This window comes from Oncorhynchus gorbuscha, linkage group LG04, assembly GCF_021184085.1.
Source record: "Oncorhynchus gorbuscha isolate QuinsamMale2020 ecotype Even-year linkage group LG04, OgorEven_v1.0, whole genome shotgun sequence".
In the NCBI taxonomy this organism is placed as follows: domain Eukaryota; kingdom Metazoa; phylum Chordata; class Actinopteri; order Salmoniformes; family Salmonidae; genus Oncorhynchus; species Oncorhynchus gorbuscha.
This window is the reverse complement of record NC_060176.1, coordinates 2,045,483-2,107,684: the sequence shown is the minus strand read 5'-3', so window position 1 is coordinate 2,107,684 and position 62,202 is coordinate 2,045,483. Positions and strand designations below refer to the sequence as shown.

Genomic DNA, 62,202 nt, shown 5'->3' with positions numbered 1-62,202 from the left:
GAGCAGAAAGAAGCAGAGCAGAGCAGAAAGATCTCTGATGATCGAACACACATTGATGAGGCTGGCTACAGGATATCCCATACACAAATGATTCACTGATCCATACCGAACAATTCATATAATCTATATAGAATGATTCATAGATCTATAACGAATGATTCACTGATCTGCAACTGTCAGCAATTTTATCCCTCACCCTAATCAGTGAAGAAGACGAATTGATATAGTGGAGAAAGAGAGACAAGTAGAGACAACTACATGGGGACATGCTGCTTTAGCTACTTAAAGGGGTAATGTGAGATATTGGCAATTAAGACCTTTTTCTACTTACCCAGAGTCAGATGAGCTCATGGGTACAATCTGTATGTCTCTGCATGCAGTTTGAAGGAAGATGAAGGTACCGTTCCTTCAGAAACTATCCACACCCCTTGACTTTTTCCAAATGTTGTTGTGTTACAAAGTGGGATTAAAATTGATTAAAAAAATAAAAAATTCAATGATCTACACAAAATACTCTGTGATGACAAAATGGAAGAAAATTCTAAATATATATATATATGGAAAATAAGCTACTAAGTAAGTATTCAACCCCCTAAGTCAATACATGTTAGAATCACATGTGGCAGTGATTACAGGTGTGAGTCTTCCTGGGTAAATCTCTAAGAGCTTTGCTTACCTGGATTGTACAATATTTGCCCATTATTCTTTAAAAAAATTATCAAGTCGGTTCTTGATCATTGCTAGACAGATATTTTCAAGTTTTGCCATGGATTTTCAAGCCGATTTAAGTCAAAACTGTAACTAGGTCACTTAGTAACATTCAATGTCATCTTGGTAAGCAACTCCAGTGTATGTTTGGCCTTGTGTTTTAGGTCATTGTCCTGCTAAAAGGTGAATTTGTCTCCCAGTGGAAAACAGACTGAATCAAGTTTTCCTATATGATTTTGCCAGTGCTTAGCTCTATTCCATTTATTTTTATCCTAAAAAACTCCCTAGTCCTTGCCGATGACAAGCATACCCATAACATGATGCAGCCACCACCTTGCTTAAAAATATGAAGAGTGGTACTTAGTGATGTGTTGGATTTGCTCCAAACACAACACTTTGTATTCAGGACAAAACGTTTATTTCTTTGCAGTATTATTTTAAGTGCCTTCCTTACTGCCTATTCTGTACAGGCTTCGTTCTTTTCACTCTATCATTTATGTTAGTATTGTGGAGTAACTACAATGTTGTTGATCCATCCTCCGTTATCTGATTCTACAGACATTTTAAACACTGTAACTGTTTTAAAGTCACCATTGGCCTCATGGTGAAATCCCTACGCAGTTTCCTTCCCTGGTCTTTGTGGTTGAATCTGTGCTTGAAAATCACTACTCGATTGAGGGACCTTACATATAATTGTATGCAGGTGCGCATCTTTCACTGGGGACGGGGGGGGAACATGTCCCCTCCACATTTTGAAATTGCATTTTTGCCCCCCCCCCCTGTTTTATCATTGGAATGTGGTCCAACAACGAGGCACCGTGTGTGTGCTCCAGGACCATGTGGTCAGGTAGGTTGTTTGGAGTGTTTATCCGACTGGATAAAAAAACATTTAAAAAACACAAGTTATGTCCCCCCCACTTCTAAAACCGAAGGTGCGCCCCTGATTGTATGTGTGGGGTACAGAGATGGGGTAGTCATTTAAACGCTGTTATTGCACACAGAGTGAGTCCATGCAACTTATTATGTGACTTGTTGAGCACATTTTTACTCTTGAACTTATTTAGCCTTGCCTTAACAAAAGAGTTGAATACTTATTGACTCAAGACATTTCAGCTGTTCAGTTTGAATTCGTTTGTAAACATCTCTAAAATCATAACTGCACGTTGACATTATGGGGTATTTATTGTGTGGAGATCAGTGACACCAAATCTCAAATGAACACATTTTAAATTCAGGCTGTAACACAACAAAATGTGGAAAAGTTCTAGCGCTGTGAATATTTTCTGAATGCACTGTAGTTTCACCAGTCGTTGCTAACTAGCATTAGCACAATGCCTGGAAGTCTATCAGAACAGCTAGCATGCTAGCTCAATTGCCAAAATCTGGCAATATCCCCGCTGCTGTTGTTACTCTCCCTACAATTCAGACCTTCAAATCAATTCCAAAAAGTTGTCCAAGAGAAAATGTCTTGTTTTCCAAATGGTTCTCGAGACAACAACTGACAATTAAATCTCTAAGAAGAAAACAATGAATACAGATACAATCAATAAAGTATAAACCCTGGGAAAATGATATGAACATTACTATACTGCCTCAGGGCTGCCTCAAGATACAACAAGGCTCCTTTCACTGGTAAATCATTTATTCACAGGTAAATCATTCATCTCCCTTGTTAAGGATTATTTTTCCTTTCCTTCCTTTTCTCCCTTCCTTCATTCCCTATCCTCTCTTTTTCTCCCTTCCTTCATTCCCTATCCTCTCTTTTTCTCCCTTCCTTCATTCCCTATCCTCTCTTTTTCTCCCTTCCTTCATTCCCTATCCTCTCTTTTTCTCCCTTCCTTCATTCCCTATCCTCTCTTTTTCTCCCTTCCTTCATTCCCTATCCTCTCTTTTTCTCCCTTCCTTCATTCCCTATCCTCTCTTTTTCCCTTCCTTCCTTCCCTCCCTTCCTTCTATCCTTTTTCTCCCTTCCTTCATTCCCTATCCTTCTCTTTTTCTCCCTTCCTTCCCTATCCTTTCCTTTTTCTATCCTTTTCTCTCCCTTCCTTCCCTATCCTCCTTTTCTCCTTCATTCCCTATCCTTTCTCTTTTTTCTTCCCTTCCTCCTTCCCTATCCTTTCTCTTTTTCTCCCTTCCTTCCCTCTCTTTTCTCCCTTCATTCCCTTTCTCTTTTTCTCCCTTCCTTCCCTATCCTTTCTCTTCTTTCTCCCCTTCCCCCCCTACCACCCATATCCTCTGTAAGTCTTTGGATAAATCCTTTTCTCCCTTCCTTCCCTATCCTATCCTTCCTTCTCCTTTCTTTTCCCTATCCTCTTTTCCCTTCCTTCCCTATCCTTTCTCTTTTTCTCCCTTCCTTCCCTATCCTTCTTTTTTTCTCCCTTCCTTCCCTATCCTTTCTCTTTTTCTCCCTTCCTTCCCTATCCTTCTCTTTTTCTCCCTTCCTTCCCTATCCTCTCTTTTTCTCCCTTCCTTCCCTATCCTTTCTCTTTTTCTCCCTTCTTCCCTTCTCTTTCCTTCCCTATCCTTTCTCTTTTTCTCCCTTCCTTCCCTATCCTTCTTTTCTCTTTTCTCCCTTCCTTCCCTATCCTTTCTTTTCTTTTTCCCTATCCTTTTCCTTTCCTTCCCTATCCTCTCTTTTTCTCCCTTCCTTCATTCCCTATCCTCCCTCTTCTTCCCTATCCTTTCCTCCCTTCCTTCCCTATCCTCTCTCTTTTTCTTCCCCTTCCTTCTTTTTCCCTATCCTTTCTCTTTCCTTCCCTATCCCTTCATTCCCTATCCTTTCTCTTTTTCTCCCTTCCTTCCCTATCCTATCTTTTTTTTCTTTCCTTCCTTCCCTATCCTCTTCTCTTTTCCCTCCCTTTCATTCCTATCCTTTCTCTTTTTTCTCCCTTCCTTCCCTATCCTTTCACTTTTTTTCCTTCCCTATCCCCCTTCCTTCCCTATCCTTTCTCTTTTTCTCCCTTCCTTCCCTATCCTCTCTTTTTCTCCCTTCCTTCCCTATCCTCTCTCCTTTTCTCCCTTCATTCCCTATCCTTTCTCTTTTTCTCCCTTCCTTCCCTATCCTTTCTCTTTTTCTCCCTTCCTTCCCTATCCTATCCTCTCTTTTTCCCTCCTTTCTCCCCCCCTATCCTCTCCCTTCATTCCCTATCCTCCTTTCATTCCCTATCCTTCCCCTTCCCTATCCTTTCTCCTTTTCTCCCTTCATTCCCTATCCTTTCTCTTTTTCTCCCTTCCTTCCCTATCCTTTCTCTTTTTCTCCCTTCCTTCCCTATCCTTTCTCTTTTTCTCCCTTCCTTCCCTATCCTTTCTCTTTTTCTCCCTTCATTCCCTATCCTTTCTCCTTCCTTCCCTATCCTCTATCCTTTTTTCTCCTTTTCCCTTCTTCCCCTATCCTTTCTCTTTTTCTCCCTTCATTCCCTATCCTCTCTCTTTTTCTCCCTTCATTCCCTATCCTTTCTCTTTTTCTCCCTTCCTTCATTCCCTATCCTTTCTCCTTTTCTCCCTTCATTCCCTATCCTTTCTCTTTTTCTCCCTTCCTTCCCTATCCTTTCTCTTTTTCTCCCTTCCTTCATTCCCTATCCTCTTTTTCTCCCTTCCTTCCCTATCCTCTCTTTTTCTCCCTTCCTTCCCTATCCTTTCTCCTTTTTCTCCTTCCTTCCCTATCCTCTCTTTTTCTCCCTTCCTTCCCTATCCTCTCTCCTTTTCTCCCTTCATTCCCTATCCTTTCTCTTTTTCTCTCCCTTCCTTCCCTATCCTCTCTTTTTCTCCCTTCCTTCCCTATCCTTTCTCTTTTTCTCCCTTCCTTCCCTATCCTCTCTCTTTTTCTCCCTTCCCTATCCTCTCTTTTTCTCCCTTCCTTCATTCCCTATCCCTTCTCTTTTTCTCCCTTCCTTCCTTCCCTATCCTCTTTTTCTCCCTTCCTTCATTCCCTATCCCTTCTCTTTTTCTCCCTTCCTTCCTTCCCTACCCTCTCTTTTTCTCCCATCCTTCATTCCCTATCCCTTCTCTTTTTCTCCCTTCCTTCATTCCCTATCCTTTCTCTTTTTCTTTTCTTTCAAGACTCTCTCTCTCTCTGTTATTGTGGAACACTTGGGCTGTAACTTCCCATGATGCCTAGCGGTGGAGCAGCAGTTGTTCCTGAGCAGCTCTAATGTAAAACAGAACAGAGAGGGAGAGGAAGGGGAGACATGGAGGGGTCAGCCTGCTAAAATTACCCTCAATCTGAGGCCAACCTAGCATGTTCCCTATTCACTATCCTATTCCTACCCTGCCGAGTGTTTGTGTGTGTGTGTGTGTGTGTGTGTGTGTGTGTGTGTGTGTGTGTGTGTGTGTGTGTGGTGTGTGGGGTGTGTGTGTGTGTGTGTGTGTGTGTGTGTGTGTGTGTGTGTGTGTGTGTGTGTGTGTGTGTGTGTGTGTGTGTGTGTGTGTGGGTGGGGGGCTCAACAGTCCCTGAGACGCAGGAATAGAGCTAGTCACGCAACTCTGTCCTGTTCAGCCTTCCCCCTCCTTCTCTCTCTCCTCTCTCTGTCTGTTATTACAGGCTTTTCAGTATCCTACAATCACTCTCTCACTGCTGATGTTGTTGGCTCAGACTCGCGCTGTTTAAACACCAAGAGGAGGGTGTGTGTGTAAGTATAGTGTGTATGTGTGTGTGTGTGTGTGTGTGGCGGGGGTTGTTGGCTGGTTGTTTGTTATTGGCAGGATCTGCACCAAGTTGCCCTATGAAGCTTGTTCTAGTTGCAGTGTTTCAATCACAGAACCTGACCAACACCTACATTGTGGTAAAGTTGTAAGTAGCACAAGGTTATTAACAGAGAACTAACAGACTGGGAGCAGCAATCAGTGTGGACAGGACTTCCTCTCTCTGCATATATATATCAATACCTGTCAAAGGTTTAAACAACACCCACTAGTTCAAGAGTTTTTCTTTACTTTTACTATTTTCTACATTGTATAATAATAGTGAAGACATCAGAACTATGAAATATCACGTGTGGCATCATGTAGTAACCAAATAAGTGTTAAACAAAAATAAATATATTCTATATTTGAGATTCTTCAAAGTAGCCACTCTTTGCCTTGATGACAACTTTGCACACTCTTGGCATTCTGCCAACCAGATTCAAGAGGTATGGCATGCATTTCAATTAACAGGTGTGCCTTGTTCAAAGTTCATTTGTGTAATTTATTTTCTTGTTAATGTGTTTGAGCCGATCAGTTGTGTTGTGACAAGGTAGGGGTGGTATACAGATGACAGCCCTATTTGGTAAAGACCAAGTCCATATTATGGCAAGAACAACTCAAATAAGCAAAGAGAAATGACAGTCCATCATTACTTTAAGACATGAAGGTCAGTCAATCCAGAAAATTTCAAGAACTTTGAACGTTTCTTCAGGTGCAGTTGCAAAAACCATCAAGCTCTATGAAACTGGCTCTCATGAGGACCGCCACAGGAAAGGAAGACCCAGGTTACCTCTGCTGCAGATGATAAGTTCATTATAGTTACCAACCTCAGAAATTGCAGCCCAAATAAATGCTTCACAGAGTTCAAGTAACAGACACATCTCAACATCAACTGTTCAGAGGAGACTGTGTGAATCAGGCCTTCAGGGTCAAATTGCTGCAAAGAAACCAATACTAAAGGACACCAATAAGAAGAAGAGACTTGCTTGGGCCAAGAAGCACAAGCAATGGACATTAGACCAGTGGAAATCTGTCCTTTGGTCTGATGAGTCCAAATTTGAGATTTTTAGTTCCAACCACCGTGGATGATCTCCGCATGTGTGGTTCCCACCGTGATGCATGGAGGAGGAGGTGTGCTGATGTGGGGGGGCTTTGGTGGTGACACTGTCTGTGATTTATTTAGAATTCAAGACACACAACCAGCATGGCTACCACAGAATTCTGCAGTGATATGCCATCCCATCTGGTTTGCTCTTAGTGGGACTATCATTTGTTTTTCAACAGGACAATGACCCAACACACTTCCAGGCTATTTGACCAAGAAGGAGAGTGATGGAGTGCTGCATCAGATGACCTGCCCTCCACAATCACCCAACCTCCACCCAATTGAGATAGTTTGGGATGAATTGGACAGCAGAGTGAAAGAAACAAGTGCTCATTATATATGTGAACTCCTTCAAGACTGTTGGAAAAGCATTCCAGGTAAAGTTGGTTGAGGGAATGTCAAGAGTGTGCAAAGCTTTCCTCAAGGCAAAGGGTGGCTACTTTGTTAAATATATATTTTAATTGGTTTAACACTTTTTTGGTTACTACATGATTCAATGTGTGTTATTTCATAGTTTTGATGTCTTCACTATTATTCTACAATGTAGAAAATAGTAAAAAATAAACATAAACCGTTGAATGAGTAGGTGTGTCCAAACTGTTGACTGGTACTGTTGACTGGTACTGTTGACTGGTACTGTTGACTGGTACTGTTGACTGGTACTGTTGACTGGTGCTGTTGACTGGTACTGTTGACTGGTACTGTTGACTGGTACTGTTGACTGGTACTGTTGACTGGTACTGTTGACTGGTACTGTTGACTGGTACTGTTGACTGGTACTGTTGACTGGTGCTGTTGACTGCTGCTCTCTCTCTCTCCCTACCCTCCTTCTCTCATTCTATTCTCTCACTCCCTCCCCTCCCGCTGTTCCCATTCTGCCTGTAGAAACAACACCAGAGCAGTCTCTTCTCCTGCAGGTCAGTACAACTGGGGCTGTGGAGGAATTGGCCCAATCAAGTGTGGTACACAATAAGAGTGCAGTAATGTAACCCCCATGACCCCACCCTGTGTGTTGTTGTAAATACCCCTCCATCAGTAAGACCAGGGTGAATAGAACACCACTGAACAATAGATGCTGCTCCAGGGACAACCCAGCCCAGCCCTATGTTACACACACACACACACGTTTTACTATACTTGTGGGGATCAAACTATTTATTTACATTAAAAATCATATATTCCCTAACCTTTAACCTAACCTTTAAGCCCTTAACCCTAATCCCAAACCCTATTTCTAATCCTAAACCTAATTGTACCCCTAAACCTAACCCCTAAGCCTAAAATATATTTTTTCCTTGTGGAGACCATCGAATTGTCCCCACTTGTCCAAATTTGAATTGTTTTAGTATCCTTGTGAGGGCTTCTGGTCTCCACAAGTATAGTAAAACCAAAAACACACAGCCATACGCACAACGTAGAGGAAAGCAGATAACCTCAGTACAAACTGGAGTATTACTTCTACTGGACTTCACTGAATACAATTACATTTTACTAGTAGCATTGTGTGTGTGTGTGCTTGCCTACGTGCGTGCATGTGTGTGTACAGCCATGCCAAATTGGATGTACTAAATAACTTTGTTGTCCTCATCAGGGCTTTGGGAAAGTAATCAGTTTGTGACCGAGCAGCCAGGCGATTAGCAGACCTCCATCAGAGCAGACTAGAGAAACCATTACTGCTCCCTCTCCTTCTCTTCAATAACAACATGAGCCAGTCATCTCAGTATTTACTGAGGATTACATCTGAAGAGCCTGACTTGTTGCTACAGAGAGAGTTGGCAGAGATAGAAGGCTGTGCCACCTCACACCATTCCTCCCTCCTCTCTACTTCCCTCCTTTCCTCCCTCTTTCTTTCCTTTCGTGTGTAGAGGGGTATAAGAGGAGAAAGACAGTTGTCTCTCTCCTTGTCTCCTTTACTCGCTCTTTCCATATACCTTGGTGAGAGGGGGATTGTAAGAGGAGAAAGGCTCCATGGTAGTTCAGCTGTAGTGAAGCACAAAGGCCAGAGCTGCAGGTGTGACAGGAACAATAGAGGCTTTGGGCTGGGCTGTACAATGGAGCTACCGCCCCTAACACTGTCCAACTCTCTGGGGGTTAGTAGTAGTGGCCCTTCACTGTCCAACTCTCTGGGGGTTAGGCTTAGTTGTAGTGGCCTTTCACTGTCCAACTCTCTGGGGGTTAGGGTTAGTAGTAGTGGCCTTTCACTGTCCAACTCTCTGGGGGTTAGGGTTAGTAGTCATGGCTCTTCACTGTCCAACTCTCTGGGGGTTAGGGTTAGTAGTAGTGGCCTTTCACTGTCCAACTCTCTGGGGGTTAGGGTTAGTAGTAGTGGCCTTTCACTGTCCAACTCTCTGGGGGTTAGGCTTAGTAGTAGTGGCCTTTCACTGTCCAACTCTCTGGGGGTTAGGCTTAGTAGTAGTGGCCTTTCACTGTCCAACTCTCTGGGGGTTAGGGTTAGTAGTAGTGGCCCTTCACTGTCCAACTCTCTGGGGGTTAGGCTTAGTAGTAGTGGCCTTTCACTGTCCAACTCTCTGGGGGTTAGGGTTAGTAGTCGTGGCTCTTCACTGTCCAACTCTATGGGGGTTAGGGTTAGTAGTAGTGGCCTTTCACTGTCCAACTCTCTGGGGGTTAGGGTTAGTAGTAGTGGCCCTTCACTGTCCAACTCTCTGGGGGTTAGGGTTAGTAGTAGTGGCCCTTCACTGTCCAACTCTCTGGGGATTAGGCTTAGTAGTAGTGGCCTTTCACTGTCCAACTCTCTGGGGCTTAGTAGTAGTGGCCCTTTACTGTCCAACTCTCTGGTGGTTAGTAGTAGTGGCCCTTCACTGTCCAACTCTCTGGTGGTTAGAGTTAGTAGTAGTGGCCCTTCACTGTCCAACTCTCTGGGGGTTAGTAGTAGTGGCCCTTCACTGCCCCAACTCTCTGGTGGTTAGGGTTAGTAGTAGTGGCCCTTCACTCTCCAATTCTCTGGTGGTTAGGGTTAGTAGTAGTGGCCCTTCACTGTCCAACTCACTGGTGGTTAGGGTTAGTAGTAGTGGCCCTTCACTGTCCCAACTCTCTGGTGGTTAGGGTTAGTAGTAGTGGCCCTTCTTTGTCCCAACTCTCTGGTTTTTAGGGTTATTAGTAGTGGCTCTTCACGGTCCAACTCTCTGTTGGTTAGGGTTAGTAGTAGCGGTCCTTCACTGTCCAACTCTCTGGTGGTCAGCATTAGTAGTAGTGGCCCTTCACTGTCTAACTCTCTGGTGGTTAGGGTTAGTAGCAGTGGCCCTTCACTGACCAACTCTCTGGGGGTTAGGCTAAGTAGTAGTGGAGTTGATTAAAGGAGTTAACGTTGGTTAATTTCATTTTCAGCACAATATTACTTTGTAGGGAAACACCAGAGTGGGTTTGGTACTGGCACAACACCAGAGTGGGTTTGGTACTGGCATCACCAGAGTGGGTTTGGTACTGGCACAACACCAGAGTGGGTTTGGTACTGGCATCACCAGGGTGGGTTTGGTACTGGCAACACCAGAGTGGGTTTGGTACTGGCAACACCAGAGTGGGTTTGGTACTGGCAACACCAGAGTGGGTTTGGTACTGGCAACACCAGAGTGGGTTTGGTACTGGCAACACCAGAGTGGGTATGAGTCTGGCAACTCTAGAGTGGGTTTGGTACTGGCAACACCAGAGTGGGTTTGGTACTGGCAACACTAGAGTAGGTATGAGTCTGGCAACACCAGAGTGGGTATGAGTCTGGCAACACCAGAGTGCATTTGTAACTAGCAACACTAGAGTGGGTATGAGTCTGGCAACACCAGAGTGGGTTTGTAACTGGCAACACTAGAGTGGGTATGAGTCTGGCAACACCAGAGTGGGTATGAGTCTGGCAACACCAGAGTGGGTTTGTAACTGGCAACACTAGAGTGGGTTTGGTACTGGCAACACCAGAGTGGGTTTGGTACTGGCAACACCAGAGTGGGTTTGGTACTGGCAACACCAGAGTGGGTGTGGTACTGGCATCACCAGGGTGGGTTTGGTACTGGCAACACCAGAGTGGGTTTGATACTGGCATCACCAGAGTGGGTTTGGTACTGGCAACACTAGAGTGGGTTTGATACTGGCACAACACCAGAGTGGGTTTGGTACTGGCAACACCAGAGTGGGTTTGATACTGGCACAACACCAGAGTGGGTTTGGTACTGGCAACACCAGAGTGGGTTTGGTACTGACAACACCAGAGTGGGTTTGGTACTGACAACACCAGAGTGAGTTTGGTACTGACAACACCAGAGTGGGTTTGGTACTGACAACACCAGAGTGGGTTTGGTACTGGCAACACTAGAGTGGGTTAGATACTGGCACAACACCAGAGTGGGTTTGGTACTGGCAACACCAGAGTGGGTTTGGTACTGACAACACCAGAGTGGGTTTGGTACTGACAACACCAGAGTGGGTTTGGTACTGACAACACCAGAGTGGGTTTGGTACTGGCACAACACCAGAGTGGGTTTGGTACTGACAACACCAGAGTGGGTTTGGTACTTTTTGGTACTGACAACACCAGAGTGGGTTTGGTACATTTTGGTACTGACAACACCAGAGTGGGTTTGGTACTTTTTGGTACTGACAACACCAGAGTGGGTTTGGTACTGACAACACCAGAGTGGGTTTGGTACTGACAACACCAGAGTGGGTTTGGTACTGACAACACCAGAGTGGGTTTGGTACTGGCAACACCAGAGTGGGTTTGGTACTGACAACACCAGAGTGGGTTTGGTACTTTTTGGTACTGACAACACCAGAGTGGGTTTGGTACTTTTTGGTACTGACAACACCAGAGTGGGTTTGGTACTGACAACACCAGAGTGGGTTTGGTACTGGCAACACCAGAGTGGGTTTGGTACTGACAACACCAGAGTGGGTTTGGTACTGACAACACCAGAGTGGGTTTGGTACTGGCAACACCAGAGTGGGTTTGGTACTGGCAACACCAGAGTGGGTTTGGTACTGACAACACCAGAGTGGGTTTGGTACTGACAACACCAGAGTGGGTTTGGTACTGACAACACCAGAGTGGGTTAGATTCCAGCATGGGCCATATACTGAATATATGTGTTTACTGTAAATCACTTAATGTAAGTCAACTGTTCAAGTTGCCGCTATATGCAAATTCAGCACCAACATATTCCTGAATATATTGCTATATTGATGGGTTTGAGCCTGGACACCCTGTAGACCTGCTACTATTGACCAGGGTGAATGGGGAATCATTTTACTGGATTACATTTGCCCTTAAAACAAGGGTTTACAATTATATTCAACTTTCCATATCATTTCAGTGACAAAAACAATCTAGTTCTTGTGATATTATGTATGTCACATAAAAATCAGAATGGCATCAACTATTTGCTAATTTTACCTAAATAATGTGTCTAACTAAACGAGGCATGGCCATCCTAAACACAACATACAGCGTGTGAATATTGACTTGAATAACTTATCTTCCCGACACAGTCCTTATAATATAATAATAATAATATATGCCATTTAGCAGACGCTTTTATCCAAAGCGACTTACAGTCATGTGTGCATACATTCTACGTATGGGTGGTCCCGGGGATCGAACCCACTACCCTGGCGTTACAAGCGCCATGCTCTACCAACTGGACCATGCTTCCACGGCTGTCATTCAATTAGCTGACTCTATTGCGCCGATTCATTCATTCTCCGACGTTAACCCCTACACTACCGCACCCCAACTCCCCCTAACCTTAACCCATTCATCCTATCACTGGATTAGAACACAGATGTTCAGGGATCCAGAGCTGCGGGACAATCTGGCTATTTACCCTAGCGGACAGGGCAGGCCATGGAGAGTGCGTGGGGGGAGCTTTCTAGTGCCGGTGGACCCAAGCCACATCCCGGCTCCACAACACCTATTGTGCCGGCTGGGAGGGAACGCATTCAACATTGATCTGTGCTAACCTTTATACTCCACATGAAATGCGAAAGACAACAAAGACGTGAGGGAGAGCAGAGGAGTGACACACCAGTAATGGGGAGAGGAGAGAGTTGATTGTTCCACTAACCCATGGATGCAGGGATGGGCTCGGAGGCGGGCGCATTCGCTAAAAGGTTCCTACCACGGCGGACGGAACGAAGGCTGATTAGTTCACAGGAAACACTGATTTATTTAGACTAATCAACAATCCCTATTTACCAACATGTTTAGACTAATCAACAATCCCTATTTACCAACATGTTTAGACGTGTATCTTACTAAAATACAATCTAACAACACATGAAATGAACCATTGGATAACACGTTTAGGTAGTCGCCTACCTATCCAACCTAACGCCAATAACGAATCAAATATCTCGTTTCACAATCACAATGAAGGTGCAATTTCGCTGGTCATGTTCTGTTGATCAGTACCAAAAGTCCACTGTGTGAAAATGTGAAAGTTCACATCTTATTCCCATTGCTTACATGCCTATACACCGTCACGACCCCAACACAATGTGAGAAACGCTTTCCTCACCTGCGCTTTAAATCAACAATCAGGGCTCATCCATCTTATCTGCGACACAGTATTAGAACAATACTGAACTATTGTATTCTTTGTAAATATAATGATGTGTATTTGCTCATCTTGCTCATCTATCCACGAGAGGACAACAAACTAATTACGCTGTTACTTTATTCACTCCAACAATATAGTGCTGTTATCTGAAATCTATTATCTGAAATTCTGTACCAATCTCTATAGGACGAAAACTACAGTCAAACAAATGTAGTCTAGATAATAAACAGAAAGTCCAATGCCCAATTAGAAGAAGAAAATATATTTTAACAAACCTATTTTACGCACTTTTCAAACGGTTTATTATGAACACTAATAACCTACCTTGTGGTTCCAAAATGATTCATGAAAGCGTATTGCAGATCTTCCAATCCCAATGAAGGCTATATTCCCTATAACGTTCATCCATTATAATAATTCCATTTGGTGGAGTTATAAACGTATATAATTCCTTATTCCCAGTGCCATATGGTCTCCACACTTCTCTTTTCCAGTCGCGGACCGCGGACATTAATTCAGAGTCGCGGACTTCTCCTTCTCTCTCTGCGTCCTTGGGCCCGGCTCAATGCTTACTGATCTTCAAAGCTCAACCGTGATCAAATAGCGCTACAGTCCCCTCGTACGTTCATTCCCCACCCCCCTTTACTATTAACTTTTAAACCAGAGGGAAAACGTAAATAAGAGACGTGCGCTTTCCGTTCAGCCCTGAGCGCGCACATAGAACAAATCAGGCAAAATAGATACAAGCAGAACGATAATGTTTTATAAACTATGATTATATAGGCTGCAACCCATACGAAGAAAGCCCATGTATAAATAGCCCGGTCGACAACTATTTCTGTAGTATTCACCACTTGTGCAGGGCAGCCCTATACAAGCCGAATCAGTTTGCAACAAATACAACCTTTCCCCTTCAGTTTGCAAGGGCACTTTCGCTGCTCGTTGCTGATTTAAAGAATAAACTCACCTCATCGGGTATATATTTTTTAAATCCTTTTTAGTTTCTATACAATCACAAAATCACGAATAGTCCAACTGGTCGCTGTTAGCTTGCAGTGGGCAGCCAGAAAAACAATCTTATGCACGGCAAATGGTGTAACTCGATCCATACTGAGTCAATCCATCACACAGCGCTCTGCCTGTCTTCCAATAGGCCGAGCTCTCGCTTCAGTCCCTCCCACATCTCTCTCCCTCTCCGCGTCTCTCTCTCCAGGGCTGTGGGTTTTGGAGACTCTCCCTCCCCGACCGCTTTCTTTCCTACGAGAGAGAAAAGAAAGAGAAGAGAGAGGCCCCCACCTTCCCACATGACCCTGCCTTGCCCCCCCTCTCCTTTCTCCCATCCCACAGCCAGTAAGTGAAGCCCTTGGTAAATATTTTCAGCAGAATTGTTTTTGGAGGGGAAAGGGGGACTTGCTGAGAAAGAACTATCTTTAAACCATTTAACTCCAGTCTGCTATACTGGACTACAGCTAGACTAATGCTATGACCTTTCTACACCAACTTGCAGTTGTTGAATGCAATAGACCAAATGCATGGTTATGTATGAAACTTAGACATCATTATTCATGTACTTTACCCATGTGTACCCTTTCTGCCATTCCACAAATGGATCCCACAGTAAATATGTGCATCACGCAACGATGCTGATGGATTTAAACATTTGTCTTTAACACACCAGTAAGTAATGCCCTGATCTAACAACAATGCACACACACACACACACAAATGCAGAGCTCAGCGATGCACTGATCTGAACAATTGGTATAGCCTATGGTAATAAATTCTTACAATTTGTTCCATTAACCCAGTTTGTCAGTGAGAATCACATCAGAGGGATAACGAAGGGCTAGCTAGGCGGAGACGAGGGGCGAGGAGTGGAGAGGAGGGTTGTGGATGGGGAGAGGAGGGGAGAGATACAGACAGAGAGATGCACTGGAAGTAGACACAAATACAGTTACAATCTATCAGGAAAGGAAACCCCCCACAAGCCCTTACATTACTCAGACCCCAGGACTCACTGACTCAATGTCTATGACATGGCTCACACACTACTATAACATGCTTCAGTCACTCCTATAACATGCTTCAGTCACTCCTATAACATGCTTCAGTCACACCTATAACATGCTTCAGTCACTCCTATAACATGCTTCAGTCACTCCTATAACATGCTTCAGTCACTCCTATAACATGCTTCAGTCACTCCTATAACATGCTTCAGTCACACCTATAACATGCTTCAGTCACTCCTATAACATGCTTCAGTCACACCTATAACATGCTTCAGTCACTCCTATAACATGCTTCAGTCACTCCTATAACATGCTTCAGTCACACCTATAACATGCTTCAGTCACACCTATAACATGCTTCAGTCACTCCTATAACATGCTTCAGTCACTCCCATAACGTGCTCAAGTCACTCCTATAACATGCTTCAGTCACTCCTATAGCATGCTTCAGTCACTCCTATAACATGCTTCAGTCACTCCTATAACATGCTTCAGTCACTCCTATAACATGCTTCAGTCACTCCTATAACATGCTTCAGTCACTCCTATAACATGCTTCAATCACTCCTATAACATGCTTCAGTCACTCCTATAACGTGCTCAAGTCACTCCTATAACATGCTTCAGTCACTCCTATAACATGCTTAAGTCACTCCTATAACATGCTTCAGTCACTCCTATAACATGCTTAAGTCACTCCTACAACATGCTTCAGTCACTCCTATAACATGCTTTAGTCACTCCTATAACATGCTTCAGTCACTCCTATAACATGATTCAGTCACTCCTATAACATGCTTTAGTCACTCTTTAATCAAATCTGCAAGACTGTGTTCAAGCAGCAGATGATTCTCGATGCACATTTGGAGAATCAGAATGTGTCTGTTTAAGTGTGTGGGTCTCTCTCTCTCTCTGTGTACAGTATGTGGTGTGTGTGTGTGTGTGAGAGAGAGAGAGAGAGAGAGAGAGAGAGAGAGAGAGAGAGAGAGAGAGAGAGAGAGAGAGAGAGAGAGAGAGAGAGAGGGGAGAGGGAGAGGGAGCGAGACAGACAAAGAACTGGGCTGGGAGGGGAGTGAAAGTCCTTATTGCCCGTGTCAAGTCATTCTAGGGCAACGTACCCAAACAGTGGCCGTCCATTTGCAACACGTTAGTAGATGTATGTAAACCCCCTCACACATACTCTGCCCCCCACTTCCCCCTCACACACACTCTGCCCCCCCCACACACACACACCTCCCCCTCACACACTCTGTTCCCCCCCACACACATTATTCCTCCCACCTCCCCCTCACACACACACTCTGCCCCCCACCTCCCCCTCACACACACTCTGCCCCCCACTTCCCCCCTCACACACACTCTGCCCCCCACCTCCCCCTCACACACACACTCTGACACCCCACCTCCCCCTCACACACACACTCTGCCCCCCACCTCCCCCTCACACACACTCTGCTCCCCTACCTTTCCACACACACACACTCTGCCGAACGACCTCCCCACCACTCACACACTCTGCCCCCCCCCCCCATTAGTAATTATGAAGGTGGTATTTCCATGTGAATGGTTCGACAGGAAGAGCCAGTTTACACTGTTGATGTGTCTGATCCCATTCTGGCTCTCTGGCCACTGATTCACTTTCTCTACTGATTCACTCTCTCTACTGATTCACTTTCTCTACTGATTCACTCTCTTCACTGATTCACTTTCTCTACTGATTCACTCTCTTCACTGATTCACTTTCTCTACTGATTCACTCTCTATACTGTTTCACTCTCTCTACTGATTCACTCTCTTCACTGATTCACTCTCTTCACTGATTCACTTTCTCTACTGATTCACTCTCTCTACTGTTTCACTCTCTCCACTGATTCACTCTCTTCTCTGTCACTCTGTCCGCTGATTCACTCTCTCCACTGATTCACTCTCTCCACTGATTCACTCTCTCCACTGTTTCACTCTCTCCACTGATTCACTCTCTCTACTGATTCACTCTCTCCACTGATTCACTCTCTCCACTGTTTCACTTTCTCTACTGATTCACTCTCTCTACTGATTCACTCTCTCTACTGATTCACTCTCTCTGTTTCACTGATTCACTGATTCACTCTCTCCACTGATTCTCTCTCCACTGATTCACTCTCTCTACTGATTCACTCTCTCCACTGATTCACTCTCTCCACTGATTCACTCTCTCCACTGTTTCACTCTCTCTACTGATTCACTCTCTCTACTGATTCACTCTCTCTCCACTGATTCACTCTCTCCACTGTTTCACTCTCTCTACTGATTCACTCTCTCTACTGATTCACTCTCTCCACTGATTCACTCTCTCCACTGATTCACTCTCTCCACTGTTTCACTCTCTCTACTGATTCACTCTCTCTACTGATTCACTCTCTCCACTGATTCACTCTCTCCACTGATTCACTCTCTCTACTGATTCACTCTCTCTACTGATTCACTCTCTCTACTGATTCTGATTCACTCTCTCCACTGTTTCTCTCTCTGATTCACTCTCTCTACTGATTCACTCTCTCTACTGATTCACTGATTCACTCTCTCTACTGATTCACTCTCTCTACTGATTCACTCTCTCCACTGATTCACTCTCTCTACTGTTTCACTCTCTCTACACTGATTCACTCTCTGATTCACTCTCTCTACTGATTCACTCTCTCTACTGATTCACTCTCTCTACTGATTCACTCTCTCTACTGATTCACTCTCTCTACTGATTCACTCTCTCTACTGATTCACTCTCTCTACTGATTCACTCTCTCTACTGATTCACTCTCTCCACTGATTCACTCTCTCCACTGTTTCACTCTCTCTACTGATTCTACTCTCTACTGATTCATTCACTCTCTCCACTGATTCACTCTCTCCACTGTTTCACTGATTCACTCTCTACTGATTCACTCTCTCTGATTCACTGATTCACTGATTCACTCTCTCTACTGATTCACTCTCTCTACTTCACTCTCTCTACTGATTCACTCTCTCCACTGATTCACTCTCTCCACTGTTTCACTCACTCTCTCTACTGATTCACTCTCTCCACTGATTCACTCTCTCCACTGTTTCACTCACTCACTCTCCCCTGTCTGTCTCCAGTGGTGTAAAGTACTAAGTAGTTTTTTTTGTATCTGTATTTTACTCTTTATATATTTGACAACTTTTACTTTTACTTCACTACATTCCTAAAGAAAATTATATACTTTTTACTCCATACATTTTCCCTGGCACCCAAAAGTACTCGTTACATTCTGTATGTTTAGCAGGACAGAAAAAGGTTAAATTCACTTATCAAGAGAACATCCCTGGTCATCCCTACAGCCTCTGATCTGGGGGACTCATTAAACACAAATGCTGTGTTTGTAAATGATGTCAGAGTGTTGGAGTGTGCCCCTGTCGATATGTAAATGATGTCAGAGTGTTGGAGTGTGCCCCTGTCGATATGTAAATGATGTCAGAGTGTTGGAGTGTGCCCCTGTCGATATGTAAATGATGTCAGAGTGTTGGAGTGTGCCCCTGTCGATATGTAAATGATGTCAGAGTGTTGGAGTGTGCCCCTGTCGATATGTAAATGATGTCAGAGTGTTGGAGTGTGCCCCTGTCGATATGTAAATGATGTCAGAGTGTTGATGTCAGAGTGTTGTGTGCCCCTGTCGATATGTAAATGATGTCAGAGTGTTGGAGTGTGCCCCTGTCGATATGTAAATGATGTCAGAGTGTTGGAGTGTGCCCCTGTCGATATGTAAATGATGTCAGAGTGTTGGAGTGTGCCCCTGTCGATATGTAAATGATGTCAGAGTGTTGGAGTGTGCCCCTGTCGATATGTAAATGATGTCAGAGTGTTGGAGTGTGCCCCTGTCGATATGTAAATGATGTCAGAGTGTTGGAGTGTGCCCCTGTCGATATGTAAATGATGTCAGAGTGTTGGAGTGTGCCCCTGTCGATATGTAAATGATGTCAGAGTGTTGGAGTAAATGATGTCAGAGTGTTGGAGTGTGCCCCTGTCGATATGTAAATGATGTCAGAGTGTTGGAGTGTGCCCCTGTCGATATGTAAATGATGTCAGAGTGTTGGAGTGTGCCCCTGTCATATGTAAATGATGTCAGAGTGTTGGAGTGTGCCCCTGTCGATATGTAAATGATGTCAGAGTGTTGGTGTTGGAGTGTGCCCCTGTCGATATGTAAATGATGTCAGAGTGTTGGAGTGTGCCCCTGTCGATATGTAAATGATGTCAGAGTGTTGGAGTGTGCCCCTGTCGATATGTAAATGATGTCAGAGTGTTGGAGTGTGCCCCTGTCGATATGTAAATGATGTCAGAGTGTTGGAGTGTGCCCCTGTCGATATGTAAATGATGTCAGAGTGTTGGAGTGTGCCCCTGTCGATATGTAAATGATGTCAGAGTGTTGGAGTGTGCCCCTGTCGATATGTAAATGATGTCAGAGTGTTGGAGTGTGCCCCTGTCGATATGTAAATGATGTCAGAGTGTTGGAGTGTGCCCCTGTCGATATGATAAATGATGATCAGAGTGTTGGAGTGTGCCCCTGTCGATATGTAAATGATGTCAGAGTGTTGGATGTAAATGATGTCAGAGTGTTGGAGTGTGCCCCTGTCGATATGTAAATGATGTCAGAGTGTTGGAGTGTGCCCCTGTCGATATGTAAATGATGTCAGATATGTAAATGATGTCAGAGTGTTGGAGTGTGCCCCTGTCGATATATAAATGATGTCAGAGTGTTGGAGTGTGCCCCTGTCGATATGTAAATGATGTCAGAGTGTTGGAGTGTGTCCCTGTCGATATGTAAATGATGTCAGAGTGTTGGAGTGTGCCCCTGTCGATATGTAAATGATGTCAGAGTGTTGGAGTGTGCCCCTGTCGATATGTAAATGATGTCAGAGTGTTGGAGTGTGCCCCTGTCGATATGTAAATGATGTCAGAGTGTTGGAGTGTGCCCCTGTCGATATGTAAATGATGTCAGAGTGTTGGAGTGTGTCCCTGTCGATATGTAAATGATGTCAGAGTGTTGGAGTGTGCCCAGAGTGTTGGAGTGTGCCCCTGTCGATATGTAAATGATGTCAGAGTGTTGGAGTGTGCCCCTGTCGATATGTAAATGAAAAAAAACCTAGAAAAATGTGTCATCTGGTTTGCTTAATAAAAGGCCATTTTAATTATTCATACTTTTACTTTTAATACTAAGTATATTTGACCAACTGTATTTACGTGCGATACTTAAGTGTATTTAAAACCAAATGCTTTTAGACTTTTACTCAAGTAGTATTTTACTGGGGAACTTTCACTTTTACTTGAGTCATTTTCTATCAAGGTAACTTTACTTTTACTCAAGTATGACAATTGGGTACTTTTTCCACCATTGTCTGTATCTCTACCAGTACCCTGTCTGTATCTCTACCAGTACCCTGTCTGTATCTATACCAGTCCCCTGTCTGTATCTCTACCAGTACACTGTCTGTATCTCTACCAGTACCCTGTCTGTATCTCTACCAGTCCCTGTCTGTATCTCTACCAGTACCCTGTCTGTATCTATACCAGTCCCCTGTCTGTATCTCTACCAGTACCCTGTCTGTATCTATACCAGTCCCCTGTCTGTATCTCTACCAGTACCCTGTCTGTATCTATACCAGTCCCCTGTCTGTATCTCTACCAGTACCCTGTCTGTATCTCTACCAGTACCCTGTCTGTATCTATACCAGTCCCCTGTCTGTATCTCTACCAGTACACTGTCTGTATCTCTACCAGTCCCCTGTCTGTATCTCTACCAGTACCCTGTCTGTATCTCTACCAGTACCCTGTCTGTATCTATACCAGTCCCCTGTCTGTATCTCTACCAGTACACTGTCTGTATCTCTACCAGTCCCCTGTCTGTATCTCTACCTGTCCCCTGTCTGTATCTCTACCAGTCCCCTGTCTGTCTCTACCAGTCCCCTGTCTGTATCTCTACCAGTCCCCTGTCTGTCTCTACCAGTCCCCTGTCTGTATCTCTACCAGTCCCCTGTCTGTATCTCTACCAGTCCCCTGTCTGTCTCTACCAGTCCCCTGTCTGTATCTCTACCAGTCCCCTGTCTGTCTCTACCTGTCCCCTGTCTGTATCTCTACCAGTCCCCTGTCTGTATCTCTACTAGTCCCCTGTCTGTATCTATACCAGTACCCTGTCTGTATCTCTACCTGTCAGTCTCCTGTCTGTCTCCACCAGTCAGTCTCCTGTCTGTCTCTACCAGTCAGTTTCCTGTCTGTCTCCACCAGTCAGTCTCCTGTCTGTCTCTACCAGTCAGTCTCCTGTCTGTCTCTACCAGTCAGTCTCCTGTCTGTCTCTACCAGTCAGTCTCCTGTCTCTACCAGTCAGTCTCCTGTCTGTCTCTACCAGTCAGTTTCCTGTTTGTCTCTACCAGTCAGTCTCCTGTCTGTCTCTACCAGTCAGTCTCCTGTCTGTCTCTACCAGTCAATCTCCTGTCTGTCTCTACCAGTCAGTCTCCTGTCTGTCTCTACCAGTCAATCTCCTGTCTGTCTCTACCAGTCAGTCTACTGTCTGTCTCTACCAGTCAGTTTCCTGTCTGTCTCTACCAGTCAGTCTCCTGTCTGTCTCTACCAGTCAGTCTCCTGTCTGTCTCTACCAGTCAGTCTCCTGTCTGTCTCTACCAGTCAGTCTCCTGTCTGTCTCTACCAGTCAATCTCCTGTCTGTCTCTACCAGTCAGTCTACTGTCTGTCTCTACCAGTCAGTTTCCTGTCTGTCTCTACCAGTCAGTCTCCTGTCTGTCTCTACCAGTCAGTCTACTGTCTGTCTCTACCAGTCAGTCTCCTGTCTGTCTCTACCAGTCAGTCTCCTGTCTGTCTCTACCAGTCAGTCTCCTGTCTGTCTCTACCAGTCAGTCTCCTGTCTGTCTAGTAAACTGTCTGCTCCCCAGAATGCTGGTCAGATGGCTGTGTCAGCATGGAGGAAGGAGAGGCATCTGTTCTCATTGTGAGGATGGATGTAGGGATGGATCAAAGTATCCAATGTTGGCGGAATGGAGAGATTGATGTATTGACGGTGCTCGATGGACAGGAGTAGGTTGTGTGGGAATGGATGGATTGAGGCTGGGGGAGGATGGACAGATGACAGAAGAAGAAAGTGGTGCTTCCAAGCTCTTGTGTGTCCGAGAGGAGGGAGAGGGGGTTGGGGTGACCATCGGGGTGCAGGGGCCTGAGCCTTAGGGGGTATGGGACCTGTGTCCTCAGGGGTGTGTGGGATGACCTTAGGGGGTCAGAGGGCCACACCCCCTAAGTCTCAGGCCCAGCCCCTGCACTCCTCCGACAGGGCTGGGCTGGGCCAGGGGCCAGAGGGCCACCATTGCAACAAGATGTATAGACAGAAATTCCTCCAGATGGCCTAGGGCTCATTCCTGTGGGGCTGGAAGTAGAAGCTGGGGTAGGAAGATGGGGCTCTGAGGTAGGGGCTGGAGGCAGGGCTGGGGTTGAGCTGTGTCTTGATGCTGGGGTTGGGGTATAGGGCTGCTGGGGTATATGGCTGGGGCTAGGCCTTGATACTGAGGCCTGAGGTAGAGGCTGAGAATGAGTTAGTAGCTGGTTGTACAAGGCTGGGGATACAGAAATTATATTAGCTGAATTAATCCATTCAAAAGATTACGTGTTGACCAGGTTACGTGAAAGACAAGGTTACAGCGAGGTTCATTCCCAGCCAGCAGGGTGAGGCTGTGTACCTGTCTGAGCTGTGGTCTCTGTCTGACTCCTGAGTCACTGTCTGAACCAGCTGTATCTTACCCGGCAACACAGGTAGAGGCTGTGTACCTGTCTGAGCTGTGGTCTCTGTCTGACTCCTGAGTCACTGTCTGAACCAGCTGTATCTTACCCGACAACACAGGTAGAAGCACATTGAATGTTCCAGAACACTCAAATGATATCCCAAAAATGTGAGAGGATCTAAGTTGACAGAATAGCAGATGGAAGGTATAGGTTTGGCAGTTGAGATATGACATGGGAAATATGGACATTTACCAAGCAGATGCTTTTATCCAAAACGATAACAGCACCAACTAACTGAGCTACAGAACCACATCTTTACCCCCCAAATAAATAGTCTTTTTTACCTTATTGTGTATTCTATATCACCATGAGTGGTCTATCAGATGGTTCTCTATGGGAGGCTGGATGTCACTCTCCTGATCTCTGGCTGAGTTAGAGGCCATATCTGGCACTCTGCCTGCCTGGTCACCATTTGTCACTCAGTGTGTGTCCCAAATGGCACCCTTTATAGTGCACTGCATTTGACCAGGGCCCATGCTCTTTTGACCAGGGCCCATGCACATTTGGGACACACCCTAGTGTTTAGTGCTCCTGAGACACCCTATCCCTCCACCCTCATGCTCAACCAGTCATTTTGTACCAAAGTCCTAATTTCCTTCACCTTATTTGTCTACACAACTACTACACACCCTGTGAGCTGAGGTCAAATGAAATGCTACCTACAGTATGTTGTGGATTTTCCCTACTGGTCGTGGTGGTTGGAAACAGGCAGGATGTGATAATGTCACTATGTGGGTTAGAGTTTAGAGAGCAAAGGATAATTTCAACAGGCTTTAAAGGTATTTCAACTTGGCTTTGCTTTTTTTCTGTCAGCATTTGTGAGTGTCTGTGTGGGTAGGTTGTCTGTGATGTTACAGTGCCTGTACCCTGATCCTGGGCCAGATCCAGTTTGGATTGATTTGAAAGGTTTGAGTTTGACATCAGAACGTGTGGCACGGTTTTCTAGGTGTGGTGAAGGAGAGTCGGACCAAAACGCAGCGTGTAGATTCCGATTCATGTTTAATGAAAAAACACACGTAAACACGAATCAATACAAAAAACAATAAACGTAACGAAAACCGAAACAGCCTAAACTGGTGCAAACTAACAGTAGATAGTTACAAGGACACTAAGGACAATCACCCACAAAACAACCAAAGAATATGGCTGCCTAAATATGGTTCCCAATCAGAGACAACGATAAACACCTGACTCTGATTGAGAACCACTCCAGACAGCCATAGACTCTGCTAGATCACCCCACTAGCTACAATCCCACTATATACCAAAACCCCAAGACAAAACACACCACAATACAAAAACCCCATGCCACACCCTGGCCTGACCCGATACATAAAGATAAACACAAAATACTTTGACCAGGGCATGACAGAACCCCTCTCCCCCTAAGGTGCGGACTCCCGAACGCACCTCAAAACAATAGGGAGGGTCCGGGTGGGCGTCTGTCCATGGTGGCGGCTCCGGCGCGGGACGTGGACCCCACTCAGTCAATGTCTTAGTCCCCTCTCTTCGCGTCCCTGAATAGTCCACCCTCGCCGCCGACCATGGCCTAGTAGTCCTCACCCAGAACCCCACTGGACTGAGGAGCAGATCGGGACTGAAGAACAGCTCAGGACTGAGGCAGCTCGGGACTGAGAGAAAGCTCGGGAGTGAGAGAAAGCTCAGGAGTGAGAGGAAGCTCAGGAGTGAGAGGAAGCTCAGGAGTGAGAGGAAGCTCAGGAGTGAGAGGAAGCTCAGGCAGGTTGATGGATCTACCAGATCCTGGCTGGCTGGTGGTTCCGGCAGATCCTGGCTGACTGGCAGATCCTGGCTGACTGGTGGATCCTGGCTGACTTGTGGTTCTGGCGGATCCTGGCAGACTGGCGGATCCTGGCAGACTGGCAGATTCTGGCCGACTGGCAGTTCTGGTGGCACTGGGCAGACTGGCGGCGCTGGGCAGACTGGCGGCGCTGGGCAGACTGGCGGCACTGGCGGCGCAGGGCAGACTGGTGGCACGGGCGGCGCTGGGCAGACTGGCGGCACTGGTGGCGCTGGGCAGACTGGCGGCGCTGGGCAGACTGGTGGCGCTGGGCAGACTGGTGGCGCTGGGCAGACTGGGGGCTCCTTGCAGACTGACAGCTCCTTGCAGACTGACAGCTCCTTGCAGACTGGCAGCTCCTTTCAGACTGACAGCTCCTTGCAGACTGGCAGCTCCTTGCAGACTGGCAGCTCCTTGCAGACTGACAGCTCCTTGCAGACTGACAGCTCTGGCTGCTTCATGCAGACTGACAGCTCTGGCTGATTCATGCAGACTGACAGCTCTGGCTGCTCCATGCAGACTGACATCTCTGGCTGCTCCATGCAGACTGACAGCTCTGGCTGCTCCATGCAGACTGAAAGCTCTGGCTGCTCCATGCAGACTGACAGCTCTGGCTGCTCCATGCAGACTGACATCTCTGGCTGCTCCATGCAGACTGACATCTCTGGCTGCTCCATGCAGACTGACATCTCTGGCTGCTCCATGCAGACTGACATCTCTTTGCAGACTGACAGCTCCTTGCAGACTGACAGCTCCTTGCAGACTGGCAGCTCCTTGCAGACTCGCAGCTCCTTGCTAGACTGGCAGCTCCTTGCAGACTGGCAGCTCCTTGCAGACTGACATCTCTGGCTGCTCCATGCAGACTGACAGCTCTGGCTGCTCCATGCAGACTGACAGCTCTGACTGCTCCATGCAGGCTGACAGCTCTGGCTGCTTAATGCAGACTGACATCTCTGGCTGCTCCATGCAGACTGACAGCTCTGGCTGCTCCATGCAGACTGACATCTCTGGCTGCTCCATGCAGACTGACAGCTCTGACTGCTCCATGCAGGCTGACAGCTCTGGCTGCACTGAACAGGCAGGAGACTCCAGCAGCGCTGTAGAGGAAGAAGGCTCTAGCTGTGCTGAACAGGCGGGAGACTCCAGCAGCGCAGGAGAGGAGAAAGCTCTAGCTGCGCTGAACAGGCAGGAGACTCCGGCAGCGCAGGAGAGGAGGAAGGCTCTGGCTGCGCTGAACAGGCGGGAGACTCCGGCAGCGTTGTAGAGGAGGAAGGCTCTGGTAGCGCTGAACAGGCGGGAGACTCCGGCAGCGCAGGAGAGGAGAAAGGCTCCGACAGTGCTGGAGAGGCGAGGCGCACTGTAGGCCTGATGCGTGGTGCTGGTACTGGTGGTACTGGACCGAGGACACGCACAGGAAGCCTGGTGCGGGGAGCTGCCACCGGAGGGCTGGTGTGTGGAGGTGGCACAGGATGGGCTAGACCGTGAAGGCGTACTGGAGATCTTGCGAGCAGTGCTGGCACAGGACGTGCAAGGCTAGGGATGTGCACAGGATGCCTGATGCGTGAGGCTGGCACCAACTTCACCAGCCGACTAACACGCACCTCAGGACGAGTATGGAGCGCTGACCCAGGTGCCATCAAATCTCGGGCGAATTCCATGCAAAAAGCACCAACACAGCAACTCCCTCATTTGTCTCTCCTCCAATTTCCCCATTAACTCCTTCACAGTCTCTGCTTCACTCACCTCCAACACCGGCTCTGGTTCTGGTCTCCTCCTTGGCTCCTCACGATAAACAGGGAGAGTTGGCTCAGGTCTGACTCCTGACTCTGCCACACTCTCCCTGAGCCCCCCCCCCCAATAATTTTTTGGGGCTGACTCTCAGGCTTCCTTCCGAGTCGCCGTGCTGCCTCCTCGTACCGGCGCCTCTCCGCTCTCGCCGCCTCCAGTTCTTCCTTGGGGCGGTGATATTCTCCAGGCTGAGCCCAGGGTCCTTTACCGTCCAGTTCTTCCTTGGGGCGGTGATATTCTCCAGGCTGAGCCCAGGGTCCTTTACCGTCCAGTTCTTCCTTGGGGCGGTGATATTCTCCAGGCTGAGCCCAGGGTCCTTTACCGTCCAGTTCTTCCTTGGGGCGGTGATATTCTCCAGGCTGAGCCCAGGGTCCTTTACCGTCCAGTTCTTCCTTGGGGCGGTGATATTCTCCAGGCTGAGCCCAGGGTCCTTTACCGTCCAGTTCTTCCTTGGGGCGGTGATATTCTCCAGGCTGAGCCCAGGGTCCTTTACCGTCCAGTTCGTCCTCCTCTTTAGGCTGCTCCTGTTGCCTCTTCTCCTGCTGCACCTTTGTGCGGCTACACTCCCCTGGTTTAGCCCAGGGTCCTCTCCTGCTGCACCTTTGTGCGGCTACACTCCCCTGGTTTAGCCCAGGGTCCTCTCCTGCTGCACCTTTGTGCGGCTACACTCCCCTGGTTTAGCCCAGGGTCCTCTCCTGCTGCACCTTTGGGCGGCTACACTCCCCTGGTTTAGCCCAGGGTCTTCTCCTGCTGCACCTTTGTGCGGCTACACTCCCCTGGTTTAGCCCAGGGTCTTCTCCTGCTGCACCTTTGGGTGGCTACACTCCCCTGGTTTAGCCCAGGGTCCTCTCCTGCTGCACCTTTGGGCGGCTACACTCCCCTGGTTTAGCCCAGGGTCCTCTCCCATCGAGGATTTCCTCCCATGTCCAGAAATCCTTATTGCGCATCTCCTCTTTGGGCTGCTCCTGCCTGTTGACACGCTGCTTGGTCCGTTTAGGGTGGGTGATTCTGTAACGGTTTTCTAGGTGTGGTGAAGGAGAGTTGGACCAAAACGCAGCGTGTAGATTACGATTCATGTTTAATGAAAAAACACACGTAAACATGAATCAATACAAAAAACAATAAACGTAACGAAAACCGAAACAGCCTAAACTGGTGCAAACTAACAGTAGATAGTTACAAGGACACTAAGGACAATCACCCACAAAACAACCAAAGAATATGGCTGCCTAAATATGGTTCCCAGTAGAGTAAGTTCAAATGTTTTAGTGCATATGTTGTAGCCGAGTGAAGAAGGGCATTTCTCACTCGGATTTGAAAGGGGCATAAAGGTTGACCTTTATTGTCATGAGTCTTGTTCTGGAGGCAGAACTGAGCCATTTCCCCTTAGATAGGCAAGCTGCAAAGTCAAAATTGGCTGGGTTTAAATAGTATATTCCATAACTAACCTGTTTAGTTATATTTGGGTTTATATAGTATATTCCATAACTAACCTGTTTAGTTATATTTGGGTTTATAATGTATATTCCATAACTAACCTGTTTAGTTATATTTGGGTTTATAATGTATATTCCATAACTAACCTGTTTAGTTATATTTGGGTTTATATAGTATATTCCATAATTAACCTGTTTAGTTATATTTGGGTTTATAATGTATATTCCATAAATTACCAGGAAATGACCCAGTCTGCTGTAATGTGATGAACCAGATGACTGTCACAATGTGACAACAGTGGAACGGCCTGTAAAGGTAGAATGTAATCTGTGACAGCTCATGATTGTGGTTATTATAGTTGTTCTGCCCAGAATGGGATGCATAATCATATTCATAGACCAGCGACTGGCTGACTCGTGACAGTACACACACACACACACACACACACACACACACACACACACACACACACACACACACACACACACACACACACACACACACACACACACACACACACACACACACACACACACACACACACACACACACACACACACACACACACACACACACACACACACACACACACACACACACACACACACACACACACACACACACACACAGCTGTTGATTGAGGAAAGAATGTAGATGACATTCTGAGCTCATAATGTATTGATTCCTCCAGCTCCTGTCATATTGTTGTCGTCTGCTGCCCAACATTAGCCCTCACAGGGGTGTTTCTACTGTTTAGTGGTCATGGAGGTTGATGCTTTAAATGTTGAAATGTTTTCAAATGAGGCCTCTGTCTTAGACTAGGATAAACAACTCCAAACACATCCCATAATTTCCCCTGTTTTGTGACCTTGACACTATTAGATCATGTTGTTTACTCCTTTCCAGGTCTCTATTCTAACCTGCAAGGCCTTCTGGCTGTGTGGCTGTTGGTTCATTATTATCATTATGAAGGAGGAGAGGTTCATTACTATAGCAAATGATAATGAGTGTTTCCTCCCACACACACACACATTAACACCGACACACACACACTGCCCTTTGCTTCGTTAGGCCAGCGATCTCGTTAAAGGTTCTTGTTAAGTCCATCATCATAACTCCTGTAATGACGGTTCTTAACCAAACAACCCACCCCTCAGGTCAGAGCAGGGCCCTCAACACAGGTAGACAAATTCTGATATTTTGCCACTAATTGGTATTTTGTTCTAGAGGTTATAGATGTATGAAAAAGTGTTCTAGAGATTCTAGATGCGTGGAAAAGTGTTATAGAGGTTATAGATGCATGGGGAAGTGTTATAGAGGTTATATATACATGGAGAAGTGTTATAGAGGTTATATATGCATTGATAAGTGTTATAGAGGTTATAGATGCATTGAGAAGTGTTATAGAGGTTATAGATGCATTGAGAAGTGTTATAGAGGTTATAGATGCATGGGGAAGTGTTATAGAGGTTATATATGCATGGAGATGTGTTATAGAGGTTATAGATGCATTGAGAAGTGTTATAGAGGTTATATATGCATTGATAAGTGTTATAGAGGTTATAGATGCATTGAGAAGTGTTATAGAGGTTATAGATGCATTGAGAAGTGTTCGAGAGGTTATAGATGCATTGAGAAGTGTTATAGAGGTTATAGATGCATTGAGAAGTGTTATAGAGGTTATAGATGCATGGAGATGTGTTATAGAGGTTATAGATGCATGGAGAAATGTTCTAGAGGTTATAGATGCATGGAGAAATGTTATAGAGGTTATAGATGCATGGAGAAGTGTTCTAGAGGTTATAGATGCATTGAGAAGTGTTATAGAGGTTATAGATGCATTGAGAAGTGTTATAGAGGTTATAGATGCATTGAGAAGTGTTCTAGAGGTTATAGATGCATTGAGAAGTGTTCAATATACTGTTCTTGAGGTTCAATGGCTTTATTATTGGGGAGATATTTGGTTGGTTGTTTCTCAGAGTACATCTATTTTCTGAGCTTCCGCAAGATGTACATATGTGTGTGAGTGTGTGTGCATGTGTTAATTCTGCTCACACACTCTTTGGGGGTTATCTATTCCTGTGTCTGTGTGTGGGGCCATGGGGAAAGAGAGAGAGACACACACATGCACACGGGGGGTATTCAGACAGGTGTTGTGGAGATGTGCTGACTGGGCAGCAGTTTTGTGGAGCAGCGTCAGTGGCAATTCGGGTGGTAATGGTTCTACATTCTCAGACTGACCAACCGGACACAGACCCCCTCCCCCCACCACTCCCCACACCCACAGATATGCACGCCCAGACAGTTGTGGGGTGGCATTCACAAGCCCTGAAATGGAGAAAGCTCTTAGTCCCTGGGCCTCTCTAAGTCCACCTTCAGCTTTATCCCCTGTTGGATACGTCAGCCAAACCTAAGCCCCAGCCTAGCCCCAAACCTCAGCCCCAGCATAGCCTCGTACCTCAGCCCCAGCATAGCCTCATACCTCAGCCCCAGCCTAGCCTCATACCTCAGCCCTAGCCTCATACCTCAGCCCTAGCCTCATACCTCATCCCTAGCCTCATACCTCAGCCCCAGCCCCATACCTCAGCCCCAGCCTCATACCTCAGCCTCATACATCAGCCCGAGCCTCATACCTCAGCCCCAGCCTATCCCAATACCTCAGCCCCAGCCTAGCCCCATGCCTCAGCCCCAGCCTAGCCCCATATATCTACCCCAGCCTCATACCTCAGCCTAGCCCCTGCCTCAGCCCCAGCCTCTCCCCATACCTCAGCCCCAGCCTAGCCCCCCAGCCTGCCTCCCCAGCCCCATACCTCAGCCCCAGCCTAGCCCCCTACCTCATCCCCCAGCCTCAGCCCATATCTCTTCCCTAGCCTCAGCCCCTCATACCTCAGCCCCAGCCTAGCCCCAGCCCAGCCCCATACCTCAGCCCCAGTCTAGCCCCATCAGCCCCAGCCTAGCCACCATCCCAATACCTCAGCCCCAGCCTAGCCCCATGCCTCAGCCCCCGCCTAGCCCCATGCCTCAGCCCCAGACTAGCCCCATGCCTCAGCCCCAGCCTATCCCCATACCTCAGCCCCAGTCTAGCCCATGCCTCAGCCCCATACCTCAGCCCCAGCCTAGCCCCATACCTCATCCCCTGCCTAGCCCATACCTCAGCCCCATACCTCAGCCCCAGCCTAGCCCCATACCTCAGCCCCAGCCTAGCTCCATGTCTCAGCCCCAGTCTAGCCCCATACCTCAGCCCCAGCCTAGCCCCATACCTCAGCCCCAGCCTAGCCTCATACCTCAGCCCCAGCCTAGCCCCATACCTCAGCCCCAGACTAGCCCCATACCTCAGCCCCAGACTAGCCCCATTTCTCAGCCCCAGCCTAGCCCCATACCTCAGCCCCAGCCTAGCCCCATACCTCAGCCCCAGCCTAGCCCCAGCCTAGCCCCATGCCTCAGCCCCAGACTAGCCCCATATATCTACCCCAGCCTCATACATCAGCCCCAGCCTCATACCTCAGCCCCAGCCTAGCCCAATACCTCAGCCCCAGCCTAGCCCCATGCCTAAGCCCCAGCCTAGCCCCATGCCTCAGCCCCAGACTAGCCCCATGCCTCAGACCCAGCCTAGCCCCATACCTCAGCCCCAGTCTAGCCCATGCCGCAGCCCCATACCTCAGCCCCAGCCTAGCCCCATGTCTCAGCCCCAGTCTAGCCCCATACCTCAGCTCCAGCCTAGCCCCATACCTCAGCCCCAGCCTAGCCCCATGCCTCAGCCCCAGCCTAGCCCCATACCTCAGCCCCAGCCTAGCCCCATACCTCAGCCCCAGCCTAGCCCCATGCCTCAGCCCCAGCCTAGCCCCATACCTCAGCCCCAATCTAGCCCCATACCTCAGCCCCAGCCTAGCCTCATACCTCAGCCCCAGCCTAGCCCCATACCTCAGCCCCAGACTAACCCCATAACTCAGCCCCAGACTAGCCCCATACCTCAGCCCCAGCCTAGCCCCATACCTCAGCCCCAGCCTGGCCCCATGCCTCAGCCCCAGCCTAGCCCCATACCTCAGCCCCAGCCTAGCCCCATGCCTCAGCCCCAGCCTAGCCCCATACCTCAGCCCCAGCCTAGCCCCATGCCTCAGCCCCAGCCTAGCCCCATGCCTCAGCAACAGCCTAGCCCCATACGTCAGCCCCAGCCTAGCCCCATACGTCAGCCCCAGCTCCAGTCCAACACCTCAGCCCCAGCCTAGCCCCATGCCTCAGCCCCAGCCTAGCCCCATGCCTCAGCCCCAGCTTAGCCCCATGCCTCAGCAACAGCCTAGCCCCATACGTCAGCCCCAGCCTAGCCCCATACGTCAGCCCCAGCTCCAGTCCAACACCTCAGCCCCAGCCTAGCCCCATACGTCAACCCAGCTCCAGTCCAACACCTCAGCCCCAGCCTAGCCCCATACGTCAGCCCCAGCTCCAGTCCAACACCTTAGCCTAACCTTCCTGTATAACCTGCCAGCCCTGTGAATTGTAGGGTTATCAAGGGTTTAAGAGAAAAGCTGTTTATCCCAGGACTTTCACTGGCACAGCCTCTACTACAGACCAACAGGAAAACACCAGCTCTCAGCAGAACCGTACCAGAGCTGTAAATAGTATCTCTCTCTGCCTGTCTGAAGCTGTGAGGATTTGTAGAACTGAGGACGGTATTTGGTATCTATTATTTTATATGGGGACCCTGAAAGCATGGGAATGCTCTCCCAAAGAATCCACATTTAACTGGTATCCTTTAACAATAGTAGATCTACTGTTTATACACCTGTTCTGCAATTCCACTCCCCCAGTGTCTAGTACATACATTTCTGCCCATCACAGAGGATGCATTAGCTTCATATGCTATAGGATTCTATGTTCCCTTCTAGGCTTCTGGGTCCTTCGTGCAAGGATGAGGAAATTAGAAGAAATGTACTGTAGATATATAGCGTGTTGCTAGGTGAGTCTAAAGAGGCCTGTGACTGTTCCATAGTACTGTAGGTATATAGCGTGTTGCTAGGTGAGTATAAAGAGGCCTGTGACTGTTCCATAGTACTGTAGGTATATAGCGTGTTGCTAGGTGAGTCTAAAGAGGCCTGTGACTGTTCCATAGTACTGTAGGTATATAGCGTGTTGCTAGGTGAGTCTAAAGAGGCCTGTGACTGTTCCATAGTACTGTAGGTATATAGCGTGTTGCTAGGTGAGTATAAAGAGGCCTGTGACTGTTCCATAGTACTGTAGGTATATAGCGTGTTGCTAGGTGAGTCTAAAGAGGCCTGTGACTGTTCCATAGTACTGTAGGTATATAGCGTGTTGCTAGGTGAGTCTAAAGAGGCCTGTGACTGTTCCATAGTACTGTAGGTATATAGCGTGTTGCTAGGTGAGTCTAAAGAGGCCTGTGACTGTTCCATAGTACTGTAGGTATATAGCGTGTTGCTAGGTGAGTCTAAAGAGGCCTGTGACTGTTCCATAGTACTGTAGGTATATAGCGTGTTGCTAGGTGAGTCTAAAGAGGCCTGTGACTGTTCCATAGTACTGTAGGTATATAGCGTGTTGCTAGGTGAGTCTAAAGAGGCCTGTGACTGTTCCATAGTACTGTAGGTATATAGCGTGTTGCTAGGTGAGTCTAAAGAGGCCTGTGACTGTTCCATAGTACTGTAGGTATATAGCGTGTTGCTAGGTGAGTCTAAAGAGGCCTGTGACTGTTCCATAGTACTGTAGGTATATAGCGTGTTGCTAGGTGAGTCTAAAGAGGCCTGTGACTGCTCCATAGTACTGTAGGTATATAGCGTGTTGCTAGGTGAGTCTAAAGAGGCCTGTGACTGTTCCATAGTACTGTAGGTATATAGCGTGTTGCTAGGTGAGTCTAAAGAGGCCTGTGACTGTTCCATAGTACTGTAGGTATATAGCGTGTTGCTAGGTGAGTCTAAAGAGGCCTGTGACTGCTCCATAGTACTGTAGGTATATAGCGTGTTGCTAGGTGAGTCTAAAGAGGCCTGTGACTGTTCCATAGTACTGTAGGTATACAACGTGTTGCTAGGTGAGTCTAAAGAGGCCTGTGACTGTTCCATAGTACTGTAGGTATATAGCGTGTTGCTAGGTGAGTCTAAAGAGGCCTGTGACTGTTCCATAGTACTGTAGGTATATAGCGTGTTGCTAGGTGAGTCTAAAGAGGCCTGTGACTGTTCCATAGTACTGTAGGTATATAGCGTGTTGCTAGGTGAGTCTAAAGAGGCCTGTGACTGTTCCATAGTACTGTAGGTATATAGCGTGTTGCTAGGTGAGTCTAAAGAGGCCTGTGACTGCTCCATAGTATTGTAGGTATATAGCGTGTTGCTAGGTGAGTCTAAAGAGGCCTGTGACTGTTCCATAGTACTGTAGGTATATAGCGTGTTGCTAGGTGAGTCTAAAGAGGCCTGTGACTGTTCCATAGTACTGTAGGTATATAGCGTGTTGCTAGGTGAGTCTAAAGAGGCCTGTGACTGTTCCATAGTACTGTAGGTATATAGCGTGTTGCTAGGTGAGTCTAAAGAGGCCTGTGACTGTTCCATAGTACTGTAGGTATATAGCGTGTTGCTAGGTGAGTCTAAAGAGGCCTGTGACTGTTCCATAGTACTGTAGGTATATAGTTGTTGCTGGAGGTGAGTCTAAACAGACACTGGGCTAATCTGAGACTAAGTTCCTGTCTTTAGTAATGTCTGTTGACCAGGTGTCATAGCTGGAGGTGTTGCTAGTGTGAGTCTTAAAGACCCGGCCCTGCATGACAATGTGCTGGGCTTCACAAGAGCCAGTATGCCAAAGTATTACTACAGTTTAGGTATAAAACGTTTAATTAGACAACACGTAGGATGAGTGTTGGTTTACTAATCCCTCATACTGGAGGCATGGTGACTGTTTTCCATTTCTATGATAACTGTAGGTCATTCCCTTATTGCAAAACAATTGCTCATAGATCCTGTTGTTTCTGAAGGTGAGTATAAAGATTCCTCATTTTACTGTTCCATAGTACTGTAGGTATATAGCGTGTTGCTAGGTGAGTCTAAAATAGGCCTGTGACTGTTCCATTGTATCCTAGGTATTCCTTAAAGAGGTGGGGTTTCAGGTGTCTCCGGAAGGTGGTGATTGCGCTGTCCTGGCGTATGAGGGAGTTTGTTCCACCATTGGTGGGCCAGGGCTAAAGAGTTTTGACTGACTGTTCCATAGTAGGGAGGCTGTAGGCCAGAGGTATAACGTGTTGCTAGGTGAGTCTAAAGAGGCCTGTGACTGTTCCATAGTACTGTAGGTATATAGCGTGTTGCTAGGTGAGTCTAAAGAGGCCTGTGACTGTTCCATAGTACTGTAGGTATATAGCGTGTTGCTAGGTGAGTCTAAAGAGACAAGCCTGTGACTGTTCCATAGTACTGTAGGTATATAGCGTGTTGCTAGGTGAGTCTAAAACGGGCCACCGCCTATGATGTTAGTTGAGAACGACAGGGTGACTGCTCCATAGTACTGTTCTTGGTATAGGAGCGTGTTGCTAGGTGAGTCTAAAGACAGCCTGTGACTGCTCCATAGTACTGTAGGTATATAGCTGTGTTGCTAGGTGAGTCTAAAGAAAGGCCTGTGACTGCTCCATAGTACTGTAGGTATATAGAGCGTGTTGCTAGGTGAGTCTAAAGAGGCCTGTGACTGTTCCATAGTACTGTAGGTATATAGCGTGTTGCTAGAGTGAGTGGAAAGAGGCCTGTGACTGGTTCCATAGTACTGTAGGTATATAGCGTGTTGCTAGGTGAGTCTAAAGAGGCCTGTGACTGTTCCATAGTACTGTAGGTATCATTCAGCGTGTTGCTAGGTGAGTCTAAAGAGGCCTGGTGACTGTTCCATAGGGATACTGTAGGTTTTTAGCGTGTTGCTAGGTGAGTCTAAAGGGATGGTTGTGACTGTTCCCGGATAATGGTCTGGAGGTAGGAGGGGATAGGGTCAGCGGGCAGGTTGTTGCTACAAGTGAGTCTGGAGAAGAGGGAGAAAGAGGTCAGAGCATAGGGTAGGGCAGTGTGAGCAGAACCATAATTTGACTGTAAACGAGGATCGGATGTCGTGTTCTTTTCAAAATGGTTGACTCATCTGCAGAAGGAGGGGGAGGGGCGGAGGATTCAGGAGGGAGGAGAAGGTGTTCCATTAGAGGCACTTGGAATTTAGGTATAGAAAGCTGTTGCAGAGACAGAGGAGGAAAATGAGAGAGGAGGGAGTCTAAAGGATGCCAGGTCCTGTGACTGTTCCATAGTGTTCTGTAGGTGAGTCATCGAGCCACGGAGCGGGAGGGGAGGACCGCTGGAGGTGGGGACATAGAGTCAAGGGATGCAGAGAGGGAGGAGAGGAGGGTTGAGGAGGCAGAATCCAGGAGATAGGTGGGAGAAGGTTTGAGCGGAGGGAAGAGATGATAGGATGGAAGAGGAGAGTCTAAAGAGGCCTGGTGACTGCTCCATAGTACTGTAGGTGTTGGATGAGAGCGAGAGGAAAAGGATACAAGGCAGTGGTTGGAGACTTGGAGGTTGAATGAGGTTAAAGAACAGCATCTAGTAAAGATGAGGTCTGCTCCAGTAGGGGGGAAGGTGAGAGGGTGAGGTCAGTGGAAAGAAGGAGGCAGAGAGGAAAGAGTCAAAGGTAGTTCCAGAACTGTTGAGCCTGGAAAGGAGCTTATCAAGGCATCAAGCTCAGATGAACTCTCCCCTGGAGGGCGATAAATGATCTTGAAAGGGCTAGTGACTGTGACAGCATGGAATTCAAAGGAGGCGATAGACAGATGGGTAAGGGGAGAAAGAGAGAATGACCACTTGGGAGAGATGAGGATCCCGGTGCCACCACCCCGCTGACCAGACGTGTGTGCAGACACGTGGGCGGCTGGAGAGTGGAGTGCAGTGTTGTCTGTGTGATCCATGTTTCCGTCAGGGCCAAAAGTCGAGGGACTGGAGGGAGGCATGGGCTGAGATGAACTCTGCCTTGTTGACCCTGCATTCCAGACAAGACCTGGAACTCCACGTGGGTCTGGGCTTCACCACCAGAGGGGTGGCCAGTATTTGCTGTGCAGAGAGGAGAGAACAGGGATAAACCGACACATAGTTGACAGGCTACATACAGTTTGACAGTGTAACTCAAAAAAGTTTAATTAGACAAAATGATTAAAATGATACAGTACTGCTGAAGTAGGCCAGCTGGCAGTGGGTGCGTTGTTGACACTACACTAATCAAGTGTCCTCTCTCACCCCATCCCTCATACTGGAGGCATGGTACTGTTTTCTACCATTTCTATGATGTGTTCTTAACTTATCTTTGACTTGTCTCAAGCCCTTCAAACAAATCATTCCCTTGTACTGTAATGAAAAAAGTGAATTGCTCATAGATCCTGTTGTTTCCTGAAGGATCTGTTCCGGAAGTATTCCTCATTTTATTCCTATACGTCTCCACAGACAGTCCTAGTTCCACGTCATTATTAGTAATAGGACTGACACACTGAGCTGGGATCCTAGCCTATCCTTTAATGACGTATAACGCCATGCCTTTATAAAGGCTGTAACGAGGGGTGGGGTGTGGTGGGACAGGAAGTGTGTGTGTGTGGAGTTTAGAGAGAGAGCAGCTGGAGATGTAATCCCATCCCATCTCGTCTCAACAGGTCACACACTGACAAGCTGCAGCAGGCTCAGCCTTTATCTGCCCTGTACTAATTAACACACACCAACAGGGAAATCTGCCTCTCCTGCTCTCTCTCATTCTCTCCTTCCTTCTCTTGTTCTCTTGTTCCTTCGTCCCCCCTACCTCTCTTCTCTCCCTCCCTCTCTCTCCGGCCCCAGTCATCTGTCAAGGGGTTAATATATATGAATGTTTTCACAAGAGGCTTTGACCAGCTAGAACATGCTTCAGCTAGACTCCACTGCTCTACTGCTCCACTTCTATAGCCAAGCCCATAGATTTATGGTGTTTATCAAAGCAGATAACAGTGAACTCAACAGTCAGCATTTTATTTCCCAAACCATCATAATGCTGAAGCACGGACCTATCTTTCTATCAGCTCAGACCACCGTAATGGCATTAAGACACAACATACTAACCAATAGGAATAGACAGTAAAACTGTTGGTACATTCTGTATATTCCTATACTCTATTCCTGGCTGGAAGCCCTGATAGAGCCCTGATAGAGTCCTGCTTAGGGCCCTGATAGAACCCTGATACAGCCCTGATAGAACCCTGATACAGCCCTGATAGAACCCTGATTAATATATAACCCTGATAGCACCCGGATAGAGCCCTGATAGAACCCTAATAGAGCCCTGATAGAGCCCTGATAGAACCCTGATACAGCCCTGATAGAGCCCTGATAGAACCTGATACAACCCTGATAGTACCCTGATAGAGCCCTGATTAAGATATAACCCTGATAGCACCCGGATAGAGCCCTGATAGAGCCCTGATAAAACCCCAATAGAGCTCCGATATAACCCTGATAGAGCCCTGATAGCACCCTGATAGATGCCTGATAAAGCCCTGATAGAACTCTGATATAACCCCAATAGAGCCCTGATAGAGCCCTGATATAACCCTGATAGAGCCCTGATAGCACCCTGATAGATGCCTGATAAAGCCATGATAGAACCCTGATATAACCCTGATAGAGCCCTGATAGAGCCCCGATAGAGCTCTGATAGAGCTCTGATAGAGCCCTGATATAACCCTGATAGAGCTCTGATAGAGCCCTGATAGAGCTCTGATAGAGCCCTGATATAACCCTGATAGAGCTCTGATAGAGCCCTGATAGAGCCCTGATAGATGCCTGATAGAGCAGTGTACCTGTGTATTTGTGTTATGTAGCCCTGTCTCTGATCCTAAGCCTAAACAGACACATGTAAAGCACCTGTTTATTTGTGACAATGCAGAGTAGAGGGTATTATCTCAACAATATGGCCGAACTCTCACCCTGGCCTGTGCTGGCTCCTTAGTTGAACTCTGCTAACACTGTGAGAGTGAGTATAGATACTACTGGAGCTACCATTGCTACCACTGTTACTGAGCTACTGCTGTGGGATTGACATGTGCAAAGCTGGCGTCTGTCTCTCCCTCCTCCTTCCCTCCCCTCCTCCTCTGTCTCTCCAGTGTGTCCCTAGCAGAGCCTAGCAGTGCCGGGGTATCGGGTGTCATTTAAAAGTGCAGTTGTCAGGGCTGGCAGAAAATGGAGCATGACTCTGTTCATCCCACAATGTAGCCTGGTGAAAATGGTCTCCTCTGTCTACTCTCTGGCAGTGTCCCAAATGGCACCATAGTCCCTATAAAGATTTGACCAGGGCCCAAGTAGTGCACTAAATAGGGAATAGGGTGCCATTGGGGACACACTTCTAATTCCTCTGAAAACTGCCTCTGCTTCTAATTTCCTCTGCTCCTCCATAACAGCCCTCTCTGCTCCTCCATAACAGCCCTCTCTGCTCCTCCATAGCAGCCCTCTCTGCTCCTCCATAGCAGCCCTCTCTGCTCCTCCATAGCAGCCCTCTCTGCTCCTCCATAACATTCCTCTCTGCTCCTCCATAACAGCCCTCTCTGCTCCTCCATAGCAGCCCTCTCTGCTCCTCCATAGCAGTCCTCTCTGCTCCTCCATAACAGCCCTCTCTGCTCCTCCATAGCAGCCCTCTCTGCTCCTCCATAACAGCCCTCTCTGCTCCTCCATAGCAGCCCTCTCTGCTCCTCCATAACAGCCCTCTCTGCTCCTCCATAACAGCCCTATCTGCTCCTCCATAACAGCCCTATCTGCTCCTCCATAACAGCCCTCTCTGCTCCTCCATAACAGCCCTCTCTGCTCCTCCATAACAGCCCTCTCTGCTCCTCCATAACAGCCCTCTCTGCTCCTCCATAACAGCCCTATCTGCTCCCCCATAACAGCCCTATCTGCTCCTCCATAACAGCCCTCTCTGCTCCTCCATAACAGCCCTCTCTGCTCCTCCATAACAGCCCTCTCTGCTCCTCCATAACAGCCCTCTCTGCTCCTCCATAACAGCCCTCTCTGCTCCTCCATAGCAGCCCTCTCTGCTCCTCCATAGCAGCCCTCTGCTCCTCCATAGCAGCTGTCTGCTCCTCCATAGCAGCCCTCTGCTCCTCCATAGCAGCCCTTTCTGAAAGTAAATCTCACCTTACACCCTATTTTACAGATAGTGGTGCACTACTGGCCAGAGCACTATTTGTCAGCCCTATGTTGCTCTGGTCTAAAGTAGTGCACTTTATCGGGAACAGGGTGCCATTTGAGACACATCCACTGTATAACAGTCTTCTGTATTCCTCCATAGCGTCATAGCAGCTCTGTCTACAGCCCCTCTGAGGTAGGTTAATGGACCGCTATTAAGAGCTGTATCTCTGCAGCATTGATTTCTCTTGTGTTGCACCAAATAAATATCTTGATAGATTTCTCTGAGAGGTGTGGATGCCAAGTGCCCTGGAAGTTCAGCCATATGTTTCTCACAGCCACGCTACATTACATTATTAATGAAGCTAATGCCACACATCTACCTTGAAGGAATAAGCTCACTTCAACTCAACACGCATATATGTATGCACACACACACACACACACACACACACACACACACACACACACACACACACACACACACACACACACACACACACACACACACACACACACACACACACACACACACACACACACACACACACACACACACACACACACACACACACACACACACACACACACACACACACACACACACACACACACACACACACACACACACAGTCAGAGGGGATTAGTGTAGAAAGCAGCTTGAGCTGTTTCAGAGTCAGACTGACAGCAGCAGAGCCAGACTTGACCTGTAGTGACTGACCTGATCTACTTTTGATAACATGTCACCAGGCTGGTCTGGATCCAAAATGGCGTCCTAAATCATATAAAGTAAGAGTAGATAGCCTTGGCTTTTGCGAGTCGGACCTACCAATCTCAGAGTGGACACTAACCACAAAGCCACTGAGTTGGTTATGGGCCCTGTTCAACAGTAGTGCACTACATATGAAAAGGTTATCATTTGGGACCCATTGAGGGGCTTCTCAGTAGTTGTGGTTAGTGTACTTACCTTAATGTTGTGGTTAGGGTACTTACCTTAGGGTTGTGGTTAGGGTATGTACGTTAGGGTTGTGGTTAGGGTACGTACCTTAATGTTGTGGTTAGGGTACGTACCTTAATGTTGTGGTTAGGGTACATACCTTAGGGTTCTGGTTAGGGTACTTACCTTGGGGTTGTGGTTAGGGTACGTACCTTAGGGTTGTGGTTAGGGTACTTACCTTGGGGTTGTGGTTAGGGTACTTACCTTGGGGTTGTGGTTAGGGTACTTACCTTAGGGTTGTGGTTAGGGTACTTACTTTAGGGTTCTGGTTAGGGTACTTACCTTAATGTTGTGGTTAGGGTACATACCTTAGGGTTCTGGTTAGGGTACTTACCTTAATGTTGTGGTTAGGGTACATACCTTAGGGTTCTGGTTAGGGTACTTACCTTAATGTTGTGGTTAGGGTACATACCTTAGGGTTCTGGTTAGGGTACTTACCTTAATGTTGTGGTTAGGGTACTTACCTTAGGGTTCTGGTTAGGGTACTTACCTTGGGGTTGTGGTTAGGGTACTTACCTTAGGGTTGTGGTTAGGGTACTTACCTTAGGGTTGTGGTTAGGGTACTTACCTTAATGTTGTGGTTAGGGTACTTACCTTAGGGTTGTGGTTAGGGTACTTACCTTAGGGTTGTGGTTAGGGTACTTACCTTAGGGTTGTGGTTAGGGTACTTACCTTAGGGTTGTGGTTAGGGTACTTACCTTAATGTTGTGGTTAGGGTACATACCTTAGGGTTCTGGTTAGGGTACTTACCTTAGGGTTGTGGTTAGGTACTTACCTTAGGGTTGTGGTTAGGGTACTTACCTTAATGTTGTGGTTAGGGTACATACCTTAGGGTTCTGGTTAGGGTACTTACCTTAGGGTTGTGGTTAGGGTACTTACCTTAGGGTTGTGGTTAGGGTACTTACCTTAATGTTGTGGTTAGGGTACATACCTTAGGGTTGTGGTTAGGGTACGTACCTTAATGTTGTGGTTAGGGTACATACCTTAGGGTTCTGGTTAGGGTACTTACCTTAGGGTTGTGGTTAGGGTACTTACCTTAGGGTTGTGGTTAGGGTACTTACCTTAGGGTTGTGGTTAGGGTACTTACCTTGGGGTTGTGGTTAGGGTACTTACCTTGGGGTTGTGGTTAGGGTTGTGGTTAGGGTACTTACCTTGGGGTTGTGTTTAGGGTACTTACCTTGGGGTTGTGGTTAGGGTACTTACCTTGGGGTTGTGGTTAGGGTACTTATCTTGGGGTTGTGGTTAGGGTACTTACCTTGGGGTTGTGGTTAGGGTACTTACCTTGGGGTTGTGGTTAGGGTACTTACCTTGGGGTTGTGGTTAGGGTACTTACCTTGGGGTTGTGGTTAGGGTACTTACCTTAGGGTTAGTGTGACGGAGCTTCAGTCTCCTCAGTAGTCTTTCCTCTTCCTGCAGGTCTCTGCAGTATACCTAGCTTTACTGTTGTGCCATTAATTCCATCTTCTCAGACTGTGTTAAACCTATCTGGAGAGCTTGTTTAGTCCCCTGTACAGTATGTAAAGATTACTATAAAATATACGATTAGAAGATTTTACAATATAAGATATCTTATTCTGGAGAGCCTGTATAGGCCTCTGTATGTGATGATACAAGATGTTATCTATGATAATGAATGACTTCCTTTCCGGAGAAACTCCTTTCTCAGCAGTTTTCCTGCAGGCTGGAGCAGAGAAGTAGCTTAGCTGTGTTCCTTTATTACCTGGGGCAACAACTGTCTTCCTACATCTAAAGCAAAGTTAAATAAAGGCATCCCTTGGTTTCTCTTCCTCCATTGCTCTCCTCTTCCTCTCATCTCAGATTAAGTATTGTAAACGAGGCTCCTTCCTCCATTAGAGCATCAGAGTCATTCACATTATTTCACTTTGTCTCTCTCTCTCTCTCTCTCTCTCTCTCTCTCTCTCTCTCTCTCTCTCTCTCTCTTCTCTCTCTCTCTCTCTCTCTCTCTCTCTCTCTCTCTCTCTGTTGAGTAAAAAGACAAGCTATGAATATGAAGTTTATGATTCAGTAAGGGGAATCGAAATGTGTGTGTGTCTGCGCGTGTGCATGTGTGTGAGTGGCTGGGGGGGTGTTAATTATATCCCATTGTGCTGGGTGTTCTCTCTCGACTAAGTGGAGTCAGAGAGATGGATACCAGAGTTATTATAGAGGTTAGGCCAGACACATGGATACCAGAGTTATTATAGAGGTTAGGCCAGACACATGGATACCAGAGTTATTATAGAGGTTAGGCCAGATAGATGGATACCAGAGTTATTATAGAGGTTAGACCAGATAGATGGATACCAGAGTTATTATAGAGGTTAGACCAGATAGATGGATACCAGAGTTATTATAGAGATTAGACCAGATAGATGGATACCAGAGTTATTATAGAGGTTAGACCAGATAGATGGATACCAGAGTTATTATAGAGGTTAGACCAGATAGATGGATACCAGAGTTATTATAGAGGTTAGGCCAGAGACATGGATACCAGAGTTATTATAGAGGTTAGACCAGATAGATGGATACCAGAGTTATTATAGAGGTTAGACCAGATAGATGGATACCAGAGTTATTATAGAGGTTAGACCAGATAGATGGATACCAGAGTTATTATAGAGGTTAGACCAGATAGATGGATACCAGAGTTATTATAGAGGTTAGACCAGATAGATGGATACCAGAGTTATTATAGAGGTTAGACCAGATAGATGGATACCAGAGTTATTATAGAGGTTAGGCCAGACACATGGATACCAGAGTTATTATAGAGGTTAGACCAGACACATGGATACCAGAGTTATTATAGAAGTTAGGCCAGAGACATGGATACCAGAGTTATTATAGAGGTTAGGCCAGGTAGATGGATACCAGAGTTATTATAGAGGTTAGGCCAGACACATGGATACCAGAGTTATTATAGAGGTTAGACCAGGTAGATGGATACCAGAGTTATTATAGAGGTTAGGCCAGGTAGATGGATACCAGAGTTATTATAGAGGTTAGGCCAGACACATGGATACCAGAGTTATTATAGAGGTTAGACCAGGTAGATGGATACCAGAGTTATTATAGAGGTTAGACCAGGTAGATGGATACCAGAGTTATTATAGAGGTTAGACCAGATAGATGGATACCAGAGTTATTATAGAGGTTAGACCAGATAGATGGATACCAGAGTTATTATAGAGGTTAGACCAGATAGATGGATACCAGAGTTATTATAGAGGTTATTGGATACCAGAGTTATTATAGAGGTTAGGCCAGAGACATGGATACCAGAGTTATTATAGAGGTTAGTCCAGATAGATGGATACCAGAGTTATTATAGAGGTTAGGCCAGAGACATGGATACCAGAGTTATTATAGAGGTTAGGCCAGAGACATGGATACCAGAGTTATTATAGAGGTTAGGCCAGAGACATGGATACCAGAGTTATTATAGAGGTTAGACCAGGTAGATGGATACCAGAGTTATTATAGAGGTTAGACCAGATAGATGGATACCAGAGTTATTATAGAGATAGATTAGACCAGATAGATGGATACCAGAGTTATTATAGAGGTTAGACCAGATAGATGGATACCAGATTATAGATGGATACCAGAGTTATTATAGAGGTTAGACCAGATTATGGATACCAGAGTTATTATAGAGGTTAGGCCAGATAGATGGATACCAGAGTTATTATAGAGGTTAGACCAGATAGATGGATACCAGAGTTATTATAGAGGTTAGGCCAGATAGATGGATACCAGAGTTATTATAGAGGTTAGACCAGATAGATGGATACCAGAGTTATTATAGAGGTTAGACCAGATAGATGGATACCAGAGTTATTATAGAGGTTAGGCCAGATAGATGGATACCAGAGTTATTATAGAGAGTTAGACCAGATAGATGGATACCAGAGTTATTATAGAGGTTAGACCAGATAGATGGATACCAGAGTTATTATAGAGGTTAGACCAGATAGATGGATACCAGAGTTATTATAGAGGTTAGACCAGATAGATGGATACCAGAGTTATTATAGAGGTTAGACCAGATAGATGGATACCAGAGTTATTATAGAGGTTAGGCCAGATAGATGGATACCAGAGTTATTATAGAGGTTAGACCAGATAGATGGATACCAGAGTTATTATAGAGGTTAGAGACATGGATACCAGAGTTATTATAGAGGTTAGGCCAGACATGGATACCAGAGTTATTATAGAGGTTAGACCAGATAGATGGATACCAGAGTTATTATAGAGGTTAGACCAGATAGATGGATACCAGAGTTATTATAGAGGTTAGACCAGATAGATGGATACCAGAGTTATTATAGAGGTTAGACCAGATAGATGGATACCAGAGTTATTATAGAGGTTAGACCAGATAGATGGATACCAGAGTTATTATAGAGGTTAGACCAGAGAGTTATTATAGAGGTTAGACCAGATAGATGGATACCAGAGTTATTATAGAGGTTAGACCAGATAGATGGATACCAGAGTTATTATAGAGGTTAGGCCAGATAGAGTTATTATAGAGGTGACCAGATAGATGGATACCAGAGTTATTATAGAGGTTAGACCAGATAGATGGATACCAGAGTTATTATAGAGGTTAGACCAGATAGATGGATACCAGAGTTATTATAGAGGTTAGACCAGATAGATGGATACCAGAGTTATTATAGAGGTTAGACCAGATAGATGGATACCAGAGTTATTATAGAGGTTAGACCAGATAGATGGATACCAGAGTTATTATAGAGGTTAGACCAGATAGATGGATACCAGAGTTATTATAGAGGTTAGACCAGATAGATGGATACCAGAGTTATTATAGAGGTTAGACCAGATAGATGGATACCAGAGTTATTATAGATTAGACCAGATAGATGGATACCAGAGTTATTATAGAGGTTAGACCAGATAGATGGATACCAGAGTTATTATAGAGATAGATGGATTAGACCAGATAGATGGATACCAGAGTTATTATAGAGGTTAGACCAGATAGATGGATACCAGAGTTATTATAGAGGTTAGACCAGATAGATGGATACCAGAGTTATTATAGAGGTTAGACCAGATAGATGGATACCAGAGTTATTATAGATTAGGATAGATGGATACCAGAGTTATTATAGATTAGACCAGATAGATGATACCAGAGTTAGAGGTTAGACCAGATAGATGGATACCAGAGTTATTATAGAGGTTAGACCAGATAGATGGATACCAGAGTTATTATAGAGGTTAGACCAGATAGATGGATACCAGATAGATGGATACCAGAGTTATTATAGAGTTAGACCAGATTATAGAGGTTAGACCAGATAGATGGATACCAGAGTTATTATAGAGGTTAGGCCAGATAGATGGATACCAGAGTTATTATAGAGGTTAGACCAGATAGATGGATACCAGAGTTATTATAGAGGTTAGACCAGATAGATGGATACCAGAGTTATTATAGAGTTATTAGAGGTTAGCCAGATAGATGGATACCAGGTTATTATAGAGGTTAGACCAGATAGATGGATATCAGAGTTATTATAGAGGTTAGACCAGATAGATGGATACCAGAGTTATTATAGAGGTAGATGGATACCAGACCAGATTAGATAGATGGATACCAGAGTTATTATAGAGGTTAGGCCAGATAGATGGATACCAGAGTTATTATAGAGGTTAGGCCAGATAGATGGATACCAGAGTTATTATAGAGGTTAGAGATAGATGGATACCAGAGTTATTATAGATGGATACCAGAGTTATTATAGAGGTTAGACCAGATAGATGGATACCAGAGTTATTATAGAGGATACCTGTTAGAGGTTAGGCCAGATAGATGGATACCAGAGTTATTATAGAGGTTAGACCAGATAGATGGATACCAGAGTTATTATAGAGGTTAGACCAGATAGATGGATACCAGAGTTATTATAGAGGTTAGGCCAGATAGATGGATACCAGAGTTATTATAGAGGTTAGACCAGATAGATGGATACCAGAGTTATTATAGAGGTTAGACCAGATAGATGGATACCAGAGTTATTATAGAGGTTAGACCAGATAGATGGATACCAGAGTTATTATAGAGGTTAGACCAGATAGATGGATACCAGAGTTATTATAGAGGTTAGACCAGATAGATGGATACCAGAGTTATTATAGAGGTTAGACCAGATAGATGGATACCAGATAGATGGATACCAGAGTTATTATAGAGGTTAGACCAGATAGATGATACCAGAGTTATTATAGAGGTTAGACCAGATAGATGGATACCAGAGTTATTATAGAGGTTAGAGCCAGATAGATGGATACCAGAGTTATTATAGAGGTTAGACCAGATGGATACCAGAGTTATTATAGAGGCTAGGCCAGATAGATGATAGATACCAGAGTTATTATAGAGGTTAGACCAGATAGATGGATACCAGAGTTATTATAGAGGTTAGACCAGATAGATGGATACCAGAGTTATTATAGAGGTTAGGCCAGATAGATGGATACCAGAGTTATTATAGAGGTTAGACCAGATAGATGGATACCAGAGTTATTATAGAGGTTAGACCAGATACCAGAGTTATTATAGAGGTTAGACCAGATAGATGGATACCAGAGTTATTATAGAGGTTAGACCAGATAGATGGATGAGTTATATAGAGGTTAGACCAGATAGATGGATATTATAGAGGTTAGACCAGATAGATGGATACCAGAGTTATTATAGAGGTTAGACCAGATAGATGGATACCAGAGTTATTATAGAGGTTAGACCAGATAGATGGATACCAGAGTTATTATAGAGGTTAGGATAGATGGATACCAGAGTTATTATAGAGGTTAGACCAGATAGATGGATACCAGAGTTATTATAGAGGTTAGACCAGATAGATGGATACCAGAGTTATTATAGAGGTTAGACCAGATAGATGGATACCAGAGAGGTTAGACCAGATAGATGGATACCAGAGTTATTATAGAGGTTAGACCAGATAGATGGATACCAGATAGATGGATAGATGGATACCAGAGTTATTATAGAGGTTAGACCAGATAGATGGATACCAGAGTTATTATAGAGGTTAGACCAGATAGATGGATACCAGAGTTATTATAGAGGTTAGACCAGATAGATGGATACCAGAGTTATTATAGAGGTTAGGATTAGAGTTATTATAGAGGTTAGACCAGATAGATGGATACCAGAGTTATTATAGAGGTTAGACCAGATAGATGGATACCAGAGTTATTATAGAGGTTAGAGATAGATGGATACCAGATAGATGGATAGATGGATACCAGAGTTATTATAGAGGTTAGACCAGATAGATGGATACCAGAGTTATTATAGAGGTTAGACCAGATAGATGGATACCAGAGTTATTATTAGACCAGATAGATGGATACCAGAGTTATTATAGAGGTTAGACCAGATATAGAGTTATTATAGAGGTTAGACCAGATAGATGGATACCAGAGTTATTATAGAGGTTAGACCAGATAGATGGATACCAGAGTTATTATAGAGGTTAGACCAGATAGATGGATACCAGAGTTATTATTATTAGAGGTTAGACCAGATAGATGGATACCAGAGTTATTATAGAGTTAGACCAGATAGATGGATATTATTATAGAGGTTAGACCAGATAGATGGATACCAGAGTTATTATAGAGGTTAGACCAGATAGATGGATACCAGAGTTATTATAGAGGTTAGACCAGATAGATGGATACCAGAGTTATTATAGAGGTTAGACCAGATAGATGGATTATTATAGAGGTTAGACCAGATAGATGGATACCAGAGTTATTATAGAGGTTAGACCAGATAGATGGATACCAGAGTTATTATAGAGGTTAGACCAGATAGATGGATACCAGAGTTATTATAGAGGTTAGACCAGATAGATGGATACCAGAGTTATTATAGAGGTTAGACCAGATAGATGGATACCAGAGTTATTATAGAGGTTAGACCAGATAGATGGATACCAGAGTTATTATAGAGGTTAGACCAGATAGATGGATACCAGAGTTATTATAGAGGTTAGACCAGATAGATGGATACCAGAGTTATTATAGAGGTTGGAGAGAGTTATTATAGAGGTTAGACAGATAGATGGATACCAGAGTTATTATAGAGGTTAGACCAGATAGATGGATACCAGAGTTATTATAGAGGTTAGACCAGATAGATGGATACCAGAGTTATTAGACCAGATAGATGGATACCAGAGTTATTATAGGAGATAGATGGATACCAGAGTTATTATAGAGGTTAGGCCAGATAGATGGATACCAGAGTTATTATAGAGGTTAGACCAGATAGATGGATACCAGAGTTATTATAGAGGTTAGACCAGATAGATGGATACCAGAGTTATTATAGAGGTTAGACCAGATAGATGGATACCAGAGTTATTATAGAGGTTAGACCAGATAGATGGATACCAGAGTTATTATAGAGGTTAGACCAGATAGATGGATACCAGAGTTATTATAGAGGTTAGACCAGATAGATGGATACCAGAGTTATTATAGAGGTTAGACCAGATAGATGGATACCAGAGTTATTATAGAGGTTAGACCAGATAGATGGATACCAGAGTTATTATGGGTCGGAGAGAAAACTCACTCATTTTGTCATGCGGCAGAGAAAAATATTTTACATTTTAAAGCTAATTTCCTGCAATTCTACCCATTTTGCCATGACTTAATAATGGTATCTGAGTGAGAGCGGCTAACAAAATCAATGGGAGCACCCTGAAAGTCAGGGCTCCTGGCCACATGCCTGCGTGCCGGTCAGTATTCAGCCCTGATTACTACCAAGTTAGATAACTTACTGAACTAACTGAAGCAGTCAAAACGTTGTTAGCCGACATGGCTAATTGAGTGACTGTCAGTGACGGACAAAACAAAGAGAAAAACTGATACGCTGATACACAAAGAAATGTTGAATTTGCACCTTGTGCATTCTTCTATTCTACCTCTCAACGGTAAGTTAAAATCCCTACTGAGTTCCCCCCAGAACTCAGTAGATTCCCTAAGCGACCACTATGTCCCTTATACCTGGGCCGACCCTGGTCATCCATGAATACATATCGTAACATGAGATCTGCGTCTGCTGTGCTTCGGGCTCTCAGCTTGCTCTACAATGGACCGTCTACAAAGCATCAGCATCAACTATACTCAGCTGTGAACCTGAATGAGAGTCAAAAACCTTTGTCAAGAGAGTCAAAAACCACCGTGCTTCTACACCTGCATTGCTTGCTGTTTGGGGTTTTAGGCTGGGTTTCTGTACAGCACTTTGAGATATCAGCTGATGTACGAAGGGCTATATAAATACATTTGATTTGATTTGATTAGAAAAACCTTCAATAGAAGCTCCCAATCACCTACTTCACATCCAGCTAGCTAGATGTGCTATTGGCTGTTCTGTTAGCAGTGAGTGAATGGATGGCCCTCCACCTCCCTATCTCATCTCATTTCATCTCTGTGAGAGGTGAAAGCTGCTGACTCTGTTCTTGTCACAGTGAGTGTTGGCTAGCTAGCTGGCCTGCAAGTTGCCCTTGTTGTGCTGAGGGTGAATAAAGGCCTTTATCCTGCCTGTCCTTGTTGTTGAGCCAAGCAGCAACCACAACATGCTCTGTGCTGAGTAGCTGGGATGGCTGACGTGGTGGGAGAGGGATGGAGGGATGGAGAGATGGAGGGATGAAAAGGAAGAATGTGTTATGATGAGAACCCATCCACGTGAGGTTTAATAAAATCTGTATGTGTGAGTGTGTGTGTGTGGGTGTACTGTACATGTGTGTGTGTGTGTGTGTGTGCGTGTGGGTGTACTGTAATTGTGTGTGTGTGTGTGGGTGTACTGTACATGTGTGTGTGTGTGTGTGCCATAGCAGCCGTATGTTCTATCTCTCTCTCTCCTCCTTCTATTCTGCTCTCTATGTCCCTCTCTCTCTCTCCTCCTTCTCTTCTGCTCTCTATGTCCCTCACTCTCTCTCCTCCTTCTATTCTGCTCTCTATGTCCCTCTCTCTGTCTCTCTCTGTCTCTGTCTCTCTCTCTCTCTCTCTCTCTCTCTCTCTCTCTCTCTCTCTCTCTCTCTCTCTCTCTCTCTCTCTCTCTCTCTCTCTCTCTCTCTCTCTCTCTCTCTCTCTCTGTGACTCAGACCCTCTCTGGCATCCATGTTCTCTAATCTCAGCCATTTGAAAAGGGGTATTTTAGGATGCTATTTGAGTGTTTGCCAGCTGTGTACTGTGTTGTCTTTGATCATTGCAGCAGGCAGATCTTCAAGAAGAGAAAACATTGTGAGAAACTCTGGAACTCAGAAACTACTTTAATCAGCAGGTTGTAACACGTTGGAAAAGTTCCCTGCTCTGATTTCCTCCCCAGCTACTGTTTAAACTGTATAGTGCTGCGTCTGTAGTGTCACCTGCACGCACTCAGGTGTGTGTGTGGGCAGGGGCTAAGAGCTGTGGCTAGGGGTTTGGAGCTAAGAGCTGTGGCTAGGGGTTTGGAGCTAAGAGCTGTGGCTAGGGGTTTGGAGCTAAGAGCTGTGGCTAGGGGTTTGGAGCTAAGAGCTGTGGCTAGGGGTTTGGAGCTAAGAGCTGTCGCTAGGGGCAGGGGCTAAGAGCTTTGGCTAGGGGCAAGGGCTAAGAGCTGTGGCTAGGGGTTTGGAGCTAAGAGCTTTGGCTAGGGGCAGGGGCTAAGAGCTGTGGCTAGGGGTTTGGAGCTAAGAGCTTTGGCTAGGGGCAGGGGCTAAGAGCTGTGGCTAGGGGCAGGGGCTAAGAGCTGTGGCTAGGGGCAGGGGCTAAGAGCTGTGGCTAGGGGCAGGGGCTAGGAGCTGTGGCTAGGGGCAGGGGCTAAGAGCTTTGGCTAGGGGCAGGGGCTAAGAGCTGTGGCTAGGGGCAGGGGCTAAGAGCTGGGGTGAGGGGCTAGGTATAGGGTCTAGGTGAAGGGGCTAGGTGTAAGGGCTAGGGGGCTGGGTAAGAGCTGGGGCTAGGGGCTAGATGTAGGGCTAGTTGTAGGGGCCAGCTGTAGGTGCTAGATGTAAGGGCTAATGGTGGACTTAGAACTATGAAGAAAAGAGGGGAGGAGGGAGGGGAGAGAAGGGAGGAGGGAGAGGAGAAAAGGGAGTAGGGAGAGGAGAGAAGGGAGGAGGGAGAGGAGAGAAGGGAGGTGGGAGGAGGGGGATGAGAGAGGAGAGAAGGGAGGAGGGAGAGGAGAAGAAGGAGGAGGGAGAGGAGAGAAGGGAGGAGGGAGAGGAGAGAAGGGAGGAGTGAGAGGAGAGAAGGGAGGAGGGAGAGGAGAGAAGGGAGGAGGGAAAGGAGAGAAGGGAGGAGGGAGGAGGGGGATGAGAGAGGAGAGAAGGGAGGAGGGAGAGGAGAGAAGGGAGGAGGGAGGAGGGGGATGAGAGAGGAGAGAAGGGAGAGGTGAGAAGGGAGGAGTGAGAGGAGAGAAGGGAGGAGGGAGAGGAGAGAAGGGAGAGGAGAGAAGGGAGGAGGGAGGAGGGGGAGGAGAGAGGAGAGAAGGGAGAGGTGAGAAGGGAGGAGGGAGAGGAGAGAAGGGAGAAGGGAGAGGAGAGAAGGGAGAAGGGAGAGGAGAGAAGGGAGGAGGGAGGAGGGAGAAGGAGAAGGAGGAGAGAGGAGAGAAGGGAGGAGAGAAGGGAGGAGGGAGGAGGGGGATGAGAGAGGAGAGAAGGGAGAGGTGAGAAGGGAGGAGGGAGAGGAGAGAAGGGAGAAGGGAGAGGAGAGAATGGAGAAGGGAGAAGGGAGAGGAGAGAAGGGAGAAGGGAGAAGGGAGAAGGGAGAGGAGATAACTTTCAACTGCTACAAACACACCAGCTCTACTTCAGTAGGTGCTGAGATGAAGTTCATGTCACATACCTTTGCCCCTGAGTCAGAGTGAATACCTGTCTGTAAGTGTGTATCATTTGCGTACAGTGTGATGAAACTGTCTGAGTCTGTCGTGGTTTGTAAAAAAGCTACTCCTCCCTCTATCACTCCCTCTCCCTATAACATAAACTCTGAGATAAAGGAGAGATGTCTGTTTTGATGGCAGGGTTCATTGAGAGAGGGAAGCTTACTACTGTACAGCACAGCCTGAGCCTCCTCTCCTCTCTCTCTCTATTTATCTATCTTTATCTTTATCTCTCTCTCTGTCTCTTTCTCTCCCTCCATTCATCTATCTTTATCTCTCTCTCTCTCTCTCTCTCTCTCTCTCTCTCTCTCTCTCTCTCTCTCTCTCTCTCTCTCTCTCTCTCTCTCTCTCTCTCTCTTGCCTATCTCTTTCTCTCTTCAGGTTGTTAAAAAGCCATGAATCTTTATATTATTAAAGAGTCATGAATCTTTATTATCCTAGAGATTGTATATGGGCTGGTTTTGCTTACATCACAAGATCACCAATTAGAATTTATAAATTCAAATCCTTTTTCATGTAGTGGCTATCCTTCTTCTTTATGAAAACACCTTTCTCTTGTGAACAAAAATGTGTTTTTGTAAAACATACACACACATATATATATGAAATACTAGCAGTGAGCTTGGATGACGTTAAAAAGCATTTAGTGAAGTAATCTAAGATCCAGTTGTTTTAGTTGATTAAACCTCATGACTCCTCAACACAACATGAGTGGCTCTTCTACACTCCTCTAGTGTTTGTTTTCCTTTCTCTTTCACAGCATCCTGCTTTAGGAAATGGAAGAGTTGTTTGTCCTTTCAGCTGGGTTCCGTTGTCTTTGTGTGTGTGTGTCTGAATCAGCATATCAGCCATGCTGGCAGGGCGTGTGTGTTTGTGTAGAGTGTAGTGTGCGTGTGTGAGAGAGAGGACAGGGCCCCTCAGATCGCCGTACGCCTGCCTGCACACACACACAGCAGCCCTCTCTCTAATATGGCCTGACAGGCTGACAGGATTGCTGAGCTCTTTATCTGGGGCCCTTGCCTCTCCTACACAGAGACGGAGAGAGTTTGTGTGTGTGTGTGTCTTTTTCTGGGCCCCGCGTGCTCGTTGGTCCCGGTGTATGCGTCAGTGTGTGTGTGTGACCCCAGCAGTTCCCCTGAGAGAGTTCATTAACCCCGAAACAGAGTCAGGCTGATCTCCATGGTGATGGGACAATGGAGGACCTCTTTATGGACTGCTAGCTCTCACTGTATAGAAGACTGAAACACACACACACACACACACACACACACACACACACACACACACACACACACACACACACACACACACACACACACACACACACACACACACACACACACACACACACACACACACACACACACACACACACACACACACACACACACACACACACATATGGCCTGTTTCACACCACAACCCACTAGTAATGATTCTGCAGACAAACGTACACTGAAAATATCACACATTACATCAATGAATAATGCACATGAAAGTTGTATGTTGGCAAGCGGTTACTGGTGATATGGCCCTCAGGGACCACACCTGGTCATGATACGTATCCACCCAGGATATTGCGTGTGTGTACGTGTGTTTTTTGAGGTGTGGTCATTGAAAGCCATATCATCAGTACACACACACACACACACACACACACACACACACACACACACACACACACACACACACACACACACACACACACACACACACACACACACACACACACACACACACACACACACACACACACACACACACACACACACACACACACACACACAGTTCTATAATTAGATTGGAATTATTTGATGGTTCCCACAATTAGAGAGGACTGGGAAATACTGAGGCTACTTTCAAATGGGTGGTATAGAATGTGTGTGTGTGTGTGTGCATGAGTACATGTGGGGTTTAGAGCCAAACACTGTGTTTGAGGTTAATGTGGAGTTAATTCATGTGTGAGTGTGTGATGGTTTCTTTGCAACAGAGTAAAGTTGTTTAGCAGAGAAGTAGTGGAAAGATAAATAGAACAACAGAAAGGATGATTTTCTCCTCCCTCTCTTCTGCTCTCTCTGTCCCTCTCTCTCTCCTCCCTCTCTTCTGCTCTCTATGTCCCTCTCTCTCTCCTCCCTCTCTTCTGCTCTCTATGTCCCTCTCTCTCTCCTCCCTCTCTTCTGCTCTCTATGTCCCTCTCTCTCTCCTCCCTCTCTTCTGCTCTCTATGTCCCTCTCTCTCCCTCTCTCTGCTCTCTATGTCCCTCTCTCTCTCCTCCCTCTCTCTGCTCTCTATGTCCCTCTCTCTCTCCCCTCCCTCTCTTCTGCTCTCTATGTCCCTCTCTCTCTCCTCCCTCACTTCTGCTCTCTATGTCCCTCTCTCTCTCCTCCCTCTCTTCTGCTCTCTATGTCCCTCTCTCTCTCCTCCCTCTCTACTGCTCTCTCTGTCCCTCTCTCTCTCCTCCCTCTCTTCTGCTCTCTATGTCCCTCTCTCTCTCCTCCCTCTCTTCTGCTCTCTATGTCCCTAACTCTCTCCTCCCTCTCTTCTGCTCTCTATGTCCCTAACTCTCTCCTCCCTCTCTTCTGCTCTCTATGTCCCTCTCTCCTCCCTCTCTTCTGCTCTCTATGTCCCTCTCTCTCTCCTCCCTCTCTTCTGCTCTCTATGTCCCTCTCTCTCTCCTCCCTCTCTTCTGCTCTCTATGTCCCTCTCTCTCTCCTCCCTCTCTTCTGCTCTCTATGTCCCTCTCTCTCTCCTCCCTCTCTTCTGCTCTCTATGTCCCTCTCTCTCTCCTCCCTCACTTCTGCTCTCTATGTCCCTCTCTCTCTCCTCCCTCTCTTCTGCTCTCTATGTCCCTCTCTCTCTCCTCCCTCTCTACTGCTCTCTCTGTCCCTCTCTCTCCTCCCTCTCTTCTGCTCTCTATGTCCCTCTCTCTCTCCTCCCTCTCTTCTGCTCTCTATGTCCCTAACTCTCTCCTCCCTCTCTTCTGCTCTCTATGTCCCTCTCTCCTCCCTCTCTTCTGCTCTCTATGTCCCTCTCTCTCTCCTCCCTCTCTTCTGCCCTCTATGTCCCTCTCTCTCTCCTCCCTCTCTTCTGCTCTCTATGTCCCTCTCTCTCACTCTCTCTCTCCTCCCTCTCTTCTGCTCTCTATGTCCCTCTCTCTCACTCTCTCTCCCCTCCCTCTCTTCTGCTCTCTATGCCCCCCTCTCTCTCCCCCTCCTTCTCTTCTGCTCTCTATGTCCCCCTCTCTCTCTCTCTCTCTCTCTCTCTCTCTCTCTCTCTCTCTCTCTCTCTCTCTCTCTCTCTCTCTCTCCCTCCTCCTCTTCTGCTCTCTATGTCCCTCTCTCTCTATCTCTCCTCCCTCTCTTCTGCTCTCTATGTCCCTCTCTCTCTCTCTCTCTCTCTCTCTCTCTCTCTCTCTCTCTCTCTCTCTCTCTCTCTCTCTCTCTCTCTCTCTCTCTCCTCCTCCTCTTCTGCTCTCAATGACCCTCCCTCTCTCTATCTCTCCTCCCTCTCTACTGCTCTCTATGACCCTCTCTCTCTCTCTCTCCTCCTTCTCTTCTGCTTTCTATGTCCCTCCCTCTCTCTATCTCTCCTCCCTCTCTACTGCTCGCTATGTCCCTCTCTCTATATCTCTCCTCCCTCTCTTCTGCTCTCTATGTCCCCCTCTCTCTCTCTCCCTTCCTTCTCTTCTGCTCTCTATGTTCCTCTCTCTCTCTCTCTCTCTCTCTCTCTCTCTCTCTCTCTCTCTCTCTCTCTCTCTCTCTCTCTCTCTCTCTCTCTCTCTCTCTCTCTCTCCCCTCCTCCTCTTCTGTTCTCTATGTTCCTCTCTCTCTCTCTCTCTCCTCCTCTTCTGCTCTCTATGTCCCTCTCTCCCTCTCTCTCTCCTCCTTCTCTTCTGCTCTATATGTCCCTCTCTCTCCTCCTTCTCTTCTGCTCTCTATGTCCCTCACTCTCTCTCTCCTCCTTCTATTCTGCTCTCTATGCCCCCCCCTCTCTCTCTCTCTCTCTCTCTCTCTCTCTCTCTCTCTCCCTCTCTTTCACTGAAGTGAGTCAGATCTTCTCTCCTCTGATCCCTTTCTCTCTGGCTCCAATGGATTTTGTGTGTATGTGTGTGTGTGTGTTTGTAAGTATGTGTGTGTGTATGTGTGTCTGTGTGTATGTATGTGTGTATGTGTGTGTCAGACATCCAATGATACTCATCTCAGAGCATAGGAAGTGGTATTGGGGGTAAAACACAAGATCCACCCCCCCTGCTCTATTAACATTATCCCATGTTTCCATCATTTCAGACTGATCGTATTAACTGGACAGACAGAACTGGGTCTAGATTACAAATCCTCATCATTTATAGATGAATGAAATTACGCTCAGACGTGAAGTTGCCCAAACTCTCTCAGTATTTCACTACAAGCAGGTCAAATGACTCCCTATTCTCCATGTATTGGAGCTTCACTGTGCAATCTGGATCATCATTGGAAGCAATTTCCAAATGCCTGAAGGTACCACGTTCATCTGTACAAACAATAGTATGCAAGTATAAACACCATGGGACCACGCAGCCGTCATACCGCTCAGGAAGGAGTTCTGTCTCCTAGAGATGGACATACTTTGGTGTGAAAAGTGCAAATCAATCCCAGAACAACAGCAAATGACCTTGTCAAGACGCTGGAGGAAACAGATACAAAAGTTTCTATATCCACAGTAAAACTAATCCGATATCGACATAACCTGAAAGGCCGCTCAGCAAGGAAGAAGCCACTGCTCCAAAACCGCCATAAAAAAGCCAGACTACGGTTTGCAACTGCACATAGGGACAAAGATCATACTTTTTGGAAAAATGTCCTCTGGTCTGATGAAACAAAAATAGAACTGTTTGGCCATAATGACCATCATTATGTTTGGAGGGAAAGGGGGGAAACTGTATGCCGAAGAACACCATCTCAACCGTGAAGCACGGGGGTGGCAGCATCATGTTGTGGGGGTGCTTAGCTGCAGGAGTGACTGGTGCACTTCACAAAATAGATGGCATCATGAGGATGGAAAATTATGTGGATATATTGAAGCAACATCTCAAGACATCAGTCAGGAAGTTATAGCTTCGTCACAAATGGGTCTTCCAAATGGACAATGACCCCAAGCATACTTCCAAAGTTGTGGCAAAATGGCTCAAGGACAACAAAGTCAAGATATTGGAGTGGCCATCACAAAGCCCTGACCTCAACCCTTTGTGGGCAGAACTGAAAAAGTGTGTGTGAGCAAGTAGGCCTACAAACCTGACTCAGTTACACCAGCTGTCAGGAGGAATGGGACAAAACTTATTGTGGGAGGCTTGTGGAAGGCTACCCAAAATGTTTGACCCACGTTAAACACTTTAAAGGCAATGCTACCAAATACTCATTGAGTGTATGTAAACTTCTGGCCCACTGGGAATGTGGTGAAATAAATAAAAGCTGAAATAAATCATTCTTTCTACTATTATTCTGACATTTCACATTCTTAAAATAAAGTGGTGATCCTAACTGACCTAAGACAGGGAATTTCTTTACCAGGATTACATGTCAGGAATTGTGAAAAACTGAGTTTAAATGTATTTGGCTAAGGTGTATGTAAACCTCCGACTTCAACTGTGTAGACAGTATAATAACATACAGCGTGTGTGATTGTGTAGGTCCATACGTCGGTCCATGTTCCGAGGACATCGCGAGATCCCTTTAACCACTTGCTCCTACCTGGCACGCAGGCGTCCCATCTAGAGCTCTGGAAATGCAAATGCGCTACGCTAAATGCTAATAGTATTAGTTAAAACTCAAACGTTCATTAAAATACACATGCAGGGTATTGAATTAAAGCTACACTCGTTGTGAATCCAGGCAACAAGTCAGATTTTTAAAATGCTTTTCGGCGAAAGCATGAGAAGCTATTATCTGATAGCATGTAACACCACAAAAGACACGCAGGGGACGTAAACAAAATAATTAGCATATTCGGCGCTACACAAACCGCACAATAAAATATAAAACATTCATTACCTTTGACCATCTTCTTTGTTGGCACTCCTAGATGTCCCATAATCACTATTGGGTCTTTTTTCCGATTAAATCGGTCCATATATAGCCTAGATATCGTTCTATGTAGACTGTATGATAAACGGAAAAAAAGAGCGTTTCATAACGTAACGTCATTTTTTAAAATTCAAAAAGTCGACGATAAACTTTCACAAAACACTTCGAAATACTTTTGTAATGCAACTTTAGGTATTAGTACACGTTAATAAGCGATAAAATTCATCAGGAGGCGACGTAACTTCTAAGAGCGTCTGCTAAATGACTTAAATGTAAATGTAAATGTATAGGTGTCGTCTGGAAAAAAACATGGCCGAGAGAGCTCGACCAAAACATCCGGTCGGAGAACGGAGAGAAGGAGTTCCCTTGAACCGGTTAGACCAAGAATCAATTGCGAATCAAATGACAAGACTCTAGACAACGTGTGGTAGCTGTAGGCGCTGAAACATCGGTCTCATGTAATTCAGTTCACTTTGAACAATTCCTGGAAGTAAGGGCAAGGATATTTATTTCCATTTTCAGTGATCAGGTTTTCCTGCGCTATTCGATGAAACTCACGCTCTGTTAAAGTCACAGCCATGATTTAACCAGTTTTAGAAACGTCAGAGTGTTTGCTATCCACACATACGAATCATATGCATATACTATATTCCTGGCATGAGTAGCAGGGCGCTGAAATGTTGCGCGATTTTTAACAGAATGTTCGAAAAAGTAGAGGGTCGACTTAAGAGGTTAACCCCCCTAAGGTCTATGGGCCCGGGGTTTCTACTAACATAACATATTGTTTTAAGGTGGTCATATCAAGGATCATTTAGCTATGCAATGTCTTACTTTAGGTCCCTTGTAAGTATAAAAAAGGATGAAACATTTCATTTGACCATACTGATATTATCCCATAGCAATGCATTGAACAACATATTCATACATGGCAAAACAGTCCAAAAATCAAATTAAAGGAAGTGTGTTTTGAAGTATCTGTCCTATATCTGAGAGATATTAGAAAGGTCAGGAAATGTTCTTATTATTTTTCTTACCCATATTTAACCCATTTGTTGGCACTACAGTGCTTTCATATACACTAACTGGCCAGTTTTATTAGGTACACCCATCTAGTACCAGGTCAGACTCCTCTATGCCTCCAGAACAGCTTGAATTCTTCAGGGCATGGATTCTATAAGTTGTGGTGTTCAAACATTGCTCAATTGGTATCAAGTGACCTAACCTGTGGCAGTAAATCATTCCCCACACCATTACACCACCGCTACCAGCCGGTACTGTTGACTTCAGGCAGGATGGGGCCTTAGACTCATGCTGCTTATGCCAAATCCTGACTCTGCCTTCAGCATGACGTAACAGGAACCAAGATTTGTCAGACCAGGCAATGTTTTTCCAGTCCTTTAATTGTCCAGTGTTGGCGATTGAGTTCCCACTGGAGCCGTTCATTTTTGATTCTTTAGCCCATCCATGACAAGGCCCAATGAGTTGTAGCCCATCCATGACAAGGCCCAATGAGTAGTAGCCCATCCATGACAAGGCCCAATGAGTTGTAGCCCATCCATGACAAGGCCCAATGAGTTGTAGCCCATCCATGACAAGGCCCAATGAGTTGTAGCCCATCCATGACAAGGCCCAATGAGTTGTAGCCCATCCATGACCCATCCATGACAAGCCCAATGAGTAGTAGCCCATCCATGACAAGGCCCAATGAGTTGTAGCCCATCCATGACATCCATGACAAGGCCCAATGAGTTGTAGCCCATCCATGACAAGGCCCAATGAGTTGTAGCCCATCCATGACAAGGCCCAATGAGTTGTAGCCCATCCATGACAAGGCCCAATGACAAGTGAGTTGTAGCCCATCCATGACAAGGCCCAGACAAGGCCCAATCCCATCCATGACAAGGCCCAATGAGTAGTAGCCCATCCATGACAAGGCCCAATGAGTCCATCCATGACAAGGCCCAATGAGTTGTAGCCCATCCATGACAAGGCCCAATGAGTTGTAGCCCATCCATGACAAGGCCCAATGAGTTGTAGCCCATCCATGACAAGGCCCAATGAGTTGTAGCCCATCCATGACAAGGCCCAATGAGTTGTAGCCCATCCATGACAAGGCCCAATGAGCCCAATGAGTTGTAGCCCATCCATGACAAGGCCCAATGAGTAGTAGCCCATCCATGGAGTTGTAGCCCATCCATGGCAAGGCCCAATGAGTTGTAGCCCATCCATGACAAGGCCCAATGAGTAGTAGCCCATCCATGACAAGGCCCAATGAGTTGTAGCCCATCCATGACAAGGCCCAATGAGTTGTAGCCCATCCATGACAAGGCCCAATGAGTTGTAGCCTCATGGCAAGGCCCAATGAGTTGTAGCCCATCCAGGCCCAATGAGTTGTAGCCCATCCATGGCAAGGCCCAATGAGTTGTAGCCCATCCATGACAAGGCCCAATGAGTTGTAGCCCATCCATGACAAGGCCCAATGAGTTGTAGCCCATCCATGACAAGGCCCAATGAGTTGTAGCCCATCCATGAGTTGTAGCCCATCCATGACAAGGCCCAATGAGTTGTAGCCCATCCATGACAAGGCCCAATGAGTTGTAGCCCATCCATGACAAGGCCCAATGAGTTGTAGCCCATCCATGACAAGGCCCAATGAGTTGTAGCCCATCCATGACAAGGCCCAATGAGTTGTAGCCCATCCATGACAAGGCCCAATGAGTTGTAGCCCATCCATGACAAGGCAATGAGTTGTAGCCATCCATGACAAGTGAGTTGTAGCCCATCCATGACAAGGCCCAATGAGTTGTAGCCCATCCATGACAAGGCCCAATGAGTTGTAGCCCATCCATGACAAGGCCCAATGAGTTGTAGCCCATCCATGACAAGGCCCAATGAGTTGTAGCCCATCCATGAGTTGTAGCCCATCCATGACAAGGCCCAATGAGTTGTAGCCCATCCATGACAAAGCCCAATGAGTTGTAGCCCATCCATCACAAGGCCCAATGAGTTGTAGCCCATCCATCACAAGGCCCAATGAGTTGTAGCCCATCCATCACAAGGCCCAATGAGTTGTAGCCCATCCATCACAAGGCCCAATGAGTTGTAGCCCATCCATCACAAGGCCCAATGAGTTGTAGCCCATCCATCACAA

The 62,202-nt window shown here is 46.2% G+C and overlaps 1 pseudogene; it reads left to right on the top strand.

The window, feature by feature from the left end:
* Nucleotides 1-22,299: 22,299 nt before the first annotated feature.
* On the top strand, nucleotides 22,300-32,297 carry LOC124033456 (annotated as a pseudogene).
* The last annotated feature ends 29,905 nt before the right edge of the window (nucleotides 32,298-62,202 follow it).